A 72,089-nucleotide genomic window follows, 5' to 3' on the forward strand; every position below is an offset into this window, starting at 1 on the left:
TTTTAGAACTGTTTTTATATATAGGGCGCACCGGATTATAAGGCGCATAGAATAGAATAGCGTCGTAAGCGTGTCTCTTGAAAGGTGCCATTTTGGGGTCTTTATACATACAAGTGGTGTTGGACTAGGAGTAAGCACAGTACCGGTGTTTACTGCGGTGCGGCTTTGTAGTTTACCAGTCGTACTGAAACATTTTGACAGAGCGCCGTGTACAACCAGTATGGATCAACCAATTAACCAATTGATCCATATATAAGGCGCTCCGGATTACAAGGCGCACTGTCGTTTTTTGAGAAAATGAAAGGCTTTTAAGTGCGCCTTATAGTGCGGAAAATACGGTAAACACAATGCCAGCTGTGTTGCCGAGGTCTGCGGCAGCGGCAAGTAGAAAGAGGACAGCTGCCACTCTTGAAAACGGCCACAGCTATTTGGCGCTGCTGTCGGAGTTCATGATGGTTCAATCTTTCCAATATGCTGTCGCAGCTTTCCATGTGACCATGGCAACCGCAGATACTACACAGAGGGAGATGATTCAGGAGGTAATTTTGCAGGTGTGAGATCCCTGTATTATACACTTCATCAGAAGTGAGGAGCAGTATTTGGGCAACATCAGTTTTAAAGCTTGAATACCATTTATGAGTGTGTACAGATTCATTAAATTACATACATGTTAAATTTATTGGCACTATTAAAGTCTGTAATTTAATGTGTGCTCCACTCCACTCACCACTTGTAGGTCTAAATGACAGAGAATGATTTCCATACGAAAATATAAAATAATGACCATGAATAATGATGTGTTAATTTTTACCATGTATTTAAGGTTGTTTTTAATGGTTACTAGAAACAAGCTGCAGTCTGTGCTAGCTGTGTTGCAATGCAAACCTTAATGGTAGGGAAATGAAGGAATCTTATCTTGAGTTCATGAAGGTTGCTGTTTGCATTTTCAGGCACTGAGGACGTTTTACAACATTTCATGACACTGTCTTTCTCTAGACAGAACTAGCCCAGCATGGAACTAAAGAAGTAGCTGCAGATAAATAATGAAGACGAATTCTTGACAATTATTCCGCTAGCACCTTCTGAATGTCAAGTGACTCTCAAGTCCTGAACCAAAAGGTCTTCATCAAAGGCTAAAGCCTGATGGTCTTGACAAGCTCTCCGCCCAAGTCTAAACATCTTCCTCGTGCCTGGTCTGTTCTGGTCCTTTACCCAGACAGCCCCGACCAAAACGCCATTCCTCTTTTTTATGTCTCTCTCTCTCTCTCTCTCTCTCTCTCTCTCTCTCTCTCTCTCTCTCTCTCTCTCTATCTATCTATCTTCCTCTCTTGATAGCCACCAGCATTCTGCAGGTTGCCTTTTCTGATCTGTCCCACAGGAGATGGGGGTGATACATGTTCAGGTGTGAGATGAAGCCAGGAGGAGGGTGGAGGGGGTGACGGAGGGCAGTGAGTGAGTTGGACCTGCAGGTAACAGTGAGGAGACATGGCAGTAAGAGATGTTGGGGAGGTGGGGGATAAAATGAGGGTGGGGGAGAGCTGTGCATGTGCTTGGTGTCATCTGACTTTCAGGCTGGCTTGCTGATCTCTTCTGATGTACTGTACATGACATGGGCCTGGAAGCCCAGCCCCTAATCAAGGCAACAGCGGCTGCAGGCCCCCCCTGGAGGGGGAAAAGATGTGTGTGTGTGGGGGGGGCCCCCCCCACACACACACATCTTTTCCCCTTCTCTTTACACAGCCAGGGCCCACGGGAGGCAACAAACCAGCAGCTGTGTCCGCCTCGTCTCCCTCCTCTCCTCCAGTCAGGTGGAATGAGGGGATTGGAGAGGACTGGAAGTGGAACAGAAGGGTATCAGTAAAGCTGGAGATATTTGCATGCCTCCAAACGCTTCAGAGCCTCCAATTAGCATCGGAGGCCCCGCTGCTGGCTGCTGGACCTAACCGCGGCTGGGCCAGTGGTGGCATTCCTGGGCCGGAGGAGGATTAACACACCCCTCCTCTGGATGGGGATGTGCCAGCGCTGTGACCCGACCATGACCCTGTACCCAGTACCCATAAGGTCATACCTTGCTCTGTGACATCCAGGGAAAAGCTGCATTTCTTTATTTGTTCATATTTCATGTTCAGAACCATTAAATCATGAAGGAGCATTGCAGGCTCAAATGACACCAAAAGTAAAATCACCTAAACTAAGTTTGTCTTCCTTTTAAACATGTATGATAAAATAGGTAGCCCAGTCACTTTCAACTTCATTTATGACCAAAGGACCATACATCAAACAAATTTTTGATACAATTTATGGCCTTTTTTCTCAGCAATTATCATTCAGTGAATTTGATGCCGAGGGGGCTGCTGATAGTGACAAACCCACTGAGAGTTATCACCAAACTCGGTTCCCTTCAGCTTTACGGAGTGATTTCGCTTTTTTCATCTCAATATTTTGTTCTTTCAGCTCACAAAAAATGTCTTCTATGCTCATTTCCAGCAGCAGGAGACAGATGCACATTACCTGTCCAGCACAAAACAGAAGACAGACTAGCTGGTGAACATTTTAGCAGGTGGTTAACAATTTAGCAGCTACAGAGACAGATTTTTTCTGAAAAAGAGTTTATAGGAAAATATATATTGGAGTTACATTAATCAGACGGACACAAACAGGACTCAATATGAATGCCAATGTTGCATTGTATCTGCAGTATGTGTTAATCCACAACTGTGTGCTAACGTGTTAGCCGCTAAACCTTTATAAGGTTATAATGGTATCAGTGTTGTGTCTACAGCATGTTGCCCTGGACTTTTTGATCCAATTTCATATAATGCGGATTTATTGTTTCGTTACCACTGTAAGCTAGCTGCCTGCTTATCTATTGCTTCATGAATGAAGGTACATTTAGGGGTAGAGAAGTAGTCGTAGAAAGTGGGAATACAGTTCAGTGAGGGGGCAGCGACTATTCTATATATTTTGTCAATGTATCATATCTGTCAGTGTATCGCATTCCTCATCTACACTCTTTTATATGTGTGGGAAGACATAAGCAACCAGCAGACTCAAGCACAAGTACAAAGAATGGGATTGAAGGGACTCAAGTTCCCAGGATGGGAGTTGAAGCAGAGAAGAAGGGAGTGTCTCCAGCTGAACAATCAATACCGTCACTGCAGAATGGCACTCAGTGCTCTAAGATCTAAGAGCACCTTAGAAAAAAAGGACGCCTTTGAGTGTATGAGGTAGAAAAAGAGCATGTTTTATGTGCGTTTCATGTGCGAGCATGAACATGTACAGTCTATTAATACACGCCTCTCATGCACCATATGCTTTTGTTAAGTCTATGAAGTGCTGTATTTCTGAGGGACAACAAACACCCTTAATTACAGCACACAGTGATACATGAAAGATGTCCTGGAGGCTTAGCCTGAACCTGACACTGCTCTCAAACATGTACAGAAAGAAGTTTTTTCAGCTGAAAAAACACAAGTGCTATTGGTAAGACTTATATGGTCCTGACAGATGAACAGATTTCATACGGTTTGACAGAGGTCTGGGTTTGAATTTTTCACAGACTCTTATATGATGTGTCATTTTGAACATCTGTCTTTCATTGTCAAATTAAGTAGCATAGCTTTATGCTACTTTATGCTTTGCTGATGGTCGCCTGAACTTGTTGGACGTTCTGTGAGGTAAAGCATTCTTTTCAGGCAATTCAGCAACACACATTGTAAAATCCAGAGTTGTGGCTGCCAGTCTTCTCAGTGGAGATCCTTTACCTTTTTAAATGACAACATGTGTGTTCAAATTCAAGGTCCAAAGCAGCTTGATTGTTATCATACAATAAAGAATTGGTTCCCAGAGAGTGTTTAAGGACAGGCCAAAAGGGATGTAAAATGAGTACTTCACATTTGTTTTTAAAGATTTCTAAAAAAAGAAAAACACAAGGTGACACTGACATGAACTACATTTTTTTCCTATTAGGCTACATTAAAATCTTTGAAACCCTGTTAAATGTGCAGTTATGCTTCAGCCATGACTGTTGACAGCTCACACTTGCTGGTTGTTATAGTAAACCAAAAAACTTTCCGACATGCACGTTTTCTTAATGCACACTTTTGTAAAGAATGAAAGAAATGCATTTTAGCAATTTGCACAATTGATTTGTATTGATTGTTTCGATATTTTCCAACAAATCTGCACAGCAATGTAGTATTAAACAGCTGACTTTTGTATGTATTCACTTAATATTTAGGTAATTTACTGCATTTTGCATATTTTATATCAATGTTTGTTGAAATATATTTTTTAAACATCATGTTAATATACTATTTTTATAGCAAGTGCAATGTTTACCTCGTTCAACATCTTTGTTTAGCGTGTTAGAAATGCTGATATTTGCATATTAGCACTAAATACAGCTGAGTAGCTGAGGCTGGTGGGAGTGTTTTTTTCAGGATTTATTATGTATTATATTCAGGTATTTAGGTCATTAAGAAGATCACATTAGAAGATTGGCTCTGCCGGTCCCCGCTGGGAGCCAACACCAACACCAAGGTGCTGAAGGCCCATGCCGTATTGCTGGGGCCCGCTGGAGGGAAGGGAGGCACGGGAAAACCAGAACCAGGATTGTTGGGCGTAAGACTGTAAGACCCTGCAGCAGAAAAAGTTGAGGATTTCTGAAGGGACTCTGGTGCTCAGAAACACTACCGCTATTGTCCGCAGGGACTGCCAAAATCAACACAAAATGAAAGTTCCTCATCTGATGATAGCGCTATATTAAATGTCATATGAAAGTTGATAATTCATTGTCTCAGGACCAAGATTGTCTAATCCAAGTTGTATGGCTATCCATTCAATAACTGTTTAGATGTTTCAGTAACAACTACAAACAGTGCTAGAGGAAAAGTCATCTTCTTAATAATATAATAAAATATTAATAATAATAATTTCTATGGCTACCTTCCAAGCAGTCCAACCTCTTCCCACAAAAAAGTTTGTAGATTGACATGTAAAATATAGAGGATGGGAAGAGTCAGATGTATTGAAATCTGTTTCAGTGGCCTCTACATGTATGGATACATCTGTCGCCTGTCACGTTGGGCATTGCTTTTCGACCAGTACCAGACTTCCATGCAGTATCCTTGAGTGAGGAAGAATATGACGAGACATGCCAGCCTGATCTCTCCTCTTCAGCCTCACCATGACATTGGCATGTTTCCCTAAAAGCAAAAAAAACTCCATAGGTCCACAATTGAGAATTTGTCATAAGCCGAGGTCATAAAGGTCATAACACTGCACTCTGAGAACTTGCTTTCTTAATTTGAGACAGAAATAATGGTGAAAATGTCTTTCCAAGGCCATTTGTCACTGTTTTTGTTCATACATTTTGTTGCTAATCTTTCCTTTTTGTGTCATAGCTTTTTTTAACCTCTAAGAGGCCTTGGAGGTTCCATTCCTTAGCCGGTGAACAGTAGTGTGATCATCCCTATGCTACATTGTAAAGAATGTTTAAAATCTAATATTTTCAGCATATTCCCTTTCCCTCTCTGAGCTGAGCCTTGGAGAGATTCTCAGAGCACTGTGGTACATCATACAGCTTAAAGAGATAATCTATAGGCAATAGTTATATATTTTCAGTCTTACGAACTGATTGTCAGTGGCAACATTCATGGAAAAAATACTTTATTTCAGTTTTCCTCAATTGTATACACACACAAAATAGAACTCTGCACACAATTTAAAAAAGCATAACTTCATGAGAAGTTGAATCAACAAAAAGACTCTTTGCCCAATTCCATTGTTTTAACTCAAATAGAAAATCTAAATCAACTAGAACTAATATGTTAAGGTTTGCCATTTTATTCTGACCCACCATGGTGTGATGTAAAATGAAAGTGGAACAAAAGCTGTTGTCAGTAAAGTCTATAAAAAAATGACATCACATCTTGTGCGTGCATGCATGCTCTTGAAAAATGTATTTTGTTTCATGTATATTGACAGTAAAAATAACCACTCATGGACGGATTAACTGGTTTGGGGGCCCCAGGGCAAAAATGTGCAGTTGGGCCTGTAGAATGTCTATGTTGACTGGATATGCAGTGTGTTTCTGTTGGAAATGTTTTCGGGGGTTTGTGTGTTTTGGACTTTGCATCATTTCTGTATTTGCAACAGGTTTAATGTTAATGTTAAATCAACATTCATTTAAATACATTTCAATTTAATGTAATGTTAATTTGTTATGGCTTTCACAGCACTTTTCTATTGTTGTATTTGTTTTATATTTTCTTATGTGTTTTAAATTCTCATTGTTTCTAAAGCTGCAACACGTTTCTCTCCATGGAAATATTTTGGGCTGTTTGCCCTCCTCGGCCACCATAGATTCAAACCGTGGGACCTTTTTTGCATGTCACACCCCTCTCCCTCTCTCCATCATTTCTACATTGTCAACTGTCAAATAAAGACCAATCCAAAAAAACAATAATTCAACTTTAACCAAGTGTTTTTAGCTACCTAAACTTTGTGTTCGTTATGCTTTCGTTGCCGGGAGTGGATACTGTAGGGAAAATAGAAACTATACATCAGTGAATGTTTTGCATCTATATTCAAGATAACATTTTGTGACTTATTTAAAAAAAAACAAAAAAAAGCCTTTGTTGGGTACTTGAAGGCAGCAGCAGAACTACATCATTTTTGCAAGCCTTAAACTCTCACTGTTGTTGTTGTAGTCAAAGCTGCAGACCAGTAGAGCCAGAGCGTAGGAGAGCAGAGAGTGAATATTTCAGCATGGTTGGAGGCATTAGTGGTGTCAGTGTGAGTGGTGGGATGAGGGTGCCTGTGTGTGTGTGTGCGTGTGTGTGTGTGTTTGGGGGGGTTGGGGTTAGCAGATAGCAGAGCACATCTGGTGGTGAGGCGGGGAGGAGGTGGTGGTGGAGGCGGGTGGGGGCCCAGGGTGCAGCCCGTGGCAGCTCCCCTTCCCGTACCAGCCTCTAGAAGGGAGCTGCCTGTCTGTCGCACCCTGATTTATACACGGCTAATGTCAGAGGAAAGCAATGTGGAAACTGTGGCATAAACACTGAATGCCGGCAGAGTTTAGAGATTATGATTCAGTGTCTGGGAGGACTGCTCCTCCAACAAAGCTATGACCGCTCCATCTCTCTCTGGCTCACACACACACGCTGACACACACACCAGCATTCTCCAGTTTTTTGGGCTTATCTCTACGGCTCTCATTTTTCAGGGCAATTTCTTGTACTAACCCCTCCCTCTTTGTGCCTGGTTCAGGTAATTGTCCCAGACTTTTTGTGTTATCGCTTCTTGTTCTGCTCTTTGAATTATCGGTTGTATAAATCATGCCGAACCAGACCGTTGTCACAACCCCAAATTGGTGTGTTCTGTGATAGCGTTCATGGTGTACTTGGTTGACTGTCCAAAATGTGTGAGGAAACACAAAGTGGAGGTCCTTAGTGATACTTTTTTTTTCCTCATTTATGCTTGAGTGAGTGAATGTGTGCGAACCTACAAGCTACACAGCTGCCTTTTGTGTGTAGGTGTTTTGCTGCTTATTGTGCAAGGCTGCACGGAGGCCCTGAGTGCAGCCAGCCAGGCAATGAGTTATCCCAGCATCTGAAACATTAATGCAGAAACCCGATTAGCCATGCCATCACAGGCCTCCTGCTCGTTGCCTATTGATTTTCCTTCCGTTCGCCCTCCTCCTTCAAAAAGCCGGGAGGGGAGTCTCTTAAGAGCCAGAGCACCTCTCCTCCTCTCCCAGGCCTCCTCTGGCCCGGGCCTTCTCACCGATACAGCCCTGCTGATTTCTACTGAGACTTCGGAGGGGCTATAGACTTCTGACGATAACCCTAGGTGCTGTAGGAGTAGGTTTTGGGGGAATGGAGGATAGAAATGCTGGTGGAGTGGGGAGGGGCGCTTGAGTCAGTCAGGATGTGGAGCTGCAGTGATCATGGAGGGCTAATCGGCTTGATCAGTATGCCGGGGTGGAGAAGTGTACACTCCAGAGAGAGAAGCTGTGTAATCAGAGATGAAAGTTGTTCAGGGTCTGGTCAGCTTGACTCTCTCTCTCCCCTCTGGTTTCACTGACCTGGAGCGCTTTCACTGAAGGGGGAGATGAACGTCTCTTGGCTTAGCCCAGAGATATGGTCTATCCATACAGTTGTCAAGCTCGAGGAACTTGGCCGAAGGTTCCCTGTTAAATAAGGTGCGTTGAGAATGTAAACTAGAACCCTGTCCAACTTTGTCAGGAAAAGTAACTACAAGGTGAAATTTTACTTTTTTACAGCCGAACCAACAAATTCTAATTCCCAGCTCATCAAATAGTGGCTTGAACAGACACTGTTTCCTTGTGCTTCAAACCAAGTACCTTTCTAGAGTCAATTTGGACACGTCAGGTCAGTTTCTGCCCGTTACATGCATAGTGTCTTTTCAGAATAAACCTCAGTGTGGAGGCGTACAGCTTCCCCTCTTTAGATGGGACAAAACAACTTGGTTAGGTTTTGGAAAAGATTGTGGTTTGGGTAAAAATAAGTAAGTTTGTAAAATATATTTGTTACTTAACTTTCCACGTGTTAGCGTTGGTTAACTACATTACAAGCAACAAAACTAAAGTAAAATAAGTCAACAATGACTTAAATTCAATTCAAACTCCCACTGTGACCTCCTGCCTAAGCAGACTTTAACAAAGTAAAAAATAAAAATGTTTTACTTTGTTAAAGTCTGCTACGGATAATATTAATCATATATATAATATAAACTACAGTACACTAACAACTTAACACAGCCTTCCTTAACTGTGACACAACACATGAAAAGACAGCAACAGAATGAAAATATATAATAATTTATTGAAATTGAAAAAGATTTGTTGTCTCAAAGTCTCTTAGTTCAGACACTACAAAATATATACCATCTATCTTCAGCTCAAAATGGAGCATCATGCTGCGTCACCAGTGGCCAGTTAGGACATTCCAATGGAAAATGCAATCAAACTGAGTTCATTGCTGACGCTCACTCTCGTCACATTCAGTTAGGAAAACAGTGACACCATATTCTCAATGAGACAAGCAGCCTCATTGTCATGACATGACATGGCCAAAGGGGGCCACCTACAGGGGGTATTTGGTGGCCACAGAGGAACATGTGGTCACGGACCATGGTTAATGTCAAACCCAGCAATGTGATTTTAAATGACACTTTCTTACGTAAGGCCCTGGAAGATCTGATTTCCCTCTCTATGGCACTCTCTGTTGTGATAAAATATATTCTGCTTTTGCTGATGATATTGTGCTACCAACTACTCATTGAGACTCAACTTTTCTGCCACTTAAAATCAATAAGTGGCCATACCATGGCAAGGGACATCAGGGCCTTTGAAGATAATAAAACAACTCTGTGTTCAGTATAGTTTTGGTAGTATCGAAGACAATCATACCCTGCGGTTCAAAACATCTTCTTGGTATTTTGATTGTGCACTTACCCAGATGAAATCCTGTCAGAGTTGCTGCCTTGGCTTTGGGTTCTCTCATGCAGCTCAAGTGCTTGGCCTTACATCCCTTTGTGCTGCCAAATTGCACGGCTGCATGTTTAGAAAAAGGACAAACCAAAAGTGATGAAGAAACCAAACAATCAAGATCAGATAGTCTGTAGGAGAGGAATTTGACTCATTTTCAAGCACTTCTTTCCCTGTATAGTACAGGTTAGAGCTGCCACAATTCATTTTATTTGAACACAGTTGGTGCTACATAGATGTGAGTGTGATGATGACTAGACCAGATAACTGAGGGAAAGCGCTGTGGATTTGGCTATTGTCTCATGCTTAAACAGACAATGTGTAGGCATGTTAAAGTAGCTGTTATTTGCCTCATGAACATGATACACACTCTGCAGAGAGCTCCACATTACTAGAACAGCACCACCTGGTAGAGAAGACCTCCACTCCCATATTTCTGGTGCGGAGTTGAGAACAGCATGACTTATCAAGAGCCCGATGAGCGTGTTTGGGAGAATGTCTCCGTGTGAGAGAGAGGGAGAGAGTAGGGCAGGAAGGACAGCAGCCAGGGAAAACCTGCGCTCAAACATCATTGCTCACGGCATAATCGCTGTTAAATAGGTTGTTGACATACACAGTCGGCTGTGTGAAAACATCTCATTTGGCCAATTATCCCCTTCGCCGAGCTGGTGCGGTCTAGATGAGGATTGTAAGTGAGGATTCGGCAGAGTTGGAGGGAGTTACTCTCTCCTGTGCGGTGTTAATGGAGCTACCAGATGTGTTTTAAAGGAAAAGGAGCAGGAGCACCAAGAGCACTGGGTGGCCTGCCACATGTCCAACCTGGGAATGTGTGTGTGTGTGTGTGTGTGTGTGTGTGTGTGTGTGTGTTTGTGTGTTTCAGTGGGTGTGTATGAGCGTGTGTAAGCATACCTTTGTCCATGAGCATGTCTATGTGTGTGCAGGTGTACAGGCAGGCTCTAATGTTTATTGGACCACCCCAGGGCGCTACTTGCCGCAACCAACCCCTTAGCCACCCCGCTATACTAACACCTACACACACTGGCAGAGCGGAGCGACAGCTTCCATCGCACTTGAAAACGATCATATGATTGATGATGCTTGGAAAAAACTGGTGACTCACTGCAAACATCGCCGTTATCAGCGTTTGCATTTCCATCTGTTTCCAGTACTGGTAATTGAATAAAAGTGGAATGATGTGAGTGCTGTGCACCAGAGAAGACAGAAGTCCACAGCAGGCCATAATGGATATGTGTATGAGATCTGAGTGCTTTCTTTGATTGTCTGATTGTGTGTGTGATTCCCCAGTAGTGATTGATAGCTGGGGAAAAGCCCACCCCCCACCCTAAGGCCACAGGCCCCTCCTGCTCTAATCAATGACATGTTAAGCTGGCAGGCTTTTGAAGTGAGGGGTTCCAGAGGGGTGCTGAGGGGGTGAAGGGTAGTGGTGTGTGTCTGTGTGTGCGTGGGAGGGAGGGGTATGTGACAGAGGAGTTGAGGGGTATTGATGATGTGCGGCAGTGGGACACAAGGGAGAAAAAAAAGCAAGCGAGGGATGAAGGGAGTCCAGAGGCAGGCTTTAGGTGGGGGGAAGGTTGACATGGAGTAAAAGCCAGTCTGGAACTCATCACAACAACTGGAGTGACTGGACGGGTAGCTGATGGCTCACCCTGATGGGTCCCAACAGGTCACGCTCAAACCCATCCCCAAACAGAAATCCCAGCATGTCTCTTTTTCTAGCTCTCCAAGCCAGTAAAGTGTCTAGCATACAAGGTATTGGAGGAAATGTTACTGGTTCGGTTATCGTGTGTTGGCAGTTCTTTTTCCTGTATAGGAAGTACTACATTCTTGTACGACACAGAAACTATAGCATTTGGTCTAGGTGGATAGGGTCAGGCCTATGATCCTCAGCATCATCCTTGGCCATTCTATACATTTTTGAGATATCTTGCTAACAACATCAGAGAAAAGACAGATGATCTCGCAAGTACTCATTGCCTTTCCTGGACTTGGGATTGGTCATGGATCTATCATAGTAGAAAATGAAATATTGCTTCCAGGAAGGTCTGGTGATGTCATTCTGTATAATGATAAGCCATGTAGCCATATTCATGGAGAAATGGATCTTCGGAAGAATGGGCATTTGTTTTGGGGATAACAGGCTGTTGGACAAATGGCCTATTAGATCAATGGAACGTTTTTTTGACTATTGGGGTTTTGGTATAATGGGCCGTATGAACTATTGCATGACACCGGTGGAGGTAGTGATCTGAGGAAACACAGGGCTGAAAGAACATAGGACTAAGGAAGGGCTGAGGGAACGTAGACACGCTCCTGTTTGGATGAAGGACATACAAAGTGTGGGACTTTGTCATCAGAGATGTTGACATACGGAGTACTGTCATAAACTTTTCATTCTTATGCAGATGATACCCAATTATATCTATCGATCAAGCCACACGAAACAAACTTGTTTGCTAAACCTCAAGCATGCCTTCAGGATATAAAAACCTGGAAAACCTGCAACTTCCTGATGTAAACTCAGACAACACTGAAGTTATTATATTAGGCCCAGAACACCTACGAAATAAATTATCTAATGATAAAGTTTCTCTAGATGGCATTGCGCTGGCATCCAGCAGCACCGTAAAGAATCTCGGAGTCATCTTTGATCAGGATTTGTCTTTTAACTCCCAAATAAAACAAATTTCAAGGACTGCCTTTTTTCACCTGCGTTACTTTGCAAAAATCAGGCACATCCTGTCTCAATGCGATGCAGAAAAATTTGTTCATGCATTTGTTATCTCTAGACTAGATTACTGCAATTCCTTATTATCAGGCTGCTCTAATAAGTCTCTTAAATCTCTCCAGCTGATTCAGAATGCTGCAGCACGTGTACTAACAAAAACTAAGAAAAGAGATCATATTATTCCTGTATTAGCTTCTCTGCACTGACTCCCTGTAAAATCTAGAATTGAATATAAAATCCTTCTCACCTACAAAGCCCTAATTGGTCAGGCACCATCATATCTTAAGGAGCTTACCATATTACCCCACTAGAGAGCTGCGCTCCCTACATTCAGGGTTACTTGTGGTTCCTAGAGTCTCAAAAAGTAAGATGGGAGCCAGAGCCTTCAGCTATCAAGCTCCTCTTCTGTGGAACCAGCTTCCAGTTTCAGTCCGGGGGGCAGACACACTCAAGAGTAGGCTTAAGACTTTCCTCTTTGATAACGCTTATGGTTTGGGCTGGCTCAGGTTTATAGTTAGGGCTGGCTCAGGTTTATAGTTAGGGCTGGATCAAGTTTATAGTTAGGGCTGGCTCAGGTTTATAGTTAGGGCTGGCTCAGGTTTATAGTTAGGGCTGGCTCATGCCTTGGACCAGCCCTATATAAACTGCTATAGGCCTAGACTGCCGGGGGACTTCCTAGGATACACTGAGCTCCTCTCTCTTCTTCTCTCTCTCCTTCTGTATGAATTCATGTCCCATTAATACACATTACTGACTTTTCTTCTTCCCCGGAGTCTTTGTGCTTTCTCTCCTCACAGGTTTCCATGGATCAGGGTTATACTTTTACTGTGGTTCTGCCTCCTGCCATGCTCCTGCTGACACCCACTGCTAATATCATTATTATTAGTCACATTACTATTACTGATACCATTACTGCTTTTATTATCAATATTATTCTACTATATCCACTGCTGCTGTTTTTATTAGGAGACGTAATTTTTCCATCATTATTCTGTTTGTTAATCTCATTATATGAATAATTTACATCATATGCATTAAAATAAGTATGTTTCATACATAAAATAACTAGCCAGGATCTTTCAATAAGGTGTTTCTGTAGAAACAGACATATGCAGGCTCCTCTCCACCAAAGTACAGTGCAGCTTAGTGTGCTGGAGCACCACTGCAGACGCTGACAGCGGCCAGATGCTGGTGTGTTGAAACAGTGATCTGGGTAGGTATGAGAGCACGGTGAGTTCGCACTGGTGCTGTGGAGGCTGCAGCAGAGCGCCCAGAGCTGTGGGATTGTGGGATTGTGTCAGGCTGAAAGGGGATCCAGCACAGGGCAGAGAAACACAGCAGCTCCCCCTCACTGCTGGAGCACACCGCTGACATGCTGCCAAGTTCTCAGGGCTCCGCAGCGCGCGCACAGACACACACACTCGCACACACAAGTGCAAAAAGTACATATTCATACAGAGGTGCGCACAGTCACATGGCATTTACACATACACGATATAACACACACATCCATAGTCATAAACATTTGCACAAAAAAATACACACACATATAGGATCCACAAATAGACACACACAACATAACATGCACAAAGTTACAAATGTACAGACTCGCACTTCAAACTAAAGCTTTGCTGAGTTACAAAAAGCATACATAATATCCTAAAACATGCTCCTCAGTGAGTACTGAGAGGTGCAGAAATGGGGAGGGAAGGAGAGCACATTTTCACCAGCAAAATGGATTTATTTTGTTTGCAATTCATCTCATCTCTGCAGCAAAGTGTCAAGGTAATTCCAATTCAATTCCAATTCAATTCCAATTCAATTCCAATTCAATTCCAATTCATTCCAATTCATTTTATTTTGTACAGCCCAAAATCACAAATCACAAATCACAAATTTGCCTCAGAGGGCTTTACAATTTGTACACATACGACATCCCCTGTCCCAGGACCCTCACATCGGAACAGGAAAAACCCTTTAACCCAAACCATGATCTGTTCCTAAGCCTAACCAAGTACTTTTGGTGCAAAAGCAGTGGCGGCGGGTGGGAAATTTTCTATGTAGGGCTGTGCCACATCAATTTCAGCAAACATCCCAGTATGATTTAATGCAAAAAGATTAAGGTATCAAATCGCATTACTAATTTGCAGTTAAATATTTAACATTTATTCCAACATGAAAAAAGCAGTAAATAACACTTTGACAAACACGTCAGGACATCTTAAATAAATAAATAATAATATTCTGTATAATATAATAACATATATATCATATAATAATATTCACTATAATATAAAACACACACACATACATATAATTATTTATTTATAACTTTATATCCATTTCTCAGACAGGTGCTTCATGTCCCTCACTCCCGTAACTGTCATGCTGGATCTGTCCCCGTTGTTTTAAAAAGCTAAATAAGTTATTAGCATGACTGCATCCAGCTAGCCAAACCTGTCTGGTGTTCAGCTACTAGAGAAGCTTCGCATGTACTGCTTCCCTTTTCCGCTAGTCTGCTGTCTGATTGTGAGGTCAGGCTGATCTGGGATCTGCTCTTTCACCTGCAGTTTCTCCGCCAAAGTTCTCCTCTCAAACGGGTCTTGGAGGAGCAGTGCTCGCGCTCGCCTGTGGAGACTAGTCCGGACGGGAACGCGCAGCTTGGGCAGCTGAATCTATTTGAGGACGCTGATTGGCTAAATTGTATGTCACACATTTATATCTTTCATCAGCAATTGGCTAAATTGCTTCATAGACCCGCCTCTTTTGGGCAGTTTCGCCAGCACACGCAGAGAGGACGTGCAGGAAAAGCATATATTTTCCGCAGATATCATATTTTACACATATTAATGGGTGATTCCATATTTCAAAAACACAAATATTGACAATTTGTATAGTTTATCATAATTATTTATTTTATTTTATTTGTTGTGGCTCAAGGTGGGGCTGCGCCCTAGCGCCCTCTATTGACCAGCCGCCACTGTGCAAAAGTAAATTTAGTGAATAAGTAAACCCATGTTGGAAGTATATTTTGAAAAGACACTATGCATGTGGCATTCATGGATAGAAAGGTAACTAGAGTGTCATTGTTTGAATCGTAGGGCCACCAACTGAGTTGTATCGGTAGTATTTGGTGTGCTGATTTAGTTTTGTTTGTCCAGGTTTTAAGATATCTGTTGTTGTCTGCTTCCCCTCAATATAATAGTCAGTATAGAGAATATAAGGTGCTTGAAGCACTGAAATAATTACATTAATAAAAATGTACATGCATCGTGTCTCTTAAAAAACAATTTGTTATATATGATTTACAAACTTTACTGTGATCAGATTTTATTGGAACTACATTTCAAGGGGCCGTCTACAATTGGCCCGACAGACCGACCACTCAGCATGACCATCGTCAGCCCCACCAACTGCACAAAATATCACTGTGTCTGAGTTCCAAGATAATAAACATTATTCAATACTGAACTTCTGTGTGGAATTCCTGATCACCTACTGCAACCAGTGAGATCTGTTGGAGGACTGCGTGGGTGCAAAGTACCCAATGCAGTATCCCTTGGAATCACATTTGTTTTAGATGAACATGATGTGTACAAATAACATCCAGTGTTCAGTGCTTTGTGTGGGGAAGCAGAATGTAAGGTATGGTTGGTTAGGGAAAGATTATTATGTTATGGTTCATTTAAAAAGGTGAACGTCAAAAGCAGTTATGTGACATAAATTCCAGTGTCTGCATGAAAGTTGGACCTGCTACACATCCATCCACCACCCTGACTTCGACACTGCCACAGCAATCTTTGTATTACATAGTTTTAGATGTGACACACACACACACACACACACGAAAGACAGCAAAGACATACGAACAGAAAAGGATGCATTTCTTATCACTGTGAAAATTGGTGGTGAATGTGTCAAACAAACAAGGAACTTTCACCCAGGAAACCGCTGTTGGTGTCCTATATGGAACCCAAAATAGATAGATAGATAGATAGATATACTTTATTCATCCCCAGGGGAAAATTTGTTCAATAGTTGTGAGTTTATGGTTGTCACGCTTGTTACGAACAAAGGTCCGCTAAATGCGATTGTTCTTTATCTACAAAGTCATTATAATTATTACGTTATGTTGTGGTGTTATTATTTCAACCCAAACCATAATCTTTTTCTCACCTTAACCAAGACTTTTGTTACCTGAACACAACGTTAGGTTCACAACCCTAACCACATGGCATTGTGCGTTTCTACAAGCATATGTAGCTTAGATGAAACATGTTTATGAAACGTATTTTTGGTTCAGAGAAGTCAACATTTAACAAATCTATGGTTTGTAGAAACGTACAATTCCCAAAAAAATTCTGGGATATTTTTGGTAAACTTCATCCTTTTTTGTTTTTAATCATATGTTAGTTGACTCTGGACATTTCAGTTTCGTCTTTGTTGTCAGTAAACTGGCTGACAAACACTTTAGTCCAGTTTTAGTCAATAATGAGCATTTAAGAATGAGTAAAATGCTTCCAGGTAAAGCTGAAGTTGTACAGCTAGCTTCAGGCTCCAGCACTGTTGACTCTGCACTGTAGGTGACTTTACCTTAAAGAAGACCCAGGTATGCAGGAGGAGAAGTCGTGAATTAATGTGATTGTTAATGTGAAAAAAAGTTAAAGAACAAATCAGCTTTTATTGACACAACTTGTGATATATATAGAAATATATGTATATTTCTATATATGTACATTTCTACATATTGGACCTGTATATATACATGTAGTATTGACACGAACTATGAATTTGCCATGATTTTGTTGAAATGTCATTTCTAGCTCTCACTCTGCTGCTTATTGCTTGATTGGTTCATTGTGACACCATAAGGTGGGCCCAGTGAGCTCTCCCATCAGTTTTAGTGTGCATCAGCAGCAGCAGCAGTTCTCCCAGATGGACCTTCACAAGATTGGTATTGATTGATTCCTCTCAGAGTGGTGGTGATAGTATGACAAACAGCAGTCATTTCCCACTGACCCTGATCACTTTGGCCCTCTAGCAAAGCCTTTATCACAAGAGTGTCCGAGGTTTCCTGGAAGTGCTCTTCCGGCACTGGGGACCCGTCAGACCAATGAGCCAGCGGATCAAATGACACTGCGGCAACTGCCTAATGACTCTGTGTTGTGGCTCCAGGATGTGACGGTGACAAATCTTGGCTGGTAACAGCAGGCTCGTCCACAGAAATGGCTGGGCCCCTGAAAAGGTGTGGTACATGGGCTCTCTTAAAATCTGCTTTACTCATATCAACCAGAGGTTGCATACAGACCCTGACATGTAAAACAATTTGCCATTGCCACACCGTCGAACCTGACACCCCAGTGCTCCCACTACAATCTTCCCTTCTTTAAAACAGTTCAGTCTCCAGCTCCATCTGTTTGTCTAAGAATAAGTAGACCTATAGAGCCTGTAGTGTATTATCTTTCAGTTTCACAGAAAGTTAAATTGATCATCTGTAAGATTCAAACAGAGTCAAAACTGCCTGCACAAACTGCATAACACTCGCATTTCAATCTTGCTTTGCGTGCGTAGCCGTGACCCAAATCTTATTTTAAAGATTCAGGCTTCTTTTTCCTTCTGTTTGACAAGCTTCTGATATTGTGTTTTGGGCCCTGAACGCGACCAAAACCACCCTCAATACTGAGTCTGAACCCATCCACATCCGCTTTAGGTATCCCTAGTTTTGGACCTGTCAGGGCATGTCAGTTTCCACTCATTACATGCATACTGATTTTTCGGAATAAACTTTTATGTTCACAGGAAACGTACAGTTTCTGAATGTTACATATATACAGTCAAAAATAAACTTCTAATGTAGGTTTACTTAGTAATACTACTTTAGGTATACTTGATTAGGTTTAGGCATTGATGTGGCTGAGGTTACAATAAGTATGTTTGTTATGTAAAATAACTACGCTTGTTACATAATTGGTGACGGAAAGTACAGAAGTTATATCTATCAAAACTATGGTAAAACCTCAACATTCACTTGGTCTCACATGGGACATGAACAGCAGTCTCCTGGGTGAAAGTTATGTCCATTCAGCCTCCAGTCCCACCGGGACTACAGGATTATCTTTGTCTTTAAACTACGTCAGACGATCTGCCTCTGCCGCTAAACTGCATGTGTGTCAATGTGTGCGGTTTGTTTTTCTCATCCAATCTTTGGTGCCCTGTTTCTGCACTTCATTTCTCAGAGATCACCTGTTCATGAGTGTGGCATTTCCATCCTCTTATTGGATGTTATGGAAGTGTAAGGTTGTGTAAGAAAGTGCTCTTTTCTTTGTTCAGAACAGTGGTTATTGTTTCATATAGGGCCCTAAATAATGAACATTTCCATGATGCATTTATTGTTGATTGTTTATCAGTCACTTAAATTATCAATCGTTTAGTATATAGTTTCTTGTATATAGTGAACACTGTCCTGTCGATCAATTACTGGATTACTCAGTCCTTATAGCACTATAGTTTCATATAAAGTTCTACCCACCCACTTCTATTATCGTCATTTCCTTTGTATTAGGAGAAACAGTTGGAAGGTGGAAGTTGCAAGACTGACATTTAGTTATAATCAAATGCTGAAAGCTGGAAAGATTTCTACAAATCAAACTGTCCTGTTTGAGCCTGTTCTGTTGTCCTTTGTAAACGTATTCAAACAGTCTACAAGTCACAGCAAATGAAGCACTTTGAAATATGTCAAACCATCATAACCTACCAAAGCTCATTGAATATAATAGTGCTCAAGGAGCCACCCTGCTGCAGACACAGACAGTGCCACATCAGCACTGTGTGTGTGTGTGTGTGTGTCTCTGCATGTGAGCGCATGTGTCTCTCATCTGTGTGTGTGTGTCTATGTGCTCTAAATGCTGACTGATGTAACTCAGGCTTTGTCAGCCCTTTGGCATAGGTGGAACAGGTGTGACTCTGCCACAGAGCGTGGCTCAGACAAGCCATATCACGGCACAATGAGGTCATTGTGCAACACACGCATTCCTGCACAGGGCCCTCGGACTTTTACAGGCGGGGAGGAAGCCATCTGTGTGTGCGCAAATGTGTGTGTTGCTCCAGGTGAGGGGGGATTTGGATGAGATCTGCTGTATGAAAGAGATGTGTGCTCACCAGCTGCGTGTCCCTACACACTCTCAGAAACACCTCCAATGCTCAGACACACACACACACACACGCACACACACACAAAGACACACACAGACGGGCCAAGTGACGATTCTCCTGCATTGCAAAATCAGTGTCTTGTGTATATGTTTGAGAGTGGGTGTCAGGTTAAGTGGGGCTGGCTGGGTTTTTTCCGACCGTGTCACTCTTGTCTCTGATACTGTCCCGGCTGCGTGGATCCCGGGGTCCATTAGCACAATGTGGATGTTACAAGGGGGATGAAATCATCCGGTCTGACTCAGGCGGCTCATTCAGTGGCATCTGTGTTTGTTTGGTTTCCTGGCTGACACTTCAGCCTCTGTGTCCTAACGCTGAGACACAGCACATGTAATATTATTACCCCCCCCTCGGCCTGTCTGCGTTTTCACTGCTTTCATCCTGGACAAGGGTTGCCATGTTTTGTGATGTGGACCATGTTCAGTGTGTGTGTTTGTCGGAGTGATGTGTGGTGATATCCCCAGGGTTGGTTGTCTGGACTGGGTCCCTTCTAGCTGCTTTACAGTTTAACCAGCCTTGACTTGCTGTGTGGTGACATGTCTGTACTACACTGGCTGGATGACTGGGAGGATCTGCTCTGTGTGTGTGTGTGTTTGTGTGTATGGATCAGAGTGGGTGTAAGGCTGGAGGCTGACTGCTGGGCTATGCTTGAAAGACTTCTGGCATGTGCTGGTGCCTGCATTTTTCACCCTTGACTGGAAGCATATGCTGTAGCACAATCGAGACAGTGTTAGACGGGCTTGGCGTGAGGGACCCAGGCGGCTTCCTCCACATCTGGCAGTGCTTGGCCCTCCTTCCAGGTGAGTCACATCCCCCGGGAGGGTGGCTCTGCTGCGGCCCTCGGCCCCTCAGAGCCCGGGCATCTGGAAGTGTCTGGATTCGTCTTGCAGTCACATCTATCTCCACATGCTTTTCCAATTTCATCACCCCACCACCTCTGCGGCCCCCACCCACACACTGACCCCTGCTGTGCGCCAATTAGCCCCACCTCCACACTCATGGTGACATGGTTTAGAAAGATAGACGACCAAAATGGAAAACACCGCTGATAAATTGTACAGACAAGAAGGCCACAGGGTCACTTTTGCATGGATTTTTCATTTATTTTATGTTGGAAAAAATCAGGGATATTTCTGGTTTATTAAAACTTGGCTTATTAAACTAGTTTTTACCATTATATCACTAAAAATGTATTTGACATTGCAAGAAACACACACACATGATTGCAAACAAACCCCAGTTTTGCCCAGTTTTATTTGGAGGAGAAAACTAAGATGAACAGTAAAGTTATCAGCCAGACTGCCTGTTGCAAATATCCATCATAGTTCACAGACTTCCTGGTGTGATTACTTTTGGTTTCGATAATCAGCCTTTAATATTTACGAGAAAGTGTTAATAAATATCCCCTGAGAACAGAAGATGGCGAATTTCACTTACATTTTCTGGTCCCAACATTGACATATTATCACCTTATAAAGTTGCTATCATGTTAGGACACAGTTACGCATTACATCCAGCAGACACAGAGCAATATTAGCATTCATTTTGGAGTCCTGTTTGCGTCCCCCTTATGAGCATTCTCTCTCCTTTTTGCCCTGTTTTGGTCTCTACCAACTCCTGAGCGGAAGTATCTGTCTTATAGCTCCTAAATGCTCCACTATTTACCAGCTATTCTCTAACTGTGTCTGTCTGCTTAAATATCAATTTAATAGGGAAAGGTAGACGTTCATATTGATTTATTTTGTCATTTGTTTTTTTGTTAAGTTATACATAACATAGCTAAAGATAAGAGGGAAATAAGACAGAAGGGGTTTGCCAAATTAAAAAAAGAGAACATTATTTCAATTGTCACATAGCTGAACTTTGACCTTTGCATTTAACCCATCGCAAGCATATTGAGGGGCTGCCAACTGCCAACCTTGTGGTCAAAAGACAATCTGCTCTACCTATAAGCTGTATAGTATGTGATGGAAAATGACATATACAGTTTGTTTGGAGGAAGACTTTGTAATAAAAAGGTTCTTAAAACCTACTTCTGACTGCTTGTGTGTCTTGCCCCGTCTGACTCAATAACTCTGCTGAGTACAATGTTATCATAACTAAAGAAAACTATTGTACAAAAACTCAAACTGCAATATCTTTCAATTTCTAGAGCAGGGAGGATCTTGTGCAAATATCAATTATATGTGTCATTTTAATTGCATTCAATGCAATATTACAGAGATAATCTGTAAGGTGTGCTGGAATGTTACAATTTTTCCATAAAAGTAAATAACCCAGCCATGCATGAAGAAGTGTGTGTGTGCGTGTGTGTGTGTGCATGCAAAGAGGAGGTAAGAAGAGGTGGAGGGGCTTTCCCCCCCTGACCCTCAAACAGGAATGTCCCAAGCAGTAATTATGTCCCTTAGCCTGATGGCTGTTGGGGAGGCCCAGCTGTGTGTGTGTGTGTGTGTGTGTGTGTGTGTGTGTATCTGGGGAGAGAGGGGGGCGCAGGGGTCAACTGATGGGACTTGCATGTGTCAGAGCGGATTGATCATGACACAAACAGATGTATGTTGGAGGAAAACATACCAGTGTCCATGTGGAGCGGGTATATCCTGATCATTAAAGAGATGAAAATAAACATCTTGCTCTGATTAACGGCGGCCGTCCCGATGGACTTGTCAGCTGCGCCGCCGCCACGCCACGCCGAGGCTGTACATATGGGCGTACAGATCTTGCTTTTACATAAATGTGTTCCTGTTTAGAAACTGGTGAGCCATGCTGCAGCTGTAATCTGCGAGCTTGTGTCAGCCTCGAGGTCAATCAAGTGGGCCGCCCATTTTTCTTTTCTCCGTGTGTCTAAATAGAGATCTAGAATGAATAATAAGAAAAACATGTTGGCTTTTATTTTTCCTAAAAGATTTCTTCTCTCATTGCTGCCATATTCTCCCTAAACAACATCTCTCTCTCTTCATCTATAGCACTCTCTCTTTCTGACACACACACACTCATAGCCCCTCTCTCTCAGAGGCTATTTAGAAAGGAATGCTGCCAGAGTCTCACATTTCACTAAAGAAGCAGAAAAAAGGGAGAGAGTGAGTGACATCGAAATTTAAGGGAAAAAAAGAAAGAAAAGATCAAGTGGGAGCTAACATGGTTCCGTGGTGTTGTCGCATGCATGTGTGTACATGTGTCATTTTAGCATTGCATTAAAAATATTACTGTATGTGCTGCTGAATGCCATTAGACAAGCATCTGGAGGACTAATGAAGTCAACACACAGGGGTGAGACTTGATTGGCAGGGGATATGCCACATTGTGTATGTGTGTGTGTGCGCGAGGGCGAGAAAGACAGCCTTTCTTCTTCATTGTCTCGGCCGTCTTGGAGGCGACCCGGTTTCTGGGCCCTGTGAGAGTGCGTCAGTGTCAAATAGAGAGACTGGCCGTGTAGTAAACAATCCAACACTCACTCCAGGGATTACCACTGTCTCTTTGTCTGCGCATGTGGAGAGCCTGAAACACATTTGCCCCAACTTGTAGTGGGAAAAACAAAGTCGAAATTGGCTGCGTTGAGTCCTGCGAACGCTCCCTGAAATGGGTCTTGTGTGCTGATAAGTTTATCTGAAGTCTTCAGTTCTGCAACGCCAGCCTTCCTAATGAGGCCCCTCTCCTGTCTTATGTTGAAATGATAGCCTCAGAGAAGATTTTCTGTGTGCGCGCCATGTGAGCATCGATCAGCCCAGACTTGTAAAGCAGCTTTCACAATCCAATTTTCTCCTTTGCTGTATTCATTTCAAATTGCCTCACTGATGCCATCTTCGGTCAAGCTTGGTTGGAAAGAAAAGCAAGCACCTGTGAATCAAAGCAGTACACTTACTCAATCAAACATTCTGTACCTTGTACATTGTTTGTCTATTCAATCACCATGGCTCTCACTGCTTATACAAACAAAGGGTAAAAAGAATATATCACTTTATATGCAACTGAATTTTTACAGGAAAGCTAGAAACCCAAGAGACTGTCCTCTCAAGATACTCCAAATAAATAGGGGTCAGCATTTCATCTCCTTGATCCATATAATATCAATTTACAGTCATCAGTTATAAACAAACATTTAAAAAGCCAACTACTAACAAACAGCAGGGCATGCAGCGGCTTCCGGAGATGGTACCAAGTCACCGGCATCAGTTAGCGTGCTCATTTCACCAGATATCGCTGCTCCACAATTCATAAATATACAATATTTTGATAATGTTGAGTTAATTTTTTAACTGTTGAGCTAAAAGTCTGGCCAGATCTTATACATTGCACCTTAAACAGACAAGTGACCACTAGTTGCCATTTGAATAATATCTGTTGATGGATGGGTTAAAAAAATAGAGGTTATTTTGATTCAAGAGACTGGTGTTTGTTTCTCATTTCCTGGCAACCTTCATTGTTGGTTTCTTTTAACCATGAGCTTTCCAGTAATCTCCCTGTTCACCCTGGCCGCTGTGGCTATAAGTCATGTAAACAAACCTACAATGTAGAGATGTGGAATTGTAAAGTAATATATCTCGGGGCAAGCCTTGTACAGCTTGCGAGAGACACTTGTATCTGAATCCCACCAAAAGTATACAGACATTACCCTCTAGGATTAGCTGTTGTAGCTAACTGCATACAAATCTAATTCTGGGGCAACCAGCCGGCTAACCAAGCTACCTATCTTTAGCTAAAACAACCTGCTTAAGGCTAGGGAACACTGTGGTTGATTGTGGTTTGGGTTGAAATAATTAGGATACCTTTGTCGACAAAGTTGAAAGCAGACCTACTCGGTTAAAGGAAAAATATTTCAACCTCACAATTGGGACCATTCTCAGCAACCAAAACCCAACCCAACGATCACCATAGCTTTGGCAGATTTGGTAAGAACTGACAAATGATGTCCTGCTGATAGAAACATTTTAGTTTGGTGCTTCTGGCTTTATTTGCCATGGTTTTGATATATCTGTCTAGATGTCTTCATCCAACCTCAATACTATGTGAATGCATTTTACTCACATGCTTGGGACCCTTTGGGTGCTGCCGGGCTCAGTGTCAAGACTCAGCTGCTACAAGTCCCGACACAGCTCTGACACAGCCATGCCACAACACAAGCCCTAAAGTGATCTGTCTCTCTGTGCTCTGCTTCCTCGAAACACAGACTTCTAAAGCTTTAATTAACCTGAATCATCGTTCCCCCCCTCCCCCCGACAGCAAGGCATACAAGAGATGGATTATGGATAGGGGGAAATAAAACGTTCTTAAAGTGCAAATTCAGCAAACTCCGACTCCCATTTATTTGATCAAAAGTACCAACTCTAAAGTTATTGTATGATGTTTAATTTAAAAAAAAATAGTGTGTGTTCAATCTAATTTATTCTACGCTGTCTATCCCTCCAAACCACAAACTGTTTACAATGGCAGGCTCTCATATTCACAGGTTCTCTTTCGTTGTTGGCTCAAAGCTTCACATTGGCGGACATTCATTTACATACTGGCAGCAGCTCTTTGTAAGACTAAGGCATAGTTATGGCAAATGTGAAGACTAAAGACTATTCCAGATGGCTTAAATAAACATCCCACCAATGCTGTGGTGGCATATTACTTATAAACCGACACAATAACATTCCACAATGTACAGTCAGGGACTTGGATGCTTTTGCACAATATTGGTCAAGAAATATGCCCAGGGGATCCTGTGGGTACAGCTGCATGTTGAAAATAATACTAAACCACACCGTGGGTCTTTGCTGTCATCAGCTACTCAATGAGTCGTGGTAAATTTGCAAAAAATAAGGGTGCTTTCACACCTGTAGTTGGGTTAATTTGGTTCGTACCCAGGGAGAAGCATTTTTTTAGTCCGGTTCCTGTTCAAAGTGACTTTTTACAAATAAACAATAAGGAAACAACATGATTTATATAGACTGACCTGTGACTCGTTGATTGCAGTTTTGGTGATTGACGTCCTGAATCATCAGTGGATCATGGAGCGCATAAGGGACAATCTAATTCCAGTACTGAGAAAGGTTAATGCAGCACTTGAATGCTTCTGATTCATGTTCGTTGGTATCATAAAGAGCTCACGAAGACATAGCTGATTAAACACATCATTAGTATTATTAAACTGCAAATCGACCAAACGTTATGAATAATGACTAACAGGTTGAGACAGGACTGTACAGTAGCTTGTTTATGCATTCCCAGACTGCTGCAAATGTTGGGGAGCCGATGGACATACGCATGAAGCGACTTGTACAGCAATGTTTCCGTGCTTTTTACTGTGGGATCGTTGTCACACACTTTTTAATGGACTTAATTAAGATACCCACGTCAGCGTGGGTATTTTCAATGATCAATAGGTCAAAAGCTATGGCCTTATACAGATCAAGCCTGCTTGACACCGAGACCCACCTTTTCCAAAGTCTCGGTTCAGTTGTTTAGTCACCACTAGGGTTCGATTGACAGCTGTCACAGCAGCCCAAATAAACTAAGCAAACAGACTTGAGTTAGTCTTAACTAAACCAGACCAGTTAGGTGTGAAAGCCCCCTTCGTGTCATGCTAGCAGCTCTTTAAGGTCGTACATAGGCACAGCTGTGATTGGAGTTAAATGCTGATGTCAGCATATCAACATGCTCGTGATGACATTAACCTTCTAATTTTTTACAGGTATAATGTTTAACATCTTCCCCTTCTTAGTTTATTATTTAGTTAGAAAGCTAACATTTACTTAGTAGCACTAAACTCAAAGTACAGCTGAGCTGATGGGAATGTCAGTAGTTTTGTGGGTATTTGGTCATGAACCAAAGCATTGGATACAGTAAAATATTGATCTGAAGATGGCCCTGGCTGAAAAGTTAGGATCACCAAAAATATAGCTATTCATCCTAAAGGGAACATGAATGTGTATTTCATGTTTAACCCATCCAATAGTTATATTTATTTATTTATTTATTTACTCTAAAATGAAACAATAATGTCAGTATCATGGTGGTGCTAGATGAACAACCAGGGGATCACCCTCTGGGAACAATGAATGGCTGTACAACATTTCATGATAGTCCATCCAATAGTTGTTGAGACATTCAACAATTGGTGGACTGATCAACTTTATATTTAATATATATAATTTAACATTCAATATGTTGGGCTGCAGTTGTGTTTCCTCCAATTTGTAATGTAAAGCCAATAAGTGGTATATAATCTACTTTTTTAGGATAAGGGCAGTCTTTGAGATGTAGTAACCTTGGTCAGGCATCCAAAATAAGAGAATTGTTGATTGTTTATTGTTAATTAATGCCAATATCAACCCAAAGTGTATGTAATCAAAGATATCGGCATAAACCAACTCTTGAATACATAATTAATATTATTTTTGCTTGCTCTGCATCTTACAAACTGAATGTAATGGTACAAGGGAATGTGTTTCCTGGCTAGCGTCTGCTCTTGGCTAAAAGGGAGCGATGTTCTCTGTTGTAAGTCAGAGCAAGAGGCAGCAGATTAAAGATAGAATAGGCAGGGTGAGGGGGGGTCAGATGTAGTGGTGTGTTTGTTTGGAGCAGAGTTTGAGGAAAAGTGGAAAGTCCAGCGGTGGTTAATTGGTGTGTTTAGGTCTGAGGTCATGAGGGTGGCAACAGGAACACACCGCTCAGCCCTGAGCGGCAGATGGATATACAGCCACCACAGAGATGCTGCCCAATCTAATCACAACTAAACACTAGTAAGACACGGACAGGCCCTGTTTTCTTCTTTTCCTCTTCAACTCCCCCCTTTTCCTCAGCTCTCCTCCCCCCTCCCCAAGCTCTCGCTGTGCCCAAAGCCCAGGGGAGGTCACAATGTGTCCCGCTCCCAGCAGCTAAAGCCTCCGGATGAACCTGTTGGTAAGCCCCCCCACCCCCACCTCTCAGCACCACCTCCTACTTCTGAAAATACCCCAGAGGCTTGCATGGCCGGAGGGGGTTCGAGATCAAGTGGGAGCAGAGATGATCATGAAATGAGGATTCGTTTTTTGCTCTCAATCTTTCTTTCTTTTCTTTTTTAAGTCTTCAAGATTATCTTTATTAGGGCTGCCACGATATCCGATTTTCACTCCACGACTATTGTGATCAAAAGAATTCACGATAACGGCAGTATCATTAACTAGGGTTGTTCTGCTGAAAAGGTTTGCCAAAATGTTTCATTTGTAACATAAAAATCGCATCTGCAGTCCAGTCTGTGGCCTCCACCTTTGTAAGCATAGATACAATGTTATTTGTGTTTCCTGTACTACAGACTATGGGAGGGCCATATGCCATATTCACACAGGATAAGGATAGTGGGACTCAAGACAGGAACTCATAACTGGGCTGTTTAGACAAAATAGATATTATATTGGGCATCTAGCAGCTTCCTAACAGCAGAATTTAAATAAATACGCTGTGAATTCATTGTACACAAAAACATTGTTCTAGCAACTTTATTTCTCTCAGTAACTGTGAAGACACAAGAGGCTTTATGCATGTGCTTCTGTGGAGGTATGATTCAGAAATAAACATTCATAATGTATTTTCTTTGTGTTTTTATGTTAATCCATGTGTGAAAGACTTGATGCCAAAACTATTGCTGCAGGACCTTGAGCCTAAAACCTTGTGTCTAAGTTACTTATTTCAGCCTTGTTTTTCAGCCTTCTACACCAGCCTGGTTACTCCTGCTTTACTTGCCCTTTAAGTGCAAACTGTTTGAAGACCCCTGAACAGCTGCCTACATCTCCGTTTTGTTCACTCTTTCAAGCAGTGGTGTACTGGTAGATGGTAAATGGTAAATGCACTTGTATTTGTATTAGTATTTGCTGAGTGTTGCGTGCACGTTTCAGGCTCGCTGGCCAATCACAACCAAGTTAGTTAAACTTATATCATAAGATAAAGCAGCCGTCGCTACTGACGTGGCTGTAAAACGGTAGATTAATTGTTTTGACCGTCACAAGCCAACCCAATCAGAATTTGGTCCGACAACATTTGGAAATTCTAGAAGAGCCGCACAAGTGAATTGTTTTATCCCCATTCAAATCAGCATAGGGCAAACCATTTTGCAAAAGTAGTGGACATCATTGAGATGGCAAACATGAATAATGGACAAGAAAACCTCAAAAAGTAATAGAGGAGCCAAAGACATTTGAGAAGAAATAGGAAGTAGGCATTAGAGCCACAGATTTCCAAATGTTTCAAAAAAATCCTCAAGTCTCGTGCAGCAACGCTATTTTTCCAAGGAGCAGGCTTTAGCGTAAGATTGGCCTTAAATTGTTCATCATTATCTCTTGTCTCTGTATTGTTTATGAAGCAAATTCATAAAGCCCTGGGATATGCCCAAACGTTTTACTCAAGTTTAAATGTCGTCAATTCGTACGGATGCGTCTTCACGTTAACTTGTGCCACTCGTTGCATCTAATCACGTCTTTGCAATGCCACCGCTAAAACTCACATGATTTATAACCAATTATCTGGAATTTGATGAAATAACTAGTTGCCCAACCCACGCTCTTATCCAGCATCATCTGTAATAGGCTGTGGACCCCACAAACCCTTCACAAGATAAGCTTGCATAAATAACGAATTGGTGGATAAGTTCTGCAAAACGTATGTAATAAAACAGCATCATATCAGAGGTAAACGAGGACCCACCTTCCATGAAGGTCTTGCCTTTGTCTGCAGGTGACTAAAGTCACTCCACCTCTGTCCCCTCTGTTGACACCCAAGCCCCAGTTTGATGCAACGACACTAGGGGAAAGCTTATGAAAGGTGCTGCTCGGTGTTTAAGTTATTCCCTTTGTGAGTTGCTTTGTGACAGGCTCTCTAGCCTGCTCCCTGCTGAAGTGTGTGTGAGAGCGTGTGTGTCTGCTAATTTAGTTTTCACTAAGATCACATGGCTGTCAGAAGTAGGGACCAAAATGAATATAACGTTTCGCCATCAAAACCCTGATGTCCTCTTTGAAAGGCAGCGCCACTTGTCGATGCTGATCTGCCCCAGTGGTAAGGGCTGGTTGAGCCATATGTAGTTTTGATAACACCACCAACCATGACAAACAAAGGGGACAGCAAAAATACTTAATTTATGTCGAATGAATCCAAGCTGAGGTCTTCTTCAATACTACATGGGCATCCACTGTAATTTTTCACAGCCATTCTATATTATCTCTCAGGGTTTCATAAAATGTTATGACAAAAAGCTAATATGTGACAGGTTTTTCTATCTTGGACCTTACAATTTATAAAAGTGAACGTATTCACCATGACCTCACATTGGATTGTGGTTTGGTTTTGAAGCTGCGAGTTTGGTGTCTTGGCTTTCGCCATTTTGTTTTTCTGGGAACCTATTCAGACCAGAGGGTGGAGCCGGAGAGGAGTGAGGCCCCGGTTAGGTTAGCAAGGTGCATAACCTAAAAATCTATGATATGAAATATCATAGATTTTTGTTGATTTTAACAAAATGAGACAAACGAAAAAAAAGATAACAGCCGACTCCTTCGAATGTCTATTAGTACAACTGAATGCTGAACAATGCTGTGGCAGCGACTTTTCACTCAAAGCTCAAAGCTACGCACTTAATTATGCATAACTATTATATTATGCATAATAATATAATAAAACTCACTCCCCATACAGTTGTCATGAACTTGCTATAGAGACCCGAACACTTTTTCGTAAATGGTAAATGGACTTGTACTTGGATAGTTCTTTTCTAGTCTTCTGATCACTCAAAGCGCTTTAACACTACATGTCATTCACCCATGCACTGATGACAGGAGCTCCCATGCAAGGTGCCACCTGCCCATCTGGACTATCTACCATTCATACAACACTCACACACCGTAGGCACAGCTACGGAAGCAACTTGGGGTTAAGTGTCTTGCCCAAGGACACATCGACATGGACTAGTGGAGCCGGGGATAGAACCGCCGATCCTCTGATTGAAGGACGACCCTGCTCTACCACTGAGCCACAGTCACCCACAACCAGGTAACCTTTGTCTGTAAAGTTGGGCATTTTAACATGGGGGTCTATGGGGATTGACTCACTTTTGGAGTCTCACTTTTAGAGCCTCAAATGGCCATTCGAGGAACTGGATTGTTTTTGTGCCACTGCGTTGGCTTCATTTTTCAGACACGGAGGTTGATGCTTGGTCAGCACTGGTTAATGACTTACATTTTCTTTGTGAGTCCAGTATAGAGAAGAAACTACTGAACGCTTAAGATTTGTTTGCAGGAAAAAAAAACGAAATGTTTTCCTAATCAAAACTAATAAAGATAGATTTTTGTACGCAATTGTTTTTGAAATTTTTCCTTTTGTGGTTAAAGTGATAAGGTGATGTAGTTGATATAAAATCTTGCTTCATTTTATTTATTTTTTTTAAATGGAGCATAAATGCTCTCCATTCTTCATTCCTCTCCTGCATTAGCTGCCTGTACAGAAGCTGGATATGGGGAAAGACAAGGCAGCAGATGTCCTGATACGAGTCATTGTGCCCATGAGTTGCTATGAGCTTTCTCAGGAAGTATTTTGCTAATGCGGATGGGAATATGAGTGTGTTTGTCTGGGTGCGTAAGAAAGCTGGAAGGGAGTTCACAGGTCAAGCAGGGTTGAAGCTTGTAGTCTCAGCATTCACACACTCCCATGGTCTCAGTCTGACTGACATTGTATCTGGTTAGCTTCTGTCGTCTGTCTACACAACCAGCTGATGTTGAAAGGAAAGAGCATTTCCACGGGACTGAATAGTCTGTACCTGTAAAACTGCTCAAAGGCTTGGTGATGTCAGAGAGGTCAGAGGTCAGGGTCAGGCTAAGCTACACAGCCTTGAGCTGATTGTGTTTTTACTCCGGGACACTTAAGTAAGGAAGATCCTCCCGTGAACCTGGATCCTCTGGTGGAATTGCATGTTCTTTAAGCAATAGGCCACGTAACCTGTTAGAAGATAAATTAAATACGACGAGATGCTGCACTTAGTGCAGATCTCCACCAAGTGGGTCTGCAACGACTATTGCTCTGTTGTGTGATTGACAACATAACCTCATACAACGTTTTAAAAGTTGCTCCTCATTTTTCGTGCGTTCTGCAAAAGCCTGCAAAATGGTGTGAATATCAGCTGGTTACATGCATATGGTCTAAAAAATAAACTTCCACACTGTAAAAAAAATCCATGTGGTTCAACTTAAAAACGTAAGTACAATTGCTGCCTTAAACTTTCAAGTCAAGTCAAATTGGATTTACAATTTGTTTCAACTCATCACTTTGAGTTTACTTTAGCTTTGGATTGCTCTTTGTAAGTTCACATGAATGTATAGTATGAGTTTATTCAACTTAGCAATGCAAGTTAAAAAGATATACAACTTATTATCATGCATTCTGTTCACTTGACCAAATAAGTGGTTTCAACTTAGCAAAATAAGTTAAAAAGATATATAACTTATTATCATGCATTCTGTTCACTTGTCCCAACTAGTGATTTCAACTCACATATTTTAGTTAGAAGGAAGTCTTGACATTACTTTCCTAGTTAAAATGACCTAAAAGTATGAGTCGTTTCAAATGACTAGTTATAAGAAAACATCATGTCTTGAGGCAAAAATCTAATTTATTTTCTTGCATTAAAATAGTTTTTACATTAAAACATGCAGATCGCCAACAACTTCCATACTGTAGTTAAACAAAAAGTTCCACCTCAGCAGAGAATAACCTTAAAACCTCTTATTCTCGCCGCCCCCAAATTTGGGGGCTCACGGGCTCAGAACCCCTCAAACTCAAATGCGGAAAATAGCATGATTATTAGCCAGTAGTGTGGACGTGGCCACTTTTTTTTTTGGATGAAACAGCAACGTATGGACAACAACATCATATAAGTCACTTCTTATACACTCCAAACACAACTATAGGCTACTCATATAAGCAAAAAAATATCGTGGCATAAAAGCACCAAATCCGGGCCAGAAATCGGCGTTATGAGTACCGCAAATCAATGTTTGTACCCTCATGCTAACAGCTACCAAGTCATGCAATGCATTTAATAGCATTAGCACACGTGGCGGAACACGTAACTAACTTCTGTTTTACGATCCGTATAAACACTAAACAGTTGTGAGTGATCAAACGTACCTTCATGCTGAACTCCGCCGAAAAAAACCGTAGGTATGCGCCCAAGTTTTATGAAAAATATGGATAATAACGCCGCAGAATTTCCGTTCCAAAGCTGTAGTCCTTGTTGCCAACTGCATACTGTTGACTTCCGACTTGTTTCCAGAATAAGAGCGGTCAAGCAGGCTTGGGCGAGTGGTCAGACTGCCTGTGACCGGAAATTTCCGCCGGGGTACACGCGTCACTTCTGGCAACTTGATTGCTTGAAACTTTTGCCGATCACCACCAAACTCGACAGAGGTCTTCCTCAGACTCTGACGCGTCGAAGGAGGGGTTGTTTTTTGAAATCGACCGAGGATAGGCTGAGATCCAGCCACATACACACACATGAACTGAGAAAATCTGATGAAGTTCCACTTTATTCCACTTTAACCTTTTTTTAATAACTACTGATCAGTTATGCTATGACTTGGGAACGTTTTAGGGAGCTAGCTGCATTATTTCAATAACCTTTTATCAATGAAAGTGCATTTTTTCCAGGCGAAGCTGAATATTTTCAATTTCAGCTGTGTAATGTCTTATTTTACTATATTAACCAGCAACATATACACAATATTACCTATCTAAACTATGTCACAGGTGTTGTGATCTGATTATATCAACAAAAATTATTAAAATCGACCTTGTAGTTACAGAACTATGGTCAGTTTTGTAGGGCTATGCTTTTTCGCTCAGAGACCTCAAAATCGGCTCCGAGATTAATCACTGTATATTTAAACATTAACATACAAATCTCCAAGACCAACCGTAAACAAATGAGTGTCCAAGTTGTAGGATTTAGTGGTATCTACTGATGAATGAACTGAATAACCCTCCACTCACTCGTCCCTTTCCAAGCATGGTTGAGAACTACAGTGGCCTTCAGGTAACGTAACAACACAAACCAAACACTGTGTCCATTCTGGGCTACTTCAGAAACATAGCAGACTCCGTGCTCATTCTAATGTATCAAAAACACAACATTCATATTTTCAGGTTATTATATATTAAATAAAAAAAATAAATAAATAAATAAATATATATATATATATATATATATATTATATTCCAATTTCTGGAATAAAAGAGTGGGTGTGCGTTCTAGTGAGAGACTGCACTGAATGTGTAACTGTATGAAAAAAAAGAAAAAGAACAATGAGCACAATTTTAACAGGACCAACTGACAGGATTTAGCAAATCTTGAGTCCTTTTCTGTCTTTTACAATTTGTACCTCAGGAGTTTGTTTCTCAATCCATGTACTCTTGCAGAGGCTTGTTCTGGTTTGATCTTCATCACCACTCGCTGGAGAAATTCGAAGGAATACTTCATGGCTTGTGGATACTCAAGATTCACAGAGTATATAATGCCCATAAGCATGGCAAAGCTGCATGGCACATCTTTCATGTTATGGCGCACAATTGTCTCCTCGACCACAACTGCGACGTTGAAGACCTCGCCTGGAACTGCATCCCATTCCGGACCTTCGTAGCCTATCAGAAGGCCAACTTGCATCCAGTCTCACCATGAGCCTTGAAAAGCAGAAATAATAGTGTTTGACCTTTTACATCTTTAAGTACATATGCTCTACAAGCAGTGAGGGAAAGTAATTAAGTGCATTTACTCAAGTACTCCACTTAAGTATAATTTTGAGGTACTTATACTGTACTTGATTATTTTATGTTACTTTCTACTTCTACTCCACTAAATCTTAGAGGTAAATATTGTACTTTTCACTCCATATATTTAGTTACCAGTCACTTTACAGATTCTTATTCAGTGTGGCTTTGTAGCACAAAGGCAGTAAAACTGCCTGTGCCAAAGCACACTGTATATAATCCATAGAGCTTAATCATAATAATAATAATCTTTATCCATTAAGTTTGGCGCGCTTCTCCTCACATAGCGTTGCCAACACCTGCACAAAAAATACATCAAAACGTGCGGCCTGATCGGGAGTCGTGTGCTAAGTATTTTTTAGAGAGAATCACCCAGCGGTTTTCCCGAAAAACGGAGCAAAATTTCTCCATTCACTTGAATGGGGTTTCGGCGTGAAGAGAGCTAAGAAAAACACTTAACTTTGGGCCCATATTGACTAGCCACATCAACGCACTCGACAGAGTCTTATCTTTCTATGCAGGTCCTGCATTATTTTGAATGCAGGACTTACACTTGTAACAGAGTATTTCTTCCACCACTGTCTACAAGGCTAATTCATGTCACTAAAATTGTTCTTCGGATGTTCGTAAACTCCTTTCTATTTATCTATGAACAGCCTGTGCTCAAATTGAGGGTGACTTTCCTGCTCTAGTAGAGAGGCAACAAACTTCTTACTGTCATTATACAACCTATAGGACATGTTATTCCATCTTCACATGACTACACAACGATGCCGACTTTGCCGAGGTCATTTAAAAAAAAAGAAAAGAAGAAAATTCAGATTCCTCAATGCATCAGAGGGCCTACATAATATCTGACAACACAATTATGTTTTGCATTAAGGAAATACATAATGTCTTACGTCACACATCCTGATGACGTCTGATGGATCTTCGGATATGTAATGTGGCAGGCCAAGCAAAGCAGCAGTCCTCCTCCTTTCATTTGTGTCCTACAAGACCGAGAACTATGCAGTGAGATGACAATGTTGTAGCACACATAGCATCAATTTACAAATAATCAGCAACCCCTTACATCTTTCTCAAGACAGTTCAAAATGTCTTTGAGTGCCTGCTTCTTTCCAGACATGGTTGCAGCTTTGTAGACCTCCAGCAGTCTTGGGACCAGGCCATCAAGTCCGTCAAGAAAACACTCGAGAAGGTCTGTGGTGACGACTCTCTTGAATTCTGCCCTTATCTGAGGAGACGCAAACAGATAGTAAATACTAGTCAAACAACATTTCTGAATAGGACACGCAGTTTACACAGTATGACAAGCAGTGTGACTGCCTACCTGTCTCTCAAGGAACAGAGCTGGCCATCTGGAAAGGACCTCTGCGACGAGTGGCTGATCTCCAATAATCTCTTTTCGGCGCTGGGAACGTAGCTGTCATCAGGTGTTCCACCAGCTGGTGATCAGGGTCTTTGTAAAGCATTTCCACCTCCAACATCTTTCGCTTTTCCTCCATGTTTTCAGAACTCTGTCCTTCTGGTGGATCTGGACAGTAGTTGACCTCACCTTTCTTTGACTTCTTAACACGTTTCCCCTTTGCAAATGTCCTTTTAAATGAAGAAAATATTGTTTTATCTTGCTTGGTGCTGAAAAATGACAAAGTCCACAGCGAATTTTAGCAACTGGACTGGTTACTTTCTTGTGCTCCTTTATATGCTGCGTAAATTCCACATGGGATTAGAGATATGTTAGACAGTTTGGGTATATACAGCTGAAACCCCGTCTTCCACGTCCATGATTGTCTTTGTAATGACTCACAATTGTTTTTTCATTGTATGAGGCAAAACTGCAGAACTTACAACTCCACTTCATCAACAGCAACCAAACTCAATGAATGAACCATCGGCACCTGAAACACAGAAAATCAATCAATATAACATGATATAGCAAAACCTTTAGTCATATGAACTGCAAACTTCATTAAGAGAGTAAAATGCACACAATAGCCACAGTAATCAGAGAACAATGAGCTTCTAATCAATTTATGATTTTAGGATCCGAGGTAGTTTCCATAACCTATGGTGAGTTTTTTAAATTAACAAAATCATAAGAAACTGAGGGAATTCATGAGCAGGAATGACATTAAAATAACTTGACCCGTGGTGGAAAGCCCCGTGGTGGGGGAGATTTTAAAAACAAAAGCTAGAGTGGCACGAACACAGATAGCTCGCTAAAGTACGCTACTAGCTAACTAGCTAGCGAGCTAATTATCTTCACAACCATGTAGGTTAAGCTACACCATGTGCGCTGAGTTACTTAGCTAGTTCCCGTTTTCGTGTTTAGCCAAAAGCAGTTTAAGAAGCCAGCCAGCAGAAATTTAAACAGATTAAAATATTCAATTTAATTAGGTTTCAAATGTACTAACTTAGCTACTGACATTTTAGCCAGACAACAAATAGTCCATAAGCTTACCGTAGCCAACTGTCTGGAGACCGCCATGTTGCTAAATGTCGGCTAAGTTACATTGAGAAGCTGCCCAAAAACATTAGCTTATTTAAATTACTTTTTTCTAAATACCCTCTGAAACATTCTTGATAGGACTTCGTACACTATTGTTCATTAACCTTATATCGTGTTCGGGTCCAATTAGACCGGTTATGAGGATTTACACGGCTCAAATGTCACCATTAAAAACGAACTTTAACGCTAGACTGTTTGCCATATTGGACCAACTGCATTACACTTTAAGCGTTATGCATTTACAGACAATATAATAACATGACAGCAGATACTTTCTATACATTTACGAATTGGGTTGACTGATATTGCTGACGCATCCACTCACCTCACTTCGCCTTTGTCCTTCCGAGCCGTCGCGCCGCTTGTCAATGGTCGGTTGGTTGATGTTCATCGTCTCGCTGGCTAACCATATTCATCCGCCGCTTGGTTCGCTGAACCGACGTACTGCGTGGTCAGGTTCAGGTCACGTTCGTGATCCGGCTGCCAAAACGTATTGGTCCGCCGCGTGGCTTAGGTTAGTTCGCCGTCTGGTATTTACATAGGTTGGTGACGCAGCTGAGCAGACAGACAGCTTGCGACCTGCTGCGGCACCCACCTGTCACTCAAAGCGGCCACGCTCTCGATTATGCATAACTTTCAGCCTCAATATAATTGAAATGTATTAGTTATATACAAGTCACCTCTGTACAGTTCATGAAGGGGCAAATTAACTGAAGAGACCAAGAAGATACGTTTTTTTGTAGCAAGCTGTATGCATTTGTATTTCTGCTTAGAAGTTAGACAATTTAACATGGGGTCCTATGGAAATTGAATCGCTTTTAAAGCCTCAAGTGGCCGTTTGAGGAACTGCAGTTATTGGCACTTGTTTTTGACTGTTAGACATAGCCATACTTATAACTCACAGTATTCAGTTCATTTAACTTCTTGAAATTTACATTTCATTGAACTGGCTTAAATACCTGAGTTGGAGTATCGAAAACTTTTACAATTGAGTTCAAATTGTATAAATCATCATGATAAGTTGAAGTAAATGACAGAAAGAAGTTAACATGACTTATTGTTCAAAACCTTTTTTACAGTGCATCTTCACAGGAAACTCAGTTAGGTTTAGGCTTTAACTATTTAGTTAGGTTTAGGAATAGATCGTGGCCAAACAACACCATCCATCCATCCATTTTCCTCCACTTATCCGGGGTCGGGTCGCGGTGGCAACAGGCCAAGCAGGCTGACCCAGACTTCCCTATCACCGGCAACATGTTCCAGCTCATTCTGGGGGATCCCGAGGCATTCCCAGGCCAGCTGGGAGATGTAATCCCTCCAGCGTGTTCTGGGTCTTCCCCGGGGTCTCTTCCCAGTTGGACGTGCCTGGAAAACCTCCAGTGGGAGGCGTCCAGGAGGCATCCTAATTAGATGCCCGAACCACCTCAGCTGACTCCTTTCGACGCGAAGGAGTAGCGGCTCGACTCCAAGCTCCCTCCTGATGACCGAGCTCCTTACCCTATCTCTAAGGCTGAGCCCGGCCACCCTACGGAGGAAGCTCATTTCGGCCGCTTGTAGCCGCGACCTTGTCCTTTCGGTCACGACCCAGAGTTCGTGACCATAGGTGAGGGTAGGAACGTAGACCGAGTGGTAAATTGAGAGCTTTGCCTTCCGGCTCAGCTCCCTCTTCACCAAGACGGTCCGGTGCAGCGCCTGCTTTACTGCTGCAGCCGCACCGATCCGTCTGTCGATCTCCCGCTCCATCTTATCCTCACTCGTGAACAAGACCCCGAGATACTTGAATTCCTTCGCTTGAGGTAGGCACTCCGTCCCCACCTGGAGGGAGCAATCCACCGGTTTCCGGCAGAGCACCATGGCCTCAGATTTGGAGGTGCTAACTCTCATACCCGCCGCTTCACACTCGGCTGCGAACCGCCCCAGTGAATGCTGGAGGTCACGATCCGAGGAGGCTAACAGGACCACATCATCTGCAAACAGCAGAGAGGCGATCCCGAGACCCCCGAACCTGACGTTCTCCACCCCCCGGCTGCGCCTAGATATCCTGTCCATGAAAGTCACGAACAGGACCGGAGACAAAGGGCAGCCCTGGCGGAGGCCAACACCCACCGGGAACGTGTCTGACTTATTGCCGAGAATGCGGACACAGCTCCTACTGCAGTCGTACAGAGACCGGATCGCCCGTTGTAATGGGTCCGGCACCCCATACTCCCGCAGCACCCCCCACAAGAACCCCCGAGGGACCCAGTCGAAAGCCTTCTCCAAGTCCACAAAGCACATGTAGACTGGTTGGGCAAACTCCCAGAACCCCTCCAGTAGTCTTGCGAGGGTAAAGAGCTGGTCCACTGTTCCACGGCCGGGACGGAATCCGCATTGCTCCTCTTGAATCTGAGGTTCGACAAACGGTCGGAGCCTCCTTTCCAGCACCCTGGCATAAGCCTTCCCCGGGAGGCTGAGTAGTGTGATACCCCGGTAATTCGAGCACACACTCCGGTCCCCCTTTTTGAAAATGGGAACCACCACCCCGGTCTGCCAGTCCATGGGCACTGATCCCGACCCCCATGTGACATTGAAGAGGCGTGTCAGCCAGGACAGCCGAACTATGTCCAGCGCTTTCAGCATCTCAGGGCAGATCTCATCCACTCCTGGCGCCTTGCTACCGAGGAGCTTTTTGACTACCTCAGCGGCCTCTGCCAGGGATATGGGTGAGCCTCCCCCTAGATCTTCAGGCGCTGCCTCCTCTGCAGAGGACATGTTGGTCGGGTTTAGGAGTTCCTCAAAGTGCTCTTTCCACTGCCCGACGATGTCCCCTGTCCGGGTCAGCAGTCCCCCCCCCCCCCTGCTGAGAACAGCCTGGGGTAAGCCCTGCTTTCCCTTCCTGAGCCGTCGCATGGTTTGCCAGAACCTCCTTGAGGCCAACCGAAAGTCCTTCTCCATGGCCTCCCCGAACTCCTCCCATGCCCGAGTTTTAGCATTCGCGACCACCGCAGCTGCAGCCCTTCTGGCCTGCCGGTACCTGTCAGCTGCTTCGGGAGACCCCTGGGCCAACCAGGCCTTGAAGGTCTCCTTCTTCAGCTTGACGGCTTCCCTCACCTCCGGTGTCCACCACCGGGTTCTCGGGTTGCCGCCACGACAGGCACCGATGACCTTCCGGCCACAGCTCCTAGCGGCCGCGTCCACAATAGAGGCTTTGAACATGGTCCATTCGGATTCCATGTCCCCAACCTCCCTTGGGATGTGTGAGAAGTTCTTCCAGAGGTGGGAGTTAAAGACCTCCCGGACAGGGTCTTCCGCCAGACGTTCCCAGTTCACCCTCACTACACGTTTGGGCTTGCCGGGTCTTTCCAACCGGTTCCCCTGCCATCTGATCCAACTCACCACCAGGTGGTGATCAGTTGACAGCTCTGCTCCTCTCTTCACCCGAGTGTCCAAGACATACGGCCGCAAATCAAATGATACGATTACAAAGTCGATCATTGATCTCCGGCCTAAGGTGTTCTGGTACCAGGTACACTTATGAGCCACCTTATGTTCGAACATGGTGTTCGTTATGGCCAAACCATGGCACGCACAGAAGTCCAATAACAAAACACCATTCGGGTTCCCAATCACCCCCGCCAGGTTTCTCCGTCATTGCCCACGTGAGCGTTGAAGTCCCCCAGGAGAACTATGGAGTCGGTAGGCGGCGCCCTTTCCAGGACCCCTCCCACCAACTCCAAGAAGGCCGGATACTCTGAACTGCTGTTTGGTGCATAAGCACAAACCACAGTCAGAGCCTTGCTCCCCGCAACCCGTAGGCGCATGGAGGCGACCCTCTCGTTCTCCGGGGAGAACTCCAACACAGCGGCGCTCAGCCGGGGGCTCGTGAGTATCCCCACTCCCGCCCGGCGCCTCTCACCCTGGGCAACTCCGGAAAAGGACAAAGTCCAACCCCTCTCCAGGAGCTTGGTTCCAGAGCCAGCGCTGTGTGTGGAGGTGAGTCCAACTATATCTAGCTGGTACCGCTCCACCTCCTGCACCAGCTCTGGCTCTTTCCCCACTAGCGAGGTGACGTTCCACGTCCCTAGAGCTAGTCTATGCTGCCGGCGATCGGCTCGCCCAGGCCTCCCGCCTGACACGCCGCCCGGTCTGCATTGCACCCGACCCCGATGCTTATCCCTGCGGGTGGTGGGTCCACAGGGTGGCTGCTCCATGCTGTTTCTTCGGGCTGAGCCCGACCGGGCCCCATGGGCGAAGGCCCGGCCACCAGACGCTCGCCGACGAGCTCCCCTCCTGGGTCTGGCTCCGGGAGGGTGTCCCGGTTTCCCTGGTCCGGGCGAGGTGACTGAAGTCCGTGGGCTGCTTTTCAACAACACCAAACAAGAGTCAATGGCAAAATAAGCTCTTTGGCAATGGCAGCCAAAACATCAATTGCATGGAGCATTTTTTCTCCATTGCTAATACACATTTTTGAAAACAAGCCTCTTGCTTCTATGTTGGCTCCCATTGTTGTTGTAAACAGGTACTCACCTGTGGTCTTTTTATAGTGCTAACATCCAGATTGATGAGTTGATGATTGGCCAGGTGGCCATTGGATTGGCATTTTAAAATGGCAGTGTCTTGAAATGTTAAACAAGTGACTCCATGTCAGATTCATGTGTCTAATGTAGTGAACTGTGTGCAGTGTGTTGCAAAACAGTTCCATGTTGAATTTCAGAATGGGTGCAAAGCATTGTTTAAAATTTTAGAGGCTGCACTAACAAGGTCTGTGGATTATCTTGAGTCATGATTTCTGGAAAGAGACACGGCTGTTGTTTTTTATGGCTGTTCCACAAATCAAGTACCATCTAGTCTCGTTATATTCGAGAGAAGGCAAACATCTCTACAGCAGACATCTCCAATACTTGGCAACTCACACCAAAACAATCTAGTTTGATAAATAGAGCTACAGGAAGAGGAAACATTTGTCTTTTTGATCTTTGGGTGAACTGTCCCTTTAACGTGTCCCTATAACTGCCCCTACTAATGTCCACACTTCAAGCGATGTGGGCGGGGCTAATGCTGTAAAAGTATAAATAAATGTGTTCAGATAGCTTACAAAGACCCGGCTTAATACAAACATTAATGCTTATACTGTAGCAGAGATGGTGGACACCTGGGACGAGTCCAGCACAGCTTCCAGTTGTGCCTCATCATCGTCCCCCTCAGACCCCCCCCCCCCTCACGTGTCCGCCATTCCTTACACATGAAATATTGTCATTACACATTCCTGAGTTACAACTGACTTCCTACTACTACTAGAAGCTTAGTCTTACAGTTGCAGTTGAAACCCACTTCCTTTCTTTTTTTTTCATCTGAGGTGATTTAACTCTTAACGCATTTTCTTTGGGCCAGTCTGATATCTGTAATGGGCCACTGTCGAACCTGACAATAAGGGTCTGTGATGAAAATAATATCCAAAAAATAGTAGTAAGGGGAATGCTGGACTGAGAGGGAGAGCCACAGGTTCGGTCTTGCATAGTGGCCTTGAGACCTTGTATTGCACTATCCTTTTATCCGTGGCTCCTGGGCCGCTGAATGTGTCTCTGTGTCCCCCCGTCCCCCTGCTGAGAGATTCCAGAGGCTCCTCTCTTGGCCTCTTAGGGCTCCTGGGTCACTCGTTTGTCATCACGACCTTTGACCCCTGTAGGCCAGTGTGCCTGGGAGGAATGTGGGAGATGTTTACCTTTGCTGAGACTGATGGCATCCAGGTGGCTCTTTCTCTCTTTTTTTTTTTTTCTTTCTTTCAATTTTGTGTTTTTTTTTACCCTGAGCCAGGCATCTTGAGAGCCCCACCACTCTGCTGCATCAAACCAGCCTGGTGAATAATGCAGAGGTAGAGCGTGAGTGTAGCCCATCATGCTGTTGGTGTGCTCGTACTATTACGGTTAGTACCAGTGTCTACCAACACAAGTGTGCTCCCTGGATCTGTTTGTGGACAAACGCTTTACATGTGTGTCAGAAGGCATCTGGATTGTTTTCACTGGAAAGTAATGAGAGAGAGAGAGAGAGAGCTATTGATTGGACAACTGTCTGGGTTCGGTCAGAGAACACACTCATCCAAAGCTCCACTTCCCAGAGTTTGTCTGTCCATCAGACAGTGAGTCGAGTGGCGTGGCTAGACAGAGAGGGCATTCAGTAATAAGTAATGGACCCCCATTTCCAGCTCCCTCCTCCCTCCACTTCAACATGGTGCCATCTATCACTCTCGCACCGGACCTTCCCAGTGGCTCCTTGCTGGGTCCTCATCTACTGGAAACTCTTGGAAAGTTTCCTGCCCTCCCCTGCCCCCAGCCCCCTCAGCCCCTCTAAAGAGCCCATTACAACAGTGTTGTAATGCAAACAGTGAGTCCAAAGAGAGCGAGGGCCAGGTGTCGGGTGCGGAGGGGATGAGTGTCTAATGCAGCCATTACGAGTGGCGGGGATGGTGGGTGGATTATCATAAAAGCATCTCCCCTCCCTCTAATGTGGACATGTCTGATCAATACCAGACTCCTGGGAGGGGATGGAGGGATGGAAGGATGAAGGATGAGAGGAAAGGGAGGAGCTTTATTAATCTATCTACCCAGTGAGCGTTCTGTCGCTGCACCACGGGATGACAGCGACGAGCAGAGAGGTGACAAAATGAGAGGGGAGTTGGAAATTACTTTTTTTCCCCTGTTATCTGAAGCGATATCTGACTCATGTGACAACTCACATTTTAATATTTCACCAACATGACCGCTCAACTGCCAACCAAAGCATGCTCTTGTGAAACATCCACAAGTGCACTGTATAAGGTGACAAATGCTAAATAGTGCCTAGTTTTAATTGTATATATGTCTTGTTTGTACACACAAACAGTTCCCATGTTCCCCTCTTTGATAAATCCAGTTTTCATTCCCAAACTCCACTTACTGAACTCTGTCTATCTTGCGTCTACATATCAGGTAAATCAGCTTCTGTTTGTGGGCAGTGGAAGATAACGTTTTAGCAGTTGTGGGCCGTCAGGGCCAGCAAAGCCTTCTCTGCTGGCCTAAACAGAATCACAAAGTTATAGCTATTTTATAATTTAATAATTTTTCATAAATACACTACATGTATTCAAATTATTTTTCCCATTAGCTTATTTTGTCATTGCACAGCTACTGTCTTCCTCAGTTGCTCTGCTTCCAGTGCAACTTGTTTTAAGTAGAGCTTTTATCCAATCAGATTTCACCTCTATGTCTCTAGGTAAGAAGAGAGTCCCGAGGCCTGCTAGGTAGCCTTTGCAGTTTAAGTGAATGAATACATAAAAAATACATAAAATACATAAAAAAATATGCAACTCAACTGTTTACTTCTTAATGTGGACTACTACATTGTAGTACTACATTTACCTGACAAAGAAATGTTGGTGGTTACGTTGCAGATTCAGAATTGGCTGAAAAAACTCAAAATATGATGCATTATTATTCATTCTACTATCGAGCATCATAGTAGAATGAAAGCTTCTCCTTGAACAAGGGTTAAGTGAATTTAAGTACATTTTGCTGAAAATGCCTCTCTTTCACTCTTCACTTGAAGTAAACATTTGAATGCAAGACTTCAACTGTGTGGTATTAATAGCAAATAGTTTTACATCAGAAAAGAGGTAGAACATAACCATTTAGTTCCCAATATGTGGTCAGTTTAACGTCTGTTTGGAAAAATGTGCTGCGATCATTTTCGGAGATCTGAGAGCCGCTACAGGGTGCCTTGAAACCGGCCCGGCCGTGGCTTGTGCATACTTCAGTGAACCCATGGTGTGAACAGTCTGCTGGTAAAGTTATACCTATTATCATTTAATGCACAGTATGCGGTTCATACTGACTGAGTGTGTAGTATGCAGTACGCCTATTTACGCAATTTAGAACAGGCACAGACAGCCGGGCCTGGCTAGAGCTATTTTGACGTTATTTACAATGTTATTGGTTATAAAGGAGTATGGCATAAACATACACAATTTGAGTTGCAATGGCAGAGTGGCGCTTTTAATTTTTTTTCTTTCTATTGGTTGGATATGTTGGGAATAACATAGCCTGACATGGGTTATCAGCAATATGTTGGGAACGTAAAGGAGCGTGTTTGGGTTATCAGCATCTAAGAAACTAAATTCTTGACATCAATATAATTATTAATGTCAGTAAGAATTATTAATGATTATTAATAATAACGGGGCACCACCCTGCGAACAGGGACCAATAACCAAACGATAAACTAAGTCTCATAATTAGTGTTCACTCACAATGTCAACAGTCTGAGTACTATTACACATTCAGAGTGAAAGTGAAGGTTTAAGTTCGAGCACAGACCACATATACAGCTATCATCACAATACACATGCACAAAGTAATCACAGACAGCTGCTCTTTAAAATATAACAGAGTTTATTACGTGCGTGTGTGTGTGTGTGTGCGTGCGTTCGTGCGTGTGTAAGGAGGATCGAGGGAACAGCTCAGCGACGTATGACGTAGTTGGGACGTGGTGACGTCTCTCATGCGCGAGACTCAAAATGGCAGATGGCCAACAGGAGACCCGGCGTCTAGTGCCGGTAGCCGTTTAGCACGTAGCTACATTAGCTCAAAGCTATATGTGTGTGTGTGTGTGGATTAGTAAAAGAGAAGGGAAAGGAACAAAACAAAATGAAATAAAACAAGAGATTAAGATCCTTCGCTCCGCGCGGGAGTATGGAAGATTGCTCTCTCAGCCAGGGGAGCAAGAACCGCGACTCTTTGTCTCAGCCGGCGGTTCTGACCTCCTGAACTGATGAGAAGCAACTTCGACCTCACTAGGCGGCTAGCTCAACACAGATCACGGTAGCATGAAATACACTAGCTTCTCCACAACCCCAACGATCTCAGCGACCGTTAGTGTCGGCGATTATTAAGCATACATCACGTTATAAAAATGAACAGTACTTTAAGCACAGAAACAAGATAAAATAAACACAAATGAACTCTCTCTAACTCTGCCCAGAATCTATTTTGCCTTACGGTACAATGCAATCGTGGTGATTGAGGGGGGTTCTTCTGAGGGGTTCTTCTGAGCTTCGGCGGGCTCAGGCAGCGCGGCTGCGGGCCGCGGGAGGTGTTCTCTCGGTGAGAGAGAATCGCTTCGTCTGGATAAGGGACGTTCGCGTCCTTATGACCGGAGCAAGCGAGGCGCTTGGTGGAGAGCGGAGAGTTCTCTCTCTCTCTCTCTCTCTGAAGAAGTCTTGCTTCTTCACTTCTGCAGGACTAAAAAGGGGTTCGCTTCGTGGATACGAACAAAGATAAAATAGACAGTTTGGTGAATTCGGCCAGCGAATATAAACTGTTAGACCTAGGTTTTGATTAAAAAGAAGAACAACGTTGCATGTGTGCCTCCTGCTACCCCGGAGCGATCGCTGGAAAAAGCATTGAGGTGGGGGTTGCAGGTAGTTTTGTAGAACAGTGGCTGAACCACAGGGGTCCTGGGGTGTCTTGGCTCTCGGCCAATTAGATTGCAGCGCTGCTTTCAGGTAACTTCAGGAACACATCGTTTTTTTGGGGGGAGGAAACTCACACCCTAATGTGAATTTCTTCAGAGCTGGGGGTTTGGTGCTCAAACTACAATCAGGATGAAACCTTTGCTTGCAAAAGGGGAGGCCTGACTCTCTTTGTTCCACAGCACATGTCGAAGCCATATAGTCAGATCCCAACAGATAAAACAAGCAATTGTGGAATTAATTTAAATTGTATTCAACAGATTATTAAATACTGGAAAAGAGAACTGCATTTTGTATCACTTCTTCGTTGGTTCCCACATTAAGTATTCATCTTCATTAACATGAATGTTTATGATCTACAAAGCCTCATGAGCACCATTTGAAATTAAGTATTACCTGTTATTACTATTACTCTCCACTGTAGGAGATACATTTCTTGAGAGGAATGCTGCTTATCTCATCAATTTATACCACCATTGATGTACTATGTGTTTGTGTGTGCGTGTGTGTGTGTTTGTGTGTCTGTAGAGGAGCAGAGCTAGAGCTGCTGAGCTGTTTTTGTTCCTGCTAATGCCTTTACCTGCAGGTGTGTCCAACACATGTCCTTAGGAGGGATGCCTTCACACCATTTCAGTGGCAGTTGAACAGGCAGCTGGTTCCCATCAGTTTCCCTCATATGGGCCGGACGTCTTTCCAGAACCCCCCCCCCCCCTCGACAGCTCTGCTTTAGACTCAACTGAGATGAGACATGTAGTAAAATGTCCTCATCACAGAGGAGCCTACATGTGATTCTCACCGCCGGGTGGAAAGTAACATTTAATGGTGACTCATATGTTTAATGGCCGCATAGAAAGCACATTTGACAGATAGATGGCAGTGGCAGTTGAAGTGGGAATGCTTCATGGTCTGTGGTTTCCAACACTGTCAGTAGTTGTACAACATTAGATTAGAAGTATTTCCTATTGAGTTTCCCACAGATGATCAATCCCAGACCGTGTTAAAGGGAGGCCTGTCTGCACCGCTGTGCTCATTCTCACTACTGTAATTGTGTTGTGTTTATCTCAACCTGGTCTCACAGAAATACATGAAATGACCCCAACCTCTTAAGAGCTCATTACGTGGTGGCGGCACGTAATGTGTAAAAAGTATGCGTCGGCACCACGGACACAAAGCCAAAGGAAAGTCAATTAGGATCCTTTTTCGTGGTGGACACAAGTTAAAGGCATCCATGTGACTATAGATGCAACGGTCAGAGCTAGTGACGTAGTATAAATGGAAAGAAAGACTACTTAGGGTGGGCAGGAGAGGAGGTGGATGGGTTAAATAACACAGAACTTTCAACCATGAGATGGGAGTTTGAGACTGCAGTTTGTGTCCCAAAGTGTTGCTGAGTTATAGTGAAGTTACGTATACGTGCCGTTTTTCCTAAGCCTAACATAGTGGTTTTGCTGCCTAAAGGTCTTGGTCCTTTTAAATATTTCTGCGGTTTATTTTTATAGAGCACTGAGCAGCTACAAACTGCTCTCGAGCTAGTTGGCTTACTCACGACTTAGGTTTCACACCTGCTTGCTCCCTACCTTGGATGAACCTTGGATGAACCATGGATGAACCATGGATGAACCATGGATGACCAATGGATGTATAGAGAGCTGTAATTAAAATCAAATGCTGATGAAAATCTAGGATCTGTGTTCCAGAAGTAAGGAACACAAATCCACATTATAGTGCCATTTGTAATGACACACAGTACTAGAAAATCCAGCCTTGGGGCATGACCTCATCAGTATATTGTGTGGTTCACTCCACAATTCTACTTCATTTTAAATAATAACCCAATATCGTTAATTTCATGTCTACTCTTGAACAAATACCATCCCCACTAAGCCCAAGACCATCTCAGGTGAAAGATTAGCAGCTAGTTGAGACATGGATGTATGTAATAATAGCAGGAGAGCAAGGGACAAACAGTTCACATTTATAAAAGCTTTTACAGTTTCTGTTCCTCTGGTGTACATGGAGCTGTATGTAATGCACCCCGTGTCTTTGACATAAGTAGAAGAAGAACGAGGTATGGTATGATAGCAACCATGGCTGAACTGGTGCTGGAAAAGGGGGGACAACAATCATTTTGTCATCCCCCCCACTTCCAGGTGTTGTGGTAGGCTAATAAAGGAGTAACATTTAAGCCAGGTTTTAGGGCTTATAGAATGTTGGCTGTCTAAGTCTATGACGTCGAACGTGTTTGACCTTTATCCAATCATTATCAAGAATTGTGTGATTCAAATTAAATCAAAGTGATCTGACAGACTCAATTTGGGTGAAACCTGCGTCAACATCGCAGGTGTGCCCTGCCAAGTGCACCAGGAGCATGTCAAACGCACTCTTGGTAATTCCATTGCCAGGCTGCTAAGGAATAGCTTAGTGCGTAACATGTGTGTGGGCGAGAAAGAGAGAGAAGTGGTGACAATGGGTAGCTCAGAGCCCACAGGTGTTGGCGCTTGGAGCAGAGGGGAACTTAGCAGTAAAGTTGACAAGTGGTAGTAAAAGTACAGCATACGTTTAAGTTTGTCTTTGCCGCTCCTCAAGACCCAAGTAAAGCCTCCTTTAAGCCTCTTTTAAGTCCAACGATGGTGTTTTCCTAAACCTAACCAAGTGGTGAAGAGTGAACCACACAGCATACTGCTGAAGTCATGCCCCAAGGCTGGATTTGTAGTACTGTGTGTCATTACAAATGTCAGTATAATGTGGTTCCTTACTTCAGGATCACAGATCCTAGAATTTCTTCTACTCTTGTTAATTACTGCTCTCTATACATCCATGATTCTGACAAGGTAGCAAGGAAGCAGGCATGAAGCCTTAATTGTGTAAGCCAACTAACTGGATAGCATATTTTAGCTAAAGATAAACCAACGCGATCTCACAGAAATACGTCAACTTCTTACCAGCACAATAAGTGATAGTGGCACATAATGTCTGTATGAATTGTAATGTAGTGAAAATATTTTTGCACATGTTTGTATGTGCGTGCATGTGTACAGTTTACCTGGCACGGCGGTTGGATCCTTGTGATATCGTGAGACCAGGCGAGAATCAAGAGATGGCACGAAAATCCATCTGGTCAGAGAATGCATAAGTATCAGAACCACAGTGTAACTGACCAATCTGCCGCCTGCGAAGGAGCTGCTACGGGCGTGGTTTAGGTATGTGTGACCAACTGCCCACCAACTTGGAAGTGCCAAAAACTGCAGTTCTTTGAATGGCCAATTGAGGCTCAATCCTTAGAGACCTCATATTAAAATGTTAAAACTGTACTGGGGATGAATTTATTAAACTCACTGCCGATCCACCTCTTTGCCTAATTTTAGAGTAGCCTTCACCATCTAAGCTGCCATGTAGAGCCGGCCCTTTTTCATTTTCCAATGACCTCTTCTCAAATGGTTCTCTGTCACAAACCATGTTGTGCGTCAGGTTAGTGTACAGTACCCTCCCACCCCCACCCCTGCAATTAGGGCTCCCCCGAAAGCCACAGTGTAATTCAAACACTGGCGAGCAAAGATAGAGACAAACAAGGATCTTGCATTTCAAGGGTAACTTGTCATTTCCTTAAAGCTGATATCCACCAACCTTGTTCTGCATTTCCTTGTGTACCATTTGCCACATGTGCACTGAGCTCGGTACCATCAGAATCGCTCCCATTTACTTCTATGTCCTACACACTTTACCCACCAACTAAAGAGAGAAGAATATATTCATAGTAAGCACTAATATCCCATGCTCTTCTTTTAACATGTGAAGTGCACTCAGTGGCCAGCTCTGCTTTCACTAATGCTGTTTTATATAAAACCAAATTTGTATGAAAGCCCTGCACCTCCCACACACAAGCAGTCCTGACCTCCTCTCATGCTGCATGGTGAGAGCGCTCTCCTCACTTTTTCTTGTTCCATCGTTTCCATCTCCTTCACACATAATCATGCACATACTGTTGCATGGCTGCATCGCACACATGGGCAGTGGAAAACAAATGAATCCTATAATGTTGTAATACACAATTGTGATTTCCAGGCTGCCAAAAGCCCTGTCACGTGTCAAGATCTTTCACCAGCTTAGATTCCTCTCCTCACAATTTAAAGTAGTCTTTCTGCTCTCTGTGTGATTTCCAGTGACCCAGTGAGAGTGTCTGTAATGAATAATGGCGTGGAATGACAGGTAAACCGGGGGCCATTTGGCGTGGTGGCTCGAGCCTGGTACGGACAGTTTGCAGGGCGCAGGGAGGTAATAGCTCCGCGTTTGGCCTTTTTTAAGGTCAACTAAAGTGAGGAAAGGCAGGCTGACACTTAGACAACACGTGGCATGTACACAGACGCACGCACACACACATACACTCACACACACACAGAAAACACAGCTTCTCTTGTAGTGTGGCTGCGTTTGTGCAGGTTCTGCATGATAAGATAGTCAGTGACGAGAGAGTTAACAGTACACTTTAAAACAAAGCCAACCAAAGCTACAAGGGATTATTTTTATATCAATAAGAAGTACTTATATGTAAATACAAGCAGTAGTTTATGGTCTTCATAGAGTAACCAGTGGCAGTTTTTTCTTGCAACAGCTTTGACTGTAATTATTAATTTCACAGGTTGGTATTTAAATTCATGTGTCATCAATAAACCTTCTGTCCAAATAGAAACATGACTTACGTCAGTGTGGGTGTTTAACGAGTCATTGATTTTTGTGTTAAAAATGAGATATTAAATAAACAATTTGACTTTTAAATGATTTGTTGATTGACGAAGAATTAATGAGCAATGCTTTTTGATATTTTGATAAATGTTGAAAATTTCTCTAAAATAATTTGTGGTTCCAGCTCCACCAATGTAAGGGTTGGCTGCTTGACCTTGCTTAATAGTATCGAAAGTATAAAATATTTTTTTATTTGTAGACTGCAGGTAGACAAAACAACACATTTGGAGATGTCATCTCTGGCTGAGAGATGTTGTGCTGATGGCCATGTTTCACTTATCTGACATATCTTTAATAAATTCATCAATCAACCAATAATTGTTAATTATGAACAACGAAATCAAAATGAAAAAAACTCCAATAATTTTATTCAACTCATTCTCACTCAACTCATTCTCACTCCCAACTCGTAAACGCTTGGTCAGTGGCCCTGCACTTCAAACTATGTCCCTCTAGGTGTTTCTGCTCATTGCATGTGTAGACTCTTTTGAAAATAAACTTACATGTTCACAGAACATACAGTTTCTACTTGTTGCATGCATACAGTGTCTTTTCAAAATAAACTTACAAAGTAGGTTTATGTAGTTTTTAGGTTTACTTGGTTATTTTTAAAATAATATTGTTGTTTGGGATAAGATCAGGACAATTGTTTGTAAAAAAATAAAATAAAAGAAGTATGGTTGTCATGTAACTTACGTTGTTATGTACATAAGTTATGTAACAAAAGTTCGGTCAAATTAGTGAACGTTGACTTGGTTTCACAACAGCTGTCTCCTGGGTGAAAGTCCTGTGTTTGTTTGACGCATCCGAAACAGACTTTCTCATTCTTCATACTACGCCAGTTGCTCTGACCATAGAATAATGATGCAGATGGGTTTTCATTGGAGTTAGTTGAAAGCCTGGTGCTTATGATTTAGACACTAAATGGTGCCTTGGTGCGTCGGTATCAGATGCAGAGGGCCACTCATCAAGCATCGATATTTGAAAAGCATGGGGCTGAGGGCGTTTTATTCACATCAAGGTTGTAACAGCATTTCAATCATGAAATAAAAGCCATGAAATAAATTCAGGTGTCTCCTTAAATCGTCACATGTAGGTGACACATCTGATACATAAAGGCCCAATCAGCCAAATGTATCATTAAACCAACAATGGCAGAGTGCAAGTGTCCGCACGAGCAGTATTTTGGTTGGCTTCATCAAATAAAGGAAGTGTAAAATAGTTTGTAATGCTCTCCCAGAGCTGCTCATCTGCTGAAGTACTCAAGCCCGTTTCGCTCTTCCCTGCAGGAAGGCTAATGACATCCATGTAAGTGGGCAGCGTGACCTGTTCTTCACATGGAGTTTATTTGCTGTGGTTTTAGCTGCAGCTTCTACGCTCAACCCCTGGGGTGCAACTACGTCTGCCGTGCTCCAGCCAAGGGAGCAGCAATCTGACAAGCAGTCCAGACCTAATCCAGGCCAGGTCTGGGGCTTTATTTGGTATGCATCCCTTAGGTATGGAATAAATACAAGGCCGGTAAGCAGATCTGCTTGCCTGGACGACCGCAGGGGAGTGGAAGGCTTTCCAGCCTTGCGTTACATGCCTTGACGGGTTGTCTCTCATCCATATATGTAACCTCATAACATTTTGGGCTTTTCACAAATAAGAACAGCTTTGATCTCCTGTGGAAAGTAATGCAGTTTTAATGTTCAACTTCAAGGGCCATTAGTTGCATTTTTGTCAGTTAGCGAAGCTGCTTGGCGAATTTCTGAATGTCAAGGCAGGGTATGTTGTTAGCCCAGAGGTAAGAGAAGCGGGTTTCTGATTGGAGGGTTGTCATGCTGAGATCCTCACTGGGAGAATGTGGGTGGGTAAAGTGGATGAGTAATACTCCTCCCACTTCAGTTGAGTTACCTTTTAGCAAGGCACTGAACCCCGTTTCAGTGGGTAAAAGTAGTAAATTTGATTCTACAAGAAGCTGTTAAATCATGTGTATGTGATGCAGTGAATTGCTGAAGTGCTCCTTTGCAAAGTATCTTCATGCAACTGTTCGTATGATATCTTACAAAATGTGTTTTGTTATTTTTTATTTTCCGTGCAACTGACTGTCCAGCGATAGCGGTCAGAGCGCGTGCACAAGCCCCTGCAGAGCAGGAGGAGATCATGTCGGGCTAAATTAAGTATGTTTGTTACGTAATTTACGGAGGCGGCGCTAGCTAAGTACGCGAGTTACGTAACAATGGTGACTCATTGTTGAATTATCGCATCACACGGGGCACGAACAGTGTTCTCGTGGGTATGAATATGGGTATCCACGTACTTTTCAACAAGCATGTACAGAGACCGCTAAATCACACAGAGGGCGTTAAGGGAGGTAGATGGGTCCAACAAACAGCGATCTTTTAGCCAAGATACCACTGTTCAGGTCAATGTTGATGTTTTTGTCACGTAACTTGTGTACTTCAGTGACGGCACTTCCATAGTTTTAAACCGAACCAAGTAGTTTTGTTCCCTAAACCTAACTAAGTATTTCACAATATTTTCCTAAACTAACTAAAAAGTTTCCTGTGAAGACAGAAGTTTAATTTGGAAAAGACCGTATGCATGGAAAAAGCGGTAATTGACACGTGTTGCAGGCTTTCTTATAGGAAAACGCACAAAAAATTAGGAGTATCTTTTCACAGAATACCAAAGGAATCGTTCTATGAGGATACTTTGCCTGACTTCCTCCGCTGCAGCCCTGCATGTCCTGAAATAAGAACAGCCTGCCCATTGATACTCTCTGGGTTCATTAAGGTTTAAAAAACAAGAAGGAAAGTCTGTTTTGCACTTCTGTATCTCTACTGAACCTTTAAAGTGTGTCTCAACCTGGCATCCCCCACTCCCAACCTCCCTTCCTCCCTAAAGCTGCCACAGGTGGAGCACACCAGGTGTACCTGTTTAAACTTGCTGTGTAATTTGTGGATTAGCAGATGCCTCTAATGGCTAAAATCATCAGAGCTTTCACTCTACCACAGAGGGGGAAGAGGGAGGAAGAAATGGAAGGAAAAAAGACAGAAAAGTAAAGGACAAGAGTTGAAAACCATGACGATAACCCTTGTTTGATTCAACTTGAACTCATCTATCGTACATAAGAATCACCATACACATATCATTTGTAAAAAACAATTGAGTGGCAGTCCTTTTTCACTGTCAACATCTCAGTAGTGTCAACACTCTGATAGCTCTTCTGTAATGTGTTTGTGTCATTTCACACTCAACAGTGTTGAACTTGTTCATTCACGTCAACATTCGACTTGTGGTTATGAATGGTAAACTTAGATGTCGAGCTGAAATCATTAGTTAATGGATTGACAGAATTATTGGGGATTAATAATAATCAATGAATTGTTAGTAAAATAATCTGGATTATTTTTTGCTGCAAAGGTGCCAAACACCCTACAAAGGTAAACGTGGAGCTCTAAACATCCCTCCAAACACACTTCTCATTTGTTACTGCAGGTTCTAGTACCTTGTACCACAACATGTATTTAGCTTTTACACAAGGGATGGACATTTGTAATTTTTTAGTTAGTGCCAATCAGTACCTGAGCATACCGATATTTGCTGTATATATTTATTTTTAAATCTTAATTTAGGAAAATACAGGATAACCACCGCGCCACCTGGTTTAATCTTAACTAAGGTGCTGGAAGTACCAAAGAGTTCAAACTGATATCCGAAGAAGAGATAGAAAGAGATATCCACACTTTTAGATCTTGGCAGAGTACAATTTATTAACCGTAATTTAGGAAATATTTCCCTTCAAAATCTAAAGAAGCTGAAGTTCTCAAATGTTGATGTCCAAAAACATATACCTGTAATAAATGAGTCTAAAATTGACACGGCTTTGATTTAAATCTCAAACTATCGAAAGAAAGAAGTGAACACGCCGCCTTTCCGTATACTTTAAACTTTGATACTCTGGACACATTTAAGTCAGAACCAAAAGGTGTTGAGCTTTGATACCCAGCCGTACAGCGGGTACACGTATTCCTAAAGATTACACCGATTTGTTTTTTGTCATGTGTGAAGTCCCCCTCCTCCCGAGAAACACTCGACACAGACACTGACACATTCCTGACGGCACAAGGCATAACTTGTTATGGAGGCTGTTCACAGAGCAGTGTTAAGGTGAATCCAGACACACACACTGGGCTGTGTGCACCAAGAGGGGCAACGTTGATTTAGGGCATTACTCAGACAGAGAGAGAGAGAGAGAGAGAGAGAGAGAGAGAGAGAGAGGGGATAGAGGGAGAGTCTCCCCTGACTGCATTAGGAGAGCCTCCAGCCTTTGTGATTCCTTTTGATCAAATCTCTGTGAAAGATGAGTGTCATGCCCTCTTCCAGCCAGCTGTGAGGGGACTGCCCTGTGACTCTGAGGGGGTAGACGTGTACGTGTGTGTGTGTGTGTCTGTCTGCGCGCATGAAAGACCGTGCACACCTCCATGTGTGCACGCAAGCATGTGTGTGCATGTGTGTGTGCAGGCTAGGGAGGGAGCAGGCAGCTCCTGAGGTGAGAATGCCGAGTGGGAGGATCTCATTCCAATCCCCTGTGCCCAGTTTCAACATACACACATACACGCACACACACACTGAACATCTTGAGTAGTTTAGAGCCAGTCCACGGCAACATTAGAGGAGAGAAAGCAGAGGAGGCATGTGTGTGTGTGTATCTGTGCAAGGAGAGTAAAAGCACAGTGACTACTACTTCTTTTTTTTTCGTTGAGTGTTGGTGGCTCAGTGTGTGTGTGTGTGTGTGTGTGTGTGTGTGTGTGTGTGTGTGTGTGTGCGTGTGTGTGTGTGTGTGTGTGTGTGTGTGTGAAGACAGAGAAGACAGAGTACATGTGTGTCTGTGCTGTTGAAGGAGATGCTGCTGGGTGTGATGGCTCTTTTGCGTTAGTATCCGTGCGGACAGGAGAGTTGGAGGCAGTTGTTTTGTGGGACTCGCGGGGAATGGCAAACTCCACGGTATCCTTGGAAACATCCGACTAAATGACAATGGCCGAGGTAAGGGAGCTGCTTTTCTCTGTCTGCTCACTCACACGGATATGTTTAACCACGACAAACTGGAAGGAGTTTAGGTGGATCAGAGTGACAGGCGGAAGGAGTGCAGACTTTTAGGAGAAATGTTCATGCTTGGTGTTGAGGATTACATCCATTCGCTCTTCTTTGACAAGAAACAGATTTAGAGTGTAGCTCTGCTGCGATTCCAGATTTATCTTGTATTTCTTTGTATCTTTAGGATGTGTTGTTATAAGTTGTCATATGGTGATCTATGGAGCTGGGTAGCGTTCGACATTTTTGGATATTAGTGCCAAAGTCTCAGTATTATACCACAGCAATACTTTTTCCCTAAATACCTTACTTTTGAGAAATATCTTTTTTCCTCAGAGATGAATTCTACCAAAAACTTTGTCTAAATAAAATGCAATATAATTTACATTTTTTAATTTAAGTTAGGAACTATGTGATCAAGGAATAAGTGAACATGATGACAGCAGTACTGTTATTTCATGCCAACTTTTGGTAACTGTCAATTTTTGAAACTGTCAATTTTTTAAAAAGTTTTCATAACTCACTCGAAAAGCTGACATTTCCCTTAATTCTTTGCTCACAATTGAGTCTAAATGAGAGCGTTTTGTTGACCTGCTCAGCGAGGACCAAGATTGTCCTCACATGCCTTCCAGGAATCCAGAAACAACTCCCAAAAAACAATAACAGAGTCAAAGTCAGGCTTCCCTCTCTGTGGTGAATGGTTCTATATTTCTCTCTTTTATCCTCTTTTCTTAAATCAGGTTCTGTATTTTTATTTTTATTCTGGACCTATATGTCCAGGTATAGTCTATCCTGAATACCACTTCCACCCTTGTCCTGAAGACAATAATCTCCTGTGAGGACAGAGACCCAGCCTTCAGTCCTCACCTGGGCCTGTCTTCCATCCACCCGTCTGTAGTTCTGGACACAGAGCAGCCCGGCCTCCTGTAGCCTGCTAGCTACTGCCCACAGCCTATCGGAATGTAATTTAAGAGTAGCCTAATGTTTCATCCCAGCCATAATCTAACAATTAGCTGAGCTGTGTGTTTGGTGGTGGTGTCAGCAGCGGCAACACACTCTCCATGTGTGTGTGTGTGTGTCTGTCTTAAACAGTTGGAGGAGAAAGAATTGTGTTTTATTTTGTGTGTTAGAGAGACGAGCACAACATCCAGACAGACTGGAGGCTTCAACAACAATATGAGACGAGCACACAATTAATGAATGAAGCACATGTGGCGCAGATACTGTGTGATCATCTGAATAAAAATAAATTTAAAAAGACCATTTTGATTAATTACTTACTTATTTATTACTTAATTGTGTTATCACATTTTTTTTTATTAATACAAATCTGAGAGACGCTAACCTTTTATACCATTTTCATCTCATCTATTTTGATTCTCACAATAATCAGAATGTTAACTGAATAAAAAAGGTGTAAAATCGATAAATGTCCACTAGTTTTGAACATCAAGTATTTTAAAATTAACCTTAAATATTGCAAAGTAGAGTGAATTCAGTTTGGTATTAAATCAGCCCTTATTTTACAAATATGATAAATAATAACAATAATAATAATGATACTAATAATATTATAACAGATAAATACAATCATTAAAAATGCCTTTATTTAATTATGATCAAGCTCTGCCATCATTTTAGTTGTGAGGTGTGTTTCTTTCTTCCTTGCACATTTCATGCTCCTCTAACAGGTTGCCTTTTTATTGTGTGAGAGGCCATTACTCCAACAATCCACCAAAGTGATTTGGATTTATTTTGCGTGTGTGTGTGTGTGTGTGTGTGTGAGAGACAGAAATGTGAGTGGAGTGTCCCTCTGCGGCTTTAACAAACTAATGTCCTATGTCTTTACTTCTCTTGTCTCCCTCTTTCTGTCGTTTGGTTCCTTCTGTACCTCCGACTCTTTCTGTGGGCGTCTCTCTGTTCTCCTTTAGTGCTGCAGGGCCCGGGGCACAGCACACACACTCACACACACACACACACACACATGCAGAGACAACGACGCACAGGGCCCCTGCACGTCGTTGTGTGTGTGTGTGTGTGTGATTGTTTGTGTGATTATGTGTGTGTGCGTGTGATTATGTGTGTGTGTTAGCAGTGGTGACTGTAGCCTGCCAGCCTCGTCAGCTTCATTAGGTTCATGATGGTCCACCCGTGAGAGGATGAGGGGGGGTCAGAGTGTTTGTATCTGATCCAGCCTTTTACCCCCTTCAGCGTCTCCTCGAGCTGTGAACCGCCCCTCCTGGCCCAAACCGCCCCCCCTTAACACCCCCAAACTCCACACACACACCCACAGCAGCCACCCCTTGCGTCTGCTCTGCGCTGCCACCAAAAGGCTTGTGAGGATTTGTCGGCCAGATGTGACAAGATTGTCAAGAGGCAGGCGGGGAGAGAGAGGGGAGATCTGATATTAATCAGAGCGTAGCTGGGAGCCAAACTCTCTCAGACTCAGTGTACTAACATGTTCCCCTCATTTACTCCCTCTCTGAGCCAAACACTCCCTTTCTAACGGGGAGACACACACACACCAGGAAGCCAAACAAACTTTGCCCCCCCCCCCCCCCCCCCCCCCTCCACAAGCTTATTGTCTTTTAAGATTTTTTGCTTATGCTTTTAAGGAAGCTAGCCCTTTTGTCATGGATATTCAGGTAAAGATCTGCTACCTTTTTCGGCTGCATTAGTGTTGGAACATGTAGTGTGTGTGTGCTGTCTTGTGAGTGTGAAATAATGAGTTGTTCACGCTGTCTTTGGGCTGTATGGACTCTTAATAGGCTCAAACACAGCCTGTCACTACTTGTACTCACAGGCTTCTTACTGGGGTTGTCTTCTCCTTTTCAAGTCCAACGCAGTGTGTTAAAGGAACTCGTCATCTGATTCATTTTATTTTTTTAAGTGTATTTTAAAATCTACTACTGACATGAAGTAAATGTAGCGCATGCTGGATGGCTTTGCAGCTGAGGGTTTGTGTGTAATAAGTATAATGTAATCTTTTTTTTTTTTTTGATCTGGGACTGTGTGTTGAAAGTGCGTCCTCTTTCTTAGCGGAGTGACATTAAATCAGGGGCCGGGGCCGGATCACGTCGCCCGCTGAGCAGCTCATGTATCGTAACCTCGCTTTAACTAACACTTGTCATCAATTAACATTTTACTACCTCGCAGTCACATACACAACTCGGGCAAGACGTGATTTATTCATGACTGTGCTTTTTGCTCACACTGCACACCACACACATACACACACAAAGCCTGTGGGACCAGGTGTAGTCAATGCAGCCACAGTTTTGGTGCTGAGCTGGTTTTATTGGTGGAAGTCGGTGTTATTAGCAGGATATCTGAGTGTTACCAGGAACACCGTCCTCCCACTAAATTCCTGAGTGTTTTCTGTGTGTTCTGGCTGGGATAAGATATTTATTTCCTCTGTGTGTGTGTGTGTGTGTGTGTGTGTGTGTGTGTGTGTGTGTGTGAATGCTCAGCTTTTCTTGACTGCTGTGCAGCAGTTTGTTTGCTTTTCAGTGGTCATTTAATGTTGCCCTTTAATTTCATGTGCTAAATTGTTCAGTAGGTTTTTTAGTTACATTCCAAAATCAATGTCACTTTGGATCTCACTTTTCAGCGTGAACTGCTATCATGTGTTATTTCCTTTATAAATGCAAAGTTGAAGAGATAAAAAGTTACTTTATTAAATATTCCCTGCAAATTTAAAATTAAAATTGTTTTCAGAGTGAATCAATCTGTCATTTGAAAAGCCAGAAAATAGAGCAAGTTCGCACACAAGTTCCCGCAGTCCAATCTGTCTTTTTGAGATTGCTTCTTTTAGTTTGAACAACAATTCAAAATCTGAAGGAATGAACAGAAAATAATAAGCAAATTCTCACTTGTCTCTTTTTCCACTTGCTTCTGTTAGAGTTAAACAGTTCGGTTGATCAACTGACCGGAGTACCTTTCTGACAAAGCAACCTTTATAGGGGGTTTGTAAATTGTAACTAAATGCTTTATTCATGGTCAATAAATCATAAATGAATGCTTTATCAGCTTTTGGGCTGCCAAGTTGAGAGGGGAATAAACACCACCCAAAAGATTTTGTAACCTCGAAATCCTAAATTTTGTAAATGTAACTAAAAATCCATTAGTTACAATCTCTGAACCCTTCATATACGGTGCCTTAAGAGAAAGTCATCTCCACTAATGTTATGAATGAATACATTTGGTAAAGTGACTGTGGAAGTTTTCAATAAAATGTGTTTAATTCGTATAAAAAGTGAACCAGAAATGCCCCATATTTATATTTCCCATCAAGGAAAACTCTCACTTCCTTTATTCCCCTTGTGCCATAATTGTCTTGTAAAGTGATTAATGGCTGCTAGTAAAATGTGATCTGCTCTGCTCTCACTTGGCCGCCGTCAGTCTCCCTCTTCCTCGGAGCCGCTGATCACCCGGTTGTTTTTCACTCTTTGGCACCAGCACCGCTTGTTTCCCCATCGAGTGTCAGTACGTGCCGGGCGGCTGCTAATTGATTAGTTTTCCAGCGCATTAAGCCAACAAGTCCCCGTCCGTCCCGGGACCGTCTCTGTCCAAGCAGCTGTTTGCTTCTGCTGAGTCTCTAAAGCACCGTGGCCCTTCAGGACATACATAGGATTTTATTTGAACAGCGTTCCTTTTTTTTCTCTTTTGTGTGTGTGAAGAATGTCATGGCTGTAGCAGTAGAATGAAGATGATGTTCCACTTCGACCAGACATAACATAGCTCTTCCTGTCTTAGAATGCACACTGTAGTTTTGTCTATATTATATCCATACAATCTATATCTAAAGGTCACCACATGGATCAGGGGTCAGCAACCTTTTTGACATGAAGTGTCATTTTAAAATTGTATCAATATCATAGCATATCAACAGGTTATGGAATTTTATTCCATCCATACAGGCAACGTGCGTCGCAACATTTTGAAAAAAACTTGTTCTCCCATAGTCAGGACAATGTGATTATATATGAGAAGGCTGTCATCCTTATGAAAACATCCGCATCTTAGTTGAGATCAATAACCCTACCAACCTTCGACCAGTCTTGTTCTAACCAACCAATCAGAGTCCGAGTAGGACGGGTCTTAGCGGATCGCGGATGAGGAAGAAGTAAATCAATCAAACTGCTGTAAATAACAGGCCGAACAACTGCCAATGGCTGTGGAAGAAGTCATTTGACATGCGGACGAGAGGGCACTTCAACAAAAAACACTCATGCACAGTTGTGGATAAAATTACATTTCTTATTTACAATTAACACTTGAAATGATGAAGGCATGTAAACCGTACTTAAGATTTCATTCAACTTATTGCTGTGTTTTCCTGAGATGAACCATAACACAGACATTGAAGAAGATTTTGGGCAGATCATCATGAGAATAAATATGAAACTAAATAAATAAATGATACCTTCTAAATTAAATCTGTTTTGAATTGAAATCAAACACTATTACTGATCTTATTTCCAATTAAATGCTAATGTTAAAGTACCGCGTGCCATTGATCGCCTACCTCTGTTTTAACCGTTAGAATTGTTTTAACCGTCATTATTGTTAGGAAATAGTGACCTGGGAAATTTCATGACACCCAGGAATTGAAATATTAATTCTAATGAATTCTAATGTGTCAGTCATTCGAACAGTTACATTTGCTATATGGATATAATGCATACAGGTTAACTTTGACCTGAAACCAGTTAAATCCCGTACAAACATCGTAGGCGTGTCGAGGTTTTTTTATGTATAAATACACACATGGACACACACACTCAGGATCCGATCCGCATGGTGTGCAGACTGCATTTTAATGTCGTCTCGGCCTTCTTCATCTCTTTTCTTAACCTCGCCTTCTCTCTCTTTAACCTCCCGTCATGACCTCCATCTCTCTGTCCTACACAGCCTGACCTCTGAGTGTACAGTACGCCTTTAACTTTAACAAGTAGACAGACGCTGAGGGGCCGGCGTCCACAATCAAGACATACACAAGGAGAATGAATATGCTTTCACTTGAAAAAAAAAGGTTTGCAAAAGTAGTGAAAACATTTTTTGCTCTAACAAAATATACACAGAGAAACAACATATATATATATATATATATATATACATATATATATATATATATACATATATATATATACATATATATATATATATATATATATACATATATATATATATATATACGTATATATATATACATATATATATATATATATATATATATATATATACACATATATATATATATATACATATATATATATATATATACATATATATATATATACATATATATATTCAAGCGCATCTCACAGTCGTCATTAGCAAATGGGGTAATTAAGTTAGGTTAAGAGTTTTTTTTATTGGATCACTATTTCTAAGGTCAAGAATGAACGCAAACAGTGAAGTTCTGAGTTAATAAAAACGTTAATACACTCATCATGCCTTCGATTATTACTGGTAGCTCACAGAAATACACTTTACAAGTATGTGAGGAGCGTTCAGGCTTAATTCAAGCTGCACTAACTCTCTTGGAGTATGCATTGTGCTCCCACTGGAGAAGTGACTACATTTGTTAAAGTACAAAGATTCAACAACACGTACTATGTAATGCAATGCTAATTAGAGGGATGTGTGACGTATTGGAGGTGTGTGTAGAGGTGGCGGGGTCGATGTGTGGCTACACTGTTAAACAGCACTGATATAAAGAATAAGCGACACCGTGTTAGCTTGGGCTTCAGTGACCCAGCAGCATCATTTTGTGCAATTAGTCCTCTTGTCATCGACTTCAGTGATGCGTGCGAACAGCCGAGGCTTTGTTGTGACAACAGAAAAGAGAAAGAGATGGTGGGGAGGCTCGGTCACTGAGCCTTGGCCCACCCTGCGCTGCCATATTTCTTCTCTTCTCCTTCTTCTTCTTCTTCTCCTCCTTCTTCTTCTTCTCAGGAACTCATAAAATGAATTGCTAATTAAGATAAACGACCTGGAGCACACTGTGCATTGGAATGTGTGTGAGCGTGTGTGTGTGTTACAGGCTGGTGAGCAAGCAGGGGGCACCTGATTGAGATGTATATTAGGGGGAGCAGCAGGAGGAGCTGTGTGTGCACCCACAGTGGGGTGGGATTAGCCTAATTGGGCCATGTTGATTCTTGGTGCTCCGTAATGATGGGATTATGTCGCTGAGAGATGAGCAAAAGGGCTTTTTTTCTTACACCTCATCACTGTCCGGAGCAGGCTGAGCTAGCCAGCCGGAGATGAAACTGACAGAGAGGGCGATAGAGAGAAAAGCAAACGGATGTCACGGGACTGAAGGCTGGAGCTGCCACGCTGCGTTTCAAGGCCAGGTAGCTGCCGCCGCCTTCATCTCGGGTCAGTTTATCCGTCCTAATGATGAGAGGTTATTGTAAGGTGAAATAACGCGATCCCAGATCTCAAGGACGAGCCCGGCCTCGAGCACGGAGCCAAGCGGCTGACTCAATGAGGAGGAGGAGGAGGTCCCGTACCCACCCACCCACACTTCTCTCCCCTCTGCGCTCGTGGAGAGGGAGTGAGCTCCAGCGAGGAGCTAAGCATGTCGCTCATGTATACTAAAATCCCACTGGTCATACATTATAGATGCAGAGGGAGAGAGGTGGCGTAGCACAGCCACTCTGAGGTTTTCAGTATGTAGCACTAACAACACCGGCTTTGATCATAAATCTGATGATGCTATACACTCAGTTCCTGGTGCGTAAAGGATTTTATTTTGTCCAAGACAGAGAGAGAGGCAGAGACATTTTTAGTGTATCAGTGCGCTGGGGTCCTCTCCGCTGCCAAGTCAGCAGCTACCCAGAAAACTTCTCTCATTACTGCCATTCACTCCTCACTTAGAGTCTCAGTGTGTCTGTCCACTTACTCTGCTTTTCTGCATGTTTATTCTGAAAAGATAAAACCCATTAGCAGATGAGCAAATGGAGTCCTTTGACCAGTGCATGTGGGTGTGTGTGTGTGTGTGTCTGCCTTAGGCATTGATTGATTGGTTTTGGTGGTCCAGGTGTGTCTGAGACCTTTCGTTAGGCCTACTGTAGATAGGACCTGCCCTGCAGCACTACAGACACACACACACCTACACGAAGACACACACACACACACACCTGTGCTAATGCTGCCATCACAGGGGAAACCAGGCAATGAGTGATACACAAAAGGAGACCAAAATTACTTGAGGCAACAAAGCTCTTTCTTTCAGTTTCTCCGGGCAACTTGACGGCAGCCACGCACACACTCCGACTCTTTCTCGCCTGCACAGTCACAGAATTAGCAGATGACAGGGCACACTTTCTATTATAGCTATTATGCTTCATTCCTGGGATACGTACAAATGTGGCCACTTGGAAATATTATTCCTTTGGAATGATAAAACACTTTTTTTTTTTGAAGGTATAACATCAGAAATGTCATATCTTTAATGTTAAGAATTTAGAAATAGAACTTTTTGAATACACTTGCAAGCTCCACTCGCGGCTCAGATTCTACTCAAGGTTTACAACAATATATCTGGCTGAAGTTTAAAAAAAAAATGTATTTTAATCCTGTGAAATGCTGCAGCCAAAACAGGAATTTGTGTCTTTGGTTTGAATAATTCAGAAAACATCCGCTGCTTCATAAAAGAACAAGAAAACAAAGTTAGCGGGCTATGTATGTGATCAAGGTCTGAAAGAGGTCAGCAAATCCAAATTCAAGATGGAGGGTAGCACTCTGTTGTAAAAACAGGAATCATTTTTTTGTGTGTGCTCATTAAAAGAAGAGAAAAACTGTTTTTCTTTGTGTTGACAGGCTATCTGCTGCACTTTGGTGAACTGTAACTGTGACACCTTCAAGCCTGGGAAGCTGAAGAGGAGGCAGTGTGAAAACTGCAAGCATGGCTGGGTAGCACATGGTAGGAGCTCACTGTTTCTACTGGTAATGCAAAGACATTCACTTGAGGCTATTTACATTAATATTATGTGTATTTCAGATAAAATACATATTTTTTTAATGCACCACTAATATTTGAAGAGGTTTGGTTTCATTGGTTCCAGAGTGTTTCCCACTAATCATGGTGACATACTGTCAACAGTTTACCTAGAGGTTGTTTTGTCAGTAGAACCATTAAATGAAAACTGTCCACAATGTTTGGATGATCTAGAGTGAGTGGAAATATTTACGGAAAAGGGTGTTTGGAAAGGTGTGATACAGTTTTCTGTTTTAAGTCATCTACGTCTCATGTTTTGTCTGAACTCAAGTTGTTCCACTCATCTGATGTCGGTGCTAGTCTGCAAAATTAACTTGATTAGCATGAAAATCAAACAGCATTTCCGCCATTATCCATTGACGTAGAATGTGCCTGTTAAGATGGTTATATGTACTCATGTGATCCTGCGACTACTGTCACTCAGCTTTGGTGTATTTTATTTTTTCCTATTATATATCTATTGCTCATACACTATTCTAAATTGCATCTCTAACTTGTCAGCTTGTCACCTAACAAAAGCAGTCTTGTTGTCAATGACAGAAAGGGAATTAGATCTTTCTATATACACACAAACCACTTCTTTTCACGACTATATTGATATATATACATTGGTTTTGTCCCATTACAGTTTTTATATCATTTATTTTCAGCATTTCTGAAATACATTACATTAATAAATTGTATATATACTTGTTTAAGCCTTCAACTTTTTCAAAACCTGTTGTTACTCTTTGCTCAGTCCAGGGACCAGTGCTGTTTCATAAAATCGAATCCAGTAAAATCTGATGTGTGTATTCTAGCTCTGAGCAAACTGAAGGTCCACCACATGTACCAGAGCAGCCAGGTGGAGATTGTGCACTCCAACGTGGTGTTCGATATCTGCAGCCTGATGCTGTATGGCACCCAGGCCATTCCCATCCGCCTTAAGATCCTCCTGGACCGCCTCTTCTCTGTACTCAAGCAAGAGGAGGTCATACAGATCCTCAATGCACTTGACTGGACACTGCAGGACTACATACGTGGATACGTCCTCCAGGTAAGCAGTGGGGGTAAGACTTTTGTGTGTGTGTTTGTGTGTGTGTCAACATTTTGGGAAATACGCTTATTTACTTTCTTTCTGAGAGTGAGATGAAAGTGATAAAACTTGCATTCTTTCTAATGGCCATCAGGAGGCAACTCTTGGTTGTAAAAAGAAAACTTCTTGTATCTAAGTCTATGAGAAAATGAATCTACTTCTCACTTGATTTATTCCCTCAGTAAACATTGTAAACATGAGTTTATGGTCTCAATCTCTAGTTTCAAGTCTTCTTCAATACAGCATGATGTTCATTTAGTTCATAATTACGCTGAAGCAGGGTATGCTTTAGGGCGTGGCTACCTTGTGACTGTGTTTCCTGGTCTAGGAGTTGTCCGTGTTTTTGTCTTAGAACTATGATAGAAGTGCACAAAGAAGTGCTGGGAGCCAGAGAGATTATTGTGTGTGGTTTTAATATACACCATGTGCAATAGCTTTGGGGGTGTTGGTCGGCCTGTTTTTGAATTTTGGACAGTCGGACAGGCTAGCTAGCGGTTCCCCCCTGCCTCCAGTCGTAATGTTCTCCTAGTTTAGCACATTGTGACCCCAGCTTTGTTCTTAACATACAGCCATAAGATTGATATCAATCTTTTCATCTGAATCTCGGAAGGGAGGCCAACTATTTATCAACTATTCCTTTAAGTATTAAAACAATTCTGACATAGTATGTAGCGTAATTATTTTCAGGGTGGAAAAGCCTCTAAAACAGCCTGGAGGCAAACATGCAACCCTAAAACTCAAAGTATAAGTAAGCAAGAGTCTATGAAGAGAGAGGGAATTTCTGAGGAAGACGTGGGAGGAGGAGGGGTCAGGGAAGCATGGCTGAAGACAGGAGAGAGTAGGGATGTGATGTAGCGACCAATGCCATAAACTCCCTTGGTACCCTGCTGATGCAGCCTGCTTCTTGCTGTGGTACGACCAGCTCGGGGAGGTCTCCAAACTGTGCCGGGTAGATTTGTAAATATTATGTCTTTTGCTTCAGATTTCCTCTCAAGCCGAAGCCAAGCCGGCCAAGGCCTGGGCTGCAGGCACTATGTCAGTGCAAGCTCTCACTTCGATTAGTACATCATCAAGTATTCAAGTTGGGCTGCGTTTAATTCATGTTAGCTCATCTAATGGCGAACGTAGAGTCAGAATCCTCGACAGGCGCCCAATGAATGCTCTGTGATGAAATATTAATCACGGTTACGGCACGAAGCCGCTCTTCACTTTCAAAGACACCCAAACTCACATGTGATTACTGCTGGGCTATGGGAGAGAGGACCCACTTGATCAATGTGAGCCGCCCTCTGATCACCCCGCCCTTACTTGTGTGTCTACATTTGTGTGTGTGTGTGTGTGTTTGCATTTTTTTTGCATGCCTTTGGGAGTCTGTGTATGAGTGTACGTGTTTGCTGATATCCCTGAATGCACGTTCTCACCCGGATGTGTGTGTGTTCTCGTTCTGCTTGAAGTAAATCCACATGATTTAAATGAAGAGAAATGACCTGCAAGATGAAACACTGGGTGTCTGTAATGAGGGTTCTCAGGGTTCTGCACTGCCCGCTTGTATTAACACTCAATCTGATTCCTTTATTTAGCTGCCCTGCCAGTCTACTTTATAGGGTGTGTCATCTAACACACTCTGTGAATATTCATGAGCAACCCAACAGACACTTATAATGCTAATGATGAAGTTGCTCTCTCTCTCCTTTCTCTTTTTTTCACTTCCCCTCTCCTTCTCAATCTATATCATATCCTTGCCTTGTCCCCTTCCCTGTACCATGTTGCTCTTCCCTTTCTTCCTGCCCTGTTTGCAGGATGTAGCTGGGAAGGTGCTGGACCGGTGGGCCATCATGACGTTTGAGGAGGAGATTGCCACACTGCAGCAGTTCTTGCGTTTTGGCGAGACCAAGTCCATAGTGGAGCTGATGGCTCTGCAGGACAAGGAGGGCCAGGCGGTGTTGGTTCCCAGCACCCGCACCAACTCTGATATCCGCACTTTCATTGAGCGCAACACCCCACGCACTGCTGCCAACCTCTCTACATCCAAAGTCGATAAGCTGAGCAGCAATAGCATGCACCACTTTGAAAACTTTGTCAACAGTATGGCCTTCATGCTGCCGTTTCAGCTGTTAGGCTCTGTTCCTGCACCGTTTCTGGGTTCACCGGCAAGGGCAACGCAGCACCAGCAACACCAACAGCACCAGCAGCCATGCCGTGGGTCAATAGAGCAGCAGAGTCAGAGACGAGATGATCTAAGTCGCGATGGTCTAGGGAGGGACAACCCCCTCCCTCTTTCACACCCCCATGAGAGCAGCATGTTAGGTTCCAGCTCTGTCTCATTCACTGCTGATCTAGACCAAAGTGCAGACAGGCCAATGGACAGCCTCGCCACCACCACAAAGGTTGAGGCAGAGGACTTCTCCACCAGCGACAACTATTCAGATGGACCGTCGACTCCGTGCACACCCTCCATGAGCTCGGATATAACACAGATGTCACCTGAGGGCAAGCTGCTCTCCATGGACAGGAATGGGAGTGGCGGTGGAGGGGTCTCAGCAGGTGGTGGGGGAGGATGCTCTCTTAAGAAAGGTCGAGTGTATTGTAACGCCTGTGAGAAGACATTTTACGACAAAGGCACACTGAAAATCCACTACAATGCAGTGCATCTGAAGATTAAGCACAAGTGTACCATTGATGGCTGCAACATGGTTTTCAGCTCGCTCCGCAGTCGCAATCGCCATAGTGCCAACCCAAACCCACGGCTACACATGCCTATGAACCGTAACAACCGGGACAAAGACATCCGGGGCAGCTCGTCTGGTGATGAGGGCTCTCCAGGAGAGAAGAGGGCTGATTATGGAACCCCCATCCCCATCTGCTCTGCAGAAAGCCATAAGTCAGTGCCCAGCTACATGGTGAGCCATGTGGACACTGGCTCTAAACTCCACAGCAGCTCATTCCCCAGCATGGGCCAGAGTGGCATCCTCTTCCCTAACCTAAAAACAGTACAGCCAGTCTTGCCTTTCTACCGCAGCCTGGTAACCCCGGCAGAGCTTGCCAACACCCCAGGAACACTACCCTCTCTTCCTCTGTTATCCTCCTCTGTACCTATCAAACCAATCATGGCCCCTGAACCCTGTATGACAGACCCCATACCAAAGAAAAAGTCTCGGAAGTCAAGCATGCCAATAAAGATAGAGAAGGAAGTGGTAGAGCGAGATGAGCAGATGGATAAGGGAAGCAGCTCTGAGGACGAGGCTCCTTTTCAGGGCAGGGACAAGGAAGAGTGTGACGGAATCCGAGCAGAAGGGCATATGTGCGCAGGAAAAGTTGGGGAGGAGAGGGAGTCAAGAGGAGCTTACATTAGCGAAGAGAAGGAAAGGGAGGGCGCCAAGCATCTGTTGGACCACACTTTAGATAGAGAAATGACAATGAGGGAGGACAAAGATGATGGGCCAAGGCAAGCTGAAACAGGGGTCATCTCCTCCGCATCTTCCCCGTTTGAAGACAGACTGATGGAGAATCACTGTGACAACAACTTACTTTATCAGGAACCCAATGGCAATGAAGAAAGGGAGGAAAGGGAGCATGCCAAGTCTCAGCATGCAGCTGACAAGATTTCAGAGCTCAGATGGGATGACGGTGAGCACAAACTGACTAATGGGGGCGCTCTCCAGCTCATAGACCGTGAGAGAGAGGGATCGGTCGGCTGTGTAGAAGACGTCGGTTACTTGGGCTTGTCTCACCTTGACCCCAATGCTGACCTGCCACACCACTGTGAGATCTGCAGTAAGACCTTTAAGAACCCCTACAGTGTCAAAATGCACTACCAAAATGTCCACTTGAAGGAGATGCACATGTGCACAGTGGACGGCTGCAATGCTGCCTTCCCCTCCCGCAGGAGCCGAGACAGGTGAGAAGCACTCATATTTTGTTATTGTTCGAGTGCAGGTTATCAGGATTGCTGACAAATTCATGCCTGTCCATTTTACTGTTTCCGAGGGGGCAAGAGTTAATATCCCAACTCTAATTTGTTGCTGTTTAGCTCATTCAGTTGTCCTCATGGGTTCCCCTAGCAGACACCCTGTATATGAGTAATATAGCATAAGATCAGTGGTTCTCTAACATGTGCCGCTGAAATATGCAAATGTTCTGGTAGAGAGGACATACTAAAATCAGCTGCTCTAGTTTGTTTAGAATGGAAACGACAGACTCTTGGGCCCTGAAGCTCAAGTCCTACTCATTCATGCAGCTGCAATATCGGTGCAGCGGAAAACATGGCACCTGTCGACATAGGATATGGGCAAACTCTGAGCAGATGTCTGCATGCAAACAAAATGTATTAAGACTGTACACACAGTGAAACTTGCACTAATAAGACAAAAAGAAACTGTCATTTTAAAGCATCCCAAAGGGTGAAATGTACCCATAACTGGGCTGCCAAGCAAGTCGTGTCTCAGCGCTATATTTGCAGGTATTTGGTGCAAAATTGGCCTCTTTCTATGCAAATGAGCCTCATTGCAAAAACAGTCCAATTCACGAAGATCAGCGCTAATACCCACACGCAGTTACAGTAAAATTATTAGCGATTTGAGAGTTGGTGGTGGCGCATTTATAATGGGTGCCACGCCGTCTTCTTCATCAGTCTGAAGGTGTGCATTTAAAAACACCAAAAGCATCTGACCAATTGGGATATTAAAGTCCAAATAAGGTTTCTCTTTGTCACGTTTAAATTCCTTGCCTGAAGTTTTTGGAAATGCCTCTGCTTCTCTGCGGTCAAGACCTGTAACTGTCTGATCATTTATTCTTTGTTTTTCTCTCTGATATTGTTCTGCCTACTCTTTTCTTGGTGCATTGGCCAAATTTATACTTTGCCACATGGATAATACAATCAGAGAAAAATGCACTCAACTGCAAAACTTTATGGCCGTGTTTGCGCTGTAATATTATTAGTGCAATATCTTTTGTGAATCGGATTGTGGGACGGGACAGAGTGGTTGCAAGTGATGCATACAAACTGATTTACATTGTTTAAAGGGAAGTCCATATTTAATGACTGTGTGACACTTCTGACTTGTTTATGTATTATTTTCTTTACACTTCCTCTGTAAACAATATATATACTGTATACGTATATACACCATGTGGTGCATACTACATGTAATTGTTTGTTTTTTTAATCTACAGACACAGTGCAAATTTGAACCTGCACCACAAGCTGCTGACCAAAGACTCATTCAGCCCAGCCAACACCCTATACTTGCCCTCATCCCACTGTAGAGACAGAGACACGGTTGCACTGGACTACTACCAAGACCAGCGTGACAGAGATCTACCCCATCGAGACCCAACCAGCCAGACTTCCGTCATCTTTCGAGGACACAATCGCATGGGCCTGGTCTTCCCAATGAGCAAAGTGTCTACTGCACCAAACAGTGCTGAGGCATCTCCTTCAGCAGACATGGAGGGATTAGGAGGAAGAGGAGAAGGTGGTGGAAGTGGGGAGGATGGGGCAGTCCTCGACCTGAGCACCTCCTCCTCTGCCCCACCTCGTGGCAGTGGCAGCGTTCGATCTTCCTGGGACTCAGATGGTGCCGGTAGTGAGGAAGGGGCTGAAGAGGATGAGGAGGTGCTCCACATGGAGAACAGTGATGAAAGCTGCGATGGAATCGGCATGGGGAGGCCTGGGGGCGAGGGGTTGGTACTCGCGGGAGAGAGAACCCTGGGCTACATTGGGGGAGGACAAGGCGGGCTTCAGGGAGGTGGGGGTGGGTCTCCAATAACCTGCCACATCTGCCAAAAGGTCTACAGCAACAAGGGCACATTCAGAGCCCATTACAAAACTGTCCATCTGCGACTGCTTCACAAGTGTAAAGTCCCTGGCTGCGATACATCCTTCTCTTCTGTGCGAAGCAGAAACAGGCACAGCCAAAACCCAAACCTTCATAGGAACCTAGCTGTCAGCTCAGGTTCCACGATGGACCAGG

The 72,089-nt window shown here is 43.1% G+C and overlaps 1 protein-coding gene and 1 long non-coding RNA gene across 3 annotated transcripts in view; one reads left to right on the forward strand and one right to left on the reverse strand.

Annotated features, from left to right (window-relative positions):
- Nucleotides 1-32,979: 32,979 nt before the first annotated feature.
- LOC142970101 (uncharacterized) lies at nt 32,980-35,695 on the reverse strand. 2 transcript variants are annotated; one of them, XR_012959170.1, is made up of 5 exons: nt 35,557-35,695; nt 35,299-35,460; nt 35,126-35,215; nt 33,839-34,136; nt 32,980-33,735 (listed from the first exon to the last, which is right to left on the reverse strand). It is a non-coding gene; the product is annotated as an uncharacterized LOC142970101 (long non-coding RNA). The 2 variants fall into 2 exon arrangements; XR_012959169.1 differs by having other exon boundaries at nt 32,980-34,136.
- A 20,277-nt stretch (nt 35,696-55,972) lies between these two features.
- The window catches only part of bnc1 (basonuclin zinc finger protein 1), a 16,122-nt gene continuing 5 nt past the window's right edge, over nt 55,973-72,089 (forward strand). The window contains exons 1-5 of the mRNA XM_076110246.1: nt 55,973-55,987; nt 64,865-64,967; nt 65,843-66,078; nt 67,917-70,015; nt 71,290-72,089. The exon at nt 71,290-72,089 is cut by the window's right edge and continues 5 nt beyond it. Of these exons, the coding sequence (XP_075966361.1) occupies nt 55,973-55,987; nt 64,865-64,967; nt 65,843-66,078; nt 67,917-70,015; nt 71,290-72,089 (3,253 nt within the window). The remainder of the gene's footprint in view (nt 55,988-64,864; nt 64,968-65,842; nt 66,079-67,916; nt 70,016-71,289) is intronic.

This window comes from Anarhichas minor, unplaced genomic scaffold (genome assembly GCF_050575085.1).
Source record: "Anarhichas minor isolate MPS153535 unplaced genomic scaffold, ASM5057508v1 ptg000042l, whole genome shotgun sequence".
Classification (NCBI taxonomy): domain Eukaryota; kingdom Metazoa; phylum Chordata; class Actinopteri; order Perciformes; family Anarhichadidae; genus Anarhichas; species Anarhichas minor.